The sequence below is a fragment of the Anomaloglossus baeobatrachus genome, unplaced genomic scaffold (genome assembly GCF_048569485.1).
Source record: "Anomaloglossus baeobatrachus isolate aAnoBae1 unplaced genomic scaffold, aAnoBae1.hap1 Scaffold_383, whole genome shotgun sequence".
NCBI classification, from domain to species: Eukaryota; Metazoa; Chordata; class Amphibia; order Anura; family Aromobatidae; genus Anomaloglossus; species Anomaloglossus baeobatrachus.
In genome coordinates, this window is record NW_027443172.1 from 8,949 (window position 1) to 81,037 (window position 72,089).

Sequence of the window (72,089 nt, forward strand, 5' to 3'; positions counted from 1 at the left end):
AGGGGTGAGGTAACTGAGTCTGAACAGCTACAAACAGGAGGAATATATTGCAAACCAAAATCAGGCGTGCATGGTATGGTGTTGGTCAGACACCAGATTTGTAGCATAACTACGGTCAAAACAGAGAAAAAAAAGAGAAAAAAAAGAGAAAAAAAAGGGGAACCAGCACGATCTGAAATTGGCATGCATCATATAAAAAGTGAAAATTCACAAATTTATTCCAACTGTACTATAATAAAAAAATGAGATTTTTAGCAAATAATTGATCAATTTTTTGAGCCACCCCTGCCAACGTCACGGCAAATCTCAATAGGGGGGTCCTACTCTACATTCTGTATTTCATGTGCCATGCGGCCTCCTAGATAAAGTTAAAAGCAGAACCATAATGGAGCACACATACCTGCAACCTGTATATAGCCGCTTCCATGTTGCAAAAAAGGCACTTGTGGATAGAGACCAGCCCAGGTCCCAGCATGTGGAGCAAGCTCTACACATACCAGGACTATATCACAACTGATCCTCCCAGTGCCAAACAGCAACCATTGATAAAGGCGGACCAGATCCAAGAATGGTGCTTAATTAGCATTGCCTGTGGAAAGGGGTGAGGTAACTGAGTCTGAACAGCTACCAACAGGAGGAATATATTGCAAACCAAAATCAGGCGTGCATGGTATGGTGTTGGTCAGACACCAGATTTGTAGCATAACTACGGTCAAAACAGAGAAAATTTTGCAACATAGAAGCGGTTATATACAGGTTACAGGTATGTGTGCTCTATTATGGTTCTGCTTTTAACTTTATCTAGGAGGCCGCATGGCACATGAAATACAGAATGTAGAGTAGGACCCCCCTATTGAGATTTGCCGTGACGTTGGCAGGGGTGGCTCAAAAAATTGATCAATTATTTGCTAAAAATCTCATTTTTTTATTGTAGTACAGTTGGAATAAATCTGTGAATTTTCACTTTTTATATGATGCATGCCAATTTCAGATCGTGCTGGCTCCCCTCTCTCTCTGTTTGGTCGTAGTTATGCTACAAATTCTGGTGGCCGGTCACCACCATGCCATGCACGCCTGATTTTGGTTTGCTATGTATTCCTCCTGTTGGTAGCTGTTCAGATTCAGTTACCTCACCCCTTTCCACAGGCAATGCTAATTAAGCACCATCTTGGATCTGGTCCGCCTTTATCAATGGTTGCTGTTTGGCACTGGGAGGATCAGTTCTGATATAGTCCTGGTATGGTGTAGAGCTTGCTCCACATGCTGGGACCTGGGCTGGTCTCTATCCACAAGTGCCTTTTTTGCAACATAGAAGCGGTTATATACAGGTTACAGGTATGTGTGCTCTATTATGGTTCTGCTTTTAACTTTATCTAGGAGGCCGCATGGCACATGAAATACAGAATGTAGAGTAGGACCCCCCTATTGAGATTTGCCGTGACGTTGGCAGGGGTGGCTCAAAAAATTGATCAATTATTTGCTAAAAATCTCATTTTTTTTATTGTAGTACAGTTGGAATAAATCTGTGAATTTTCACTTTTTATATGATGCATGCCAATTTCAGATCGTGCTGGCTCCCCTCTCTCTCTGTTTGGTCGTAGTTATGCTACAAATTCTGGTGGCCGGTCACCACCATGCCATGCACGCCTGATTTTGGTTTGCTATGTATTCCTCCTGTTGGTAGCTGTTCAGATTCAGTTACCTCACCCCTTTCCACAGGCAATGCTAATTAAGCACCATCTTGGATCTGGTCCGCCTTTATCAATGGTTGCTGTTTGGCACTGGGAGGATCAGTTCTGATATAGTCCTGGTATGGTGTAGAGCTTGCTCCACATGCTGGGACCTGGGCTGGTCTCTATCCACAAGTGCCTTTTTTGCAACATAGAAGCGGTTATATACAGGTTACAGGTATGTGTGCTCTATTATGGTTCTGCTTTTAACTTTATCTAGGAGGCCGCATGGCACATGAAATACAGAATGTAGAGTAGGACCCCCCTATTGAGATTTGCCGTGACGTTGGCAGGGGTGGCTCAAAAAATTGATCAATTATTTGCTAAAAATCTCATTTTTTTTATTGTAGTACAGTTGGAATAAATCTGTGAATTTTCACTTTTTATATGATGCATGCCAATTTCAGATCGTGCTGGCTCCCCTCTCTCTCTGTTTGGTCGTAGTTATGCTACAAATTCTGGTGGCCGGTCACCACCATGCCATGCACGCCTGATTTTGGTTTGCTATGTATTCCTCCTGTTGGTAGCTGTTCAGATTCAGTTACCTCACCCCTTTCCACAGGCAATGCTAATTAAGCACCATCTTGGATCTGGTCCGCCTTTATCAATGGTTGCTGTTTGGCACTGGGAGGATCAGTTCTGATATAGTCCTGGTATGGTGTAGAGCTTGCTCCACATGCTGGGACCTGGGCTGGTCTCTATCCACAAGTGCCTTTTTTGCAACATAGAAGCGGTTATATACAGGTTACAGGTATGTGTGCTCTATTATGGTTCTGCTTTTAACTTTATCTAGGAGGCCGCATGGCACATGAAATACAGAATGTAGAGTAGGACCCCCCTATTGAGATTTGCCGTGACGTTGGCAGGGGTGGCTCAAAAAATTGATCAATTATTTGCTAAAAATCTCATTTTTTTATTGTAGTACAGTTGGAATAAATCTGTGAATTTTCACTTTTTATATGATGCATGCCAATTTCAGATCGTGCTGGCTCCCCTCTCTCTCTGTTTGGTCGTAGTTATGCTACAAATTCTGGTGGCCGGTCACCACCATGCCATGCACGCCTGATTTTGGTTTGCTATGTATTCCTCCTGTTGGTAGCTGTTCAGATTCAGTTACCTCACCCCTTTCCACAGGCAATGCTAATTAAGCACCATCTTGGATCTGGTCCGCCTTTATCAATGGTTGCTGTTTGGCACTGGGAGGATCAGTTCTGATATAGTCCTGGTATGGTGTAGAGCTTGCTCCACATGCTGGGACCTGGGCTGGTCTCTATCCACAAGTGCCTTTTTTGCAACATAGAAGCGGTTATATACAGGTTACAGGTATGTGTGCTCTATTATGGTTCTGCTTTTAACTTTATCTAGGAGGCCGCATGGCACATGAAATACAGAATGTAGAGTAGGACCCCCCTATTGAGATTTGCCGTGACGTTGGCAGGGGTGGCTCAAAAAATTGATCAATTATTTGCTAAAAATCTCATTTTTTTATTGTAGTACAGTTGGAATAAATCTGTGAATTTTCACTTTTTATATGATGCATGCCAATTTCAGATCGTGCTGGCTCCCCTCTATCCTCTCAAAGGGCACCTCTATTATTGGCAAGGGTACAAAGGGGCTTCTAAAATGTGTCATAGGTGCAGTCAACTGGCATGTAGGACAGGACTGACAGTACTGAGTTACATCTCCCACCTGACCCAGCCAAAAGAAACGTTGCAGAATACGGTATTTTGTCTTTTCTCCAGCCAGGTGGCCCCCCCAAGGATGTTTATGTGCCAGGTCTAAAACCACCTGACGAAAAGATTTTGGTACCACTAGCTGTTCCACCACCACTCCTCGCATCTTTTCAATGTGGTACAGCATGCCCTGTTGCACTGCCACATGTGGAAACTCATTTTGAGCCCCTGGGTTTCCCTGGGTTTCCCTCAGAGACCTTCACATTTTCCCATGCCCTTGTTAAAGTAGGATCTTGGTGTTGAGCGGTCCCGAAATTATCACGGGCCACCTCAAGACCTGGCATCTCTATACCATCCTCTAGCGTGTCCGCCTCGCCTGCAAACACAGCCAGAGGAGAGTGTACAGATTCTGGAGCTACCCCTGTGCTGGGTCCCCCATCATCTTGCTCCAGTGGCTCAGGGGCAAGCCCCAGGGTAACGTTCACCAGTTTTTCTTCAACCGGGGTGTTCACGCAATTTTTAATGTTGCACAAGTCCCAGAATAAGGGAAAGTCTCTCCCCAGGATTACACTATGCAACATAGTCTTTACGATCACCGCCTGATGTCTTTTGGCCCCCAAGAGTGTGGCAAGAGTTACCCAGGCTGTGGGGTAGTTTTTTAGCCTCGCCATGTATGGAACTAATGCCCACAGTTGAATCTGTTATTGCTCCAGGGTCCACCAAGCTAGCATGTACCAAGGTTACTTGACTGTCAGAGTCTAAGATGGCATTCACACTATAGCCGTTGACCTCAATGCAACACACATGTTTTTCATTTCCCGTGAGGATCTCCACAGCACAGACTAAACATATAATGACAGACACCTTGTAGTGTTACAGTCCATCGGCTCTGTAGTTAATGGGCAGTTAGCAGCTACGTGGCTGAGCCCACGACATCACCAACACTGAATAGGCCCTTGTTTCCCAGTTGGGGACCTCAGTCTGGGCCTGTTGAGTTGCTGAGAAATTACACCGCTAACATAGTCCTTTGTGGACCTGCTACCCCTAGTTGCAACATTCTCTTCTTTTGAAAAGGAGTAGTTTTAGCAGGACTTTCAGGCGATTTCCTAGAACCCCAGCAAAGCGAAAGCATCCCCTGGAGTAGGCTTTCAGAAGTGCTGTAACGCTCGACCATTTTCACCAACTGGTCAGCGCTAGTTGGGTCACCCTGTCCGACCCACCTTTGGATCTTAGCCGGTAAGGATCGCAGGTACTTGTCTAGGACAACACGTTCCACCATCTGTGTGGGCGCCAAAGTTTCTGGTTGCAGCCATTTATTCACCAGATGGATGAGGTCATGCATTTGTGAACGAGCTGGGTGATGTGCCACAAAAGTCCATAGATGTACCCTCTGTGCCCGTACATATGTGTTTACTCCCAGCCTTGCCAGGATTTCACCTTTTAGTTTAATATAGTCCATAGCATCAGCTCCACTTAGATCATAATATGCTTTTTGCGGATCTCCGATCAGGAATGGAGCGACCACTTCAGCCCATTTGTCCACCGGTAGGCGCTCACGTTCTGCAATACGTTCAAACACTGCCAGACATGCTTCCACATCATCATCAGTAGTCATTTTAAGTAAAGTCTTTTGTACGGCTTTCTGCGCACTGGCAGAGCCTTGTGCACAGTCCTCCGCGTCTCGCGGCTGCCGAACCAAGGACTTTTTTATTGCATTTAACTGCTCTTGTTGCATTTGGTGCTGCTACTCCAGCGCCTTCTGGAGGTAAGTATTGGTCTGTTGTTGGTTAATTTTGGCCTGCACCAACTGATTCAGCAGCTCCTCCATATTGCTGGTCTCTTGGCTCTTCAGCAGCACAGGAGCTTTCAGCCAGGACATTAACAAGAGCCAATGCCCATAGAATGGTTTATCTGTAGTTACAGTCCAATAGCCACTAATGCCCGCATTCTCCACCATTTGTGAGACAGGGGATATAGCTCAGCTGGGATCTTTGCTTTGGTCCAAGAAAGTGGCTATGGATTCATAGATGACAGCGGCAGACTGGCAGGTTCCATACAGATACGGCCACTGCAATGTTTTATTGTGTACACTTATCTCTCAGTGTTACACATGCAAAAACAGGAAAATAAATGTTTAAGGCCGTCTGGCCACTAACTAACAACAGAATGGTAACTACAAAATAAACCTATGTAACAAACAAAACAGTATTCTCTTACTGTGTCGGTTCCTCAGCACAGCAAGCGGAGGTATGGAGTCTCAGCACCAGCAGCCATGAGCCTGTACTGCTCTCCTCAGCAGTCTCCTTGTTCTGAATGCCTCCTGATTATTTCAGCTGATCCAGTGAGGAATCAAAACCTGGATTGAATGTGGAGAAGGGAGCAACCAGTCCCACTGCCATTCCTACTGATTAGTCCAGGAAAAACCGAAACCAAAATTACACTGAAATAAACAGGCTTCAGTGACTAATTTATTGCTGAGCCAGATATAACTTTCCGAGCTTTTCCCAGCCCATTTGCATGGGCTGACTGCTCCACAGTCAGTACATGGAGACATATGAAATGAACCGATGGGAAACATACCTGTTCTCTAGTACTTCTCCCCTCGGTATCTCACAATCTATATATATATCTATATATATATATATATATATATAGTTCCGGAATTGCGTCAGTGCAGACCTTCATTGGACCTGTGGGCTGACTAATAAAGTGTGCTTGTGCATTCAAAATTCATCGGTATGGACCTGCATGTTCACAAATGCTGGTATCCGCATCATTAATTATTATTATTATTATTTATTATTATAGCGCCATTTATTCCATGGTGCTTTACAAGTGAGAGAGGGTATTTGTACAACAATCATTAACAGTACAAGACAGACTGGTATAGGAGGAGAGAGGACCCTGCCCGCGAGGGCTCACAGTCTACAGGGAATGGGTGATGGTACAATAGGTGAGGACAGAGCTGGTTGCGCAGTGGTGTACTGGACTGAGGGCTATTGTAGGTTGTAGGCTTGTTGGAAGAGGTACGTCTTGAGGTTCCTCTTGAAGCTTTCCACGGTAGTGGAGAGTCTGATGTGCTGAGGTAGAGCGTTCCAGAGTATGGGGGATGCACGGGAGAAATCTTGTACGCGATTGTGGGAAGAGGAGATAAGAGAGGAGCAGAGAAGGAGATCTTGTAAGGATCTGAGGTTGCGTGCAGGTAGGTACCGGGAGACTAGGTCACAGAAGTAGGGAGGAGACCGGTTGTGCATGGCTTTGTATGTCATGGTTAATGTTTTGAACTGAAGTCGTTGGGCGATGGGAAGCCAGTGAAGGGATTGGCAGAGTGGCGAGGCTGGGGAGTAGCGAGGGGAGAGGTGGATTAAGCGGGCCGCAGAGTTTAGGATAAATTGGAGGGGTGCAAGAGTGTTGGAAGGGAGGCCAATAAATTAATGGGACCATACCCAAGGACTCAACACTTGAATCTCACATATAATAGTGAGAAAATGATAGTAAAATTTTGTAGTAAATATTATATCTCATCACTATAGAAACAGGACTAAATGCAGATCTATGTACTAACAGCCATTATAAGACCACTCAGGTAACTCAGGTTCAAAACATCAAACGTAAATGCCAAATCCTCTCAATCGTTATATATCTGTCACGCTCCCCGGGTCCTCACCCCCGCTCCCCGGCTCACCTGCCACGCTGCCCGCTCCTCAGCCCCCGGATTCCGTCCGTCCCAGGCCCCCTGGTCCCCGATCCCGGCGCCCGACGGCTTCCCAGGACCTGGCCGGCTCTCCTGCGTCCTCCTCTCAGCCTCCTTCCCTGGCTTCTGGCACCCGGGCGGCGCGCATGCGCGTTAGGGCGCGCGCGCGGTCACTGACCCTTTCTTAAAGGGCCAGCGTCCACTAACAGGAAATGAGGTTGAACAGGTACTGGGTATAAAAGGGGTTATTGTCCAAGGGGGCGGGGCCTGATCTTCGTGTTCCCTGAGCTAGGAGTCAGGTCTCCTGGTGTTTATGTGCCTGTACTCACCTATCTCTCTTTGTAGAGCCGTACCTGCCTCGCCATCCAGTCAGCCGTATCCTGAACCCCGCACCCTGTCCGTCTGCCATCTGACAGTCCGTACCATCTCGGATCCCTGCGGTGACACGTCATCTCGCTCCTGAGGTTCCGGACCCCGCCTGATATCATCTCGGCTTCCGAACCTGAGCTACGTCACCAGGACTACCATCTGTGACTCCGTGGTCCCAGGGACTCCTCCGCTGTCTTCACTTGCACGGACTGTTCTGCTGCCCATCAGTGCTTCAGCTGCCGGACTCCCTACCACCATCTTCGAGTTCGGTCCAGTGGATCCACCTCCTGGGTCTGCCCGACCGCCCAGCCGTGACAGTAAGATCAGGCCATGGATCCCGCTGCAGCACTAGCGGCCTTGCAAGAGGAACTCCAACGTCAGCATGAAGTCCAGACCCGCATGTTGCAATTTATGACCTCCGTGGACACCCGCCTGTACACGTTACAAGCATCAATGACGCCTGCGGCACCCAGGTCCCCAGCTAGGCAAGCCATGGCTCCCGCACCAGTGGCAGCCTCTTCAGATGCTTCCCGTCTCCGTTTGGCGTCACCACCTCGTTATGCTGGAGATCCCAAGACCTGCAGGGGCTTCATAAACCAGTGTTCCCTTCATTTCACGCAGCTGCCACATCTGTTCGCCTCTGACCAAGCCAAGGTCGCCTTTATAATGTCTCATCTGGAGGGCGAGGCGCTGGCGTGGATGAACCCCTTGTGGGAGAAGGAGGACCCCATGACCAAGAACCTTCAAGAGTTCCTGCAGGCCTTTCGCAGCACCTTCGACGAGCCGGGACGCGCCTCTGCGTCTGCTTCATCCCTCCTCCGCCTACGTCAAGGAACACTGACGGTGGGCCAATATGCCATCCGTTTCCGTACTTTGGCTTCTGAACTCGGGTGGAATAATGAGGCCCTGACAGCCGCCTTCTGGGAAGGACTCTCGAGTCGCATCAAGGATGAGTTGGCGGGTCGTGACGTGCCCTCCACCCTAGATGCCCTGATTGCCCTAGCCACTCGAGTGGACATTCGTTTCCAGGAACGCTCCAAAGAGCTGTATCGTGAGAGACGTGCAGTACGGCACTCCCCTCCTCCACAGAAGTCCTCTGTGCCTCACTCATCAACGGCTGGGATTCCTGTCCACGAGCCCATGCAGGTTGACCGAGTACGACAGTCTGACCAACGTAGAGCAGAGCGGCTCGCCAAAGGCCTCTGCTTTTACTGCGGAGAGGGCACTCATCTCTTACGCTCCTGTCCAGAAAGGCCGGGAAACTCCAAAGCCTAGGGTTGGTAGGAGAGGCCACCCTAGGTGCTGGGACTCTCTCAGACCCAGTTATGTGGACGGTACAAGTGTCAACAGGAGAGACGCGCTTCACGGCTGAGGCATACCTCGACTCCGGAGCAGCAGGCAATTTTATCCAGCAGGCCACGGTGGACAAGTACCAGCTGCCTGTTACTCCACTCGATAAGCCCCTAGTGATTGCCTCGGTGGATGGGAGACCCCTCTCTGATACCATCTCCTGGATCACCAAGCCGGTGGAATTGCGTATAGGTGCTCTGCACACCGAGAACATCGCTCTCTACGTCCTTCCACACATGTCCCATCAAATCCTGCTGGGACTTCCTTGGTTGCGGACACACGAACCATCGGTCAGCTGGGGTACTGGCGAAATCACTCGTTGGGGCTCTGCCTGTCATGAGAGATGTCTAAAGTCCCTACAACCAATCCGACGTCCCCCGGCTCCAGAGAACCTACCGGAACTGCCCTCGGCCTATTGGTCCTTCGCGGACGTTTTTGACAAGAAGGAGTCTGAGGTACTTCCGCCACACCGTCCCTACGATTGCGCCATCGACCTGCTCCCAGGAACAACACCACCTCGAGGACGGATATATCCGTTGTCTCCAGCTGAAACCAGGGCCATGTCCACATACATCACGGAAAGCCTGGCAAAGGGATTCATCCGGAGATCCTCCTCTCCTGCGGGAGCAGGCTTCTTCTTCGTTAAGAAGAAAGAGGGTGACCTTCGCCCATGCATTGACTACCGGGGCTTGAATCAGATCACCATAAAAAACAAGTACCCCCTACCGCTCATCCCCGAATTGTTCGACCGGCTCAGAGGAGCCCGTGTGTTCACCAAACTGGATCTTCGGGGTGCCTACAACCTAGTTCGTATCCGCTCTGGGGACGAATGGAAGACCGCATTTAATACTCGCGACGGGCACTACGAATACTGCGTGATGCCCTTCGGTCTGTGTAACGCTCCTGCCGTATTCCAAGAACTGGTGAACGACATTTTCCGGGACCTCCTCTACCTCTGTGTAGTAGTGTATCTGGATGACATCCTTGTCTTCTCTCCGGACCTCCAGACCCACAGAGAGAACGTAAAGCTGGTTCTACAAAGACTGAGAGAGAATCGTCTCTACGCCAAATATGAGAAGTGCGTCTTTGAGCAGTCTTCTCTCCCTTTCCTGGGATGCATCATCTCGGGTACTGGGTTGCAGATGGATCCAAAGAAGGTCTCCTCCATACTCAACTGGCCTCCTCCTTCTGGACTGAAGGCAATCCAACGGTTCCTGGGATTCGCCAACTACTACCGCCAGTTTATCCCGCACTTCTCCGCCCTGACTGCTCCTCTCTCCGCTTTGACCAAAAAGGAGGCTAAACCAAAGGACTGGTCACCTGCGGCCGACGCCGCGTTTTGCTCTTTGAAGCGAGCTTTCGCCTCCTCTCCTGTACTCCACCGACCGGAGTTAAACCGCCAGTTCACCTTGGAGGTGGATGCCTCCTCCTCAGGAGCCGGAGCAGTGCTCATGCAAAAATCCTCCTCCGGGAAGATGGTGACTTGCGGTTTCTTTTCTAAGAGCTTCTCAGCACCTGAACGGAATTACACCATCGGTGACCGAGAATTATTGGCGGTCAAACTAGCTCTGGAGGAGTGGCGCTACCTCCTGGAAGGAGCAGTGTACCCCGTGACCATCTACACGGACCACAAGAACCTGGAATACCTGCGGTCCGCTCAGCGACTGAACCCACGGCAAGCCAGGTGGTCCTTATTCTTTGCCAGGTTTGACTTCCAGCTCCACTTCCGACCCGCGGACAAGAATGTACGCGCCGATGCCTTGTCTAGGTCCCTCATGCCCATGGAGCAGGAGGAAGAGACTACCCAACCTATCATCCCTCCTAGCAAGATTGTTCCGGTGGCTCCCGTTACTCTGGCCCAAATACCACCTGGGAAGACCTATGTCTCGGAGACCGACAGGCTAAAAGTGTTACACTGGGGTCATGCCTCAAAAACAGCCGGCCATGCAGGCCAGAAGAGAACATGGGGTGCGATTGTACGCCATTACTGGTGGCCATCCCTTCGCACTGACGTCGCCGCCTTTGTCTCTGCCTGCTCCTCTTGTGCCAGGAACAAGACGCCCAAACACCTGCCCTATGGCCGTCTTCTGCCTCTACCGATACCCTCAGTTCCGTGGCAACACATAGCTATGGACTTTATTACGGACTTGCCGTTGTCATCCGGACACACAGTCATATGGGTCGTGGTGGATCGGTTCTCTAAAATGGCCCATTTCGTCCCTATGGCTGGACTGCCCTCTGCTCAGGAACTCGCGGACGCCTATATACAACACATCTTCCGCTTGCATGGCTTTCCATTACACATCGTATCAGACAGAGGAACTCAGTTCACTTCCCGCTTCTGGAGGGCTCTCTGTAACCATCTGGGAGTGACTCTGGACTTTTCATCTGCATACCATCCTCAGTCTAATGGCCAGGTAGAGAGGGTCAATCAAATCTTGACCTCTTTCTTACGTCACTACGTCAATGCCCATCATGACGACTGGTCCGCCCTTCTACCTTGGGCTGAATTCTCCCACAACCACCACTTCAGTGAGTCGTCCTCCAGCTCTCCCTTCCATGTTGTTTACGGGCTTCAGCCTTCCATCCCATTGCCTGTATCCCCCTCTTCGGATGTCCCTGCTGCAGATACAGTAGCCCGTGACTTTGCAAACATTTGGGACTCTGTCAAATCGTCCCTTGGGCGTGCTTCCCTGCGGATGAAAAGACACGCCGACAAGAGACGTCTGGACCCTCCGTGTTTCTCTCCTGGAGACCTCGTCTGGCTTGCTTCCCAGTACGTCCGCCTGAAGATACCATCATACAAGCTGGGTCCTCGCTACATTGGGCCGTTTAAAGTCCTCAACAAGATCAATGAGGTTTCCTACAAACTACAGCTCCCGGCCACGATGAGGATACCCAACTCATTCCACGTCTCCCTGCTCAAGCCGGTTATCCTTGGTCCCTTCTCCGATGCTGCCGGTCCGGCCCCTCCACCTATTGCCGATGACGACATCTATGCGGTAAGGGATATCGTGGCCATGAAGACCGTACGAGGTCGGCAGTTCTTCCTGGTGGACTGGGAAGGGTATGGTCCTGAGGATAGGTCTTGGGAGCCCAGGGAGAACGTGGGCACTCCTCTGGTCCGTGCCTTCATGTCCCGGTTGCGGGGTGGGGGGCGTGGGGGGGGGGGTACTGTCACGCTCCCCGGGTCCTCACCCCCGCTCCCCGGCTCACCTGCCACGCTGCCCGCTCCTCAGCCCCCGGATTCCGTCCGTCCCAGGCCCCCTGGTCCCCGATCCCGGCGCCCGACGGCTTCCCAGGACCTGGCCGGCTCTCCTGCGTCCTCCTCTCAGCCTCCTTCCCTGGCTTCTGGCACCCGGGCGGCGCGCATGCGCGTTAGGGCGCGCGCGCGGTCACTGACCCTTTCTTAAAGGGCCAGCGTCCACTAACAGGAAATGAGGTTGAACAGGTACTGGGTATAAAAGGGGTTATTGTCCAAGGGGGCGGGGCCTGATCTTCGTGTTCCCTGAGCTAGGAGTCAGGTCTCCTGGTGTTTATGTGCCTGTACTCACCTATCTCTCTTTGTAGAGCCGTACCTGCCTCGCCATCCAGTCAGCCGTATCCTGAACCCCGCACCCTGTCCGTCTGCCATCTGACAGTCCGTACCATCTCGGATCCCTGCGGTGACACGTCATCTCGCTCCTGAGGTTCCGGACCCCGCCTGATATCATCTCGGCTTCCGAACCTGAGCTACGTCACCAGGACTACCATCTGTGACTCCGTGGTCCCAGGGACTCCTCCGCTGTCTTCACTTGCACGGACTGTTCTGCTGCCCATCAGTGCTTCAGCTGCCGGACTCCCTACCACCATCTTCGAGTTCGGTCCAGTGGATCCACCTCCTGGGTCTGCCCGACCGCCCAGCCGTGACAATATCTATATATGTAATTGCCTTATTCTGTCTGTCTGTCTGTCTGTCTATCTGTCTGTCTGTCATGCTCCGAAATTGTGTCCTTACGGTGACACAAAGCTGATTGGCCGCTGGGCTCGCCATGGCCCCGCCCCCCCACACGGATTGGCCGCTTGCCCAGGCTGCGCCCCCACACGGATTGGCCAGCCGCTCGCCCAGGCTCCGCCCCCCCCCCACAGATTGGCCTCTCGCCCCGGCACCCTGCAGGCATTGGCAATTCGGCCACGCCACGCCCCGCCCCCCTCACGCAATGCACGCTAGCTCTGGCTCCGCCCCCTCCCTCCCCCGCGCATTTCCCGAACTGACACGGCTGTCACGGAGGTGAGTACTGTACTCCCTCCCTCCCCCCCCCGGCCCCCGCTCGCACGGGAGTGGTGTGGATACGTTGCTTACCATGCTCGCATGGTTACAAGCGCTGTCACGGAGGTGAGTACTGTACTCCCTCCCCCCCCCCTTCCCCCGGCCCCCGCTCGCACGGGAGTGGTGTGGATACGTTGGTAACCATGCTCGCATGGTTACAAGCGCTGTCACGGAGGTGAGTACTGTACTCCCTCCCCCCCCCTTCCCCCGGCCCCCGCTCGCACGGGAGTGGTGTGGATACGTTGGTAACCATGCTCGCATGGTTACAAGCGCATCAAGGTCCTGCTGCCTGCTGCGGCGGAAGATCCACACGCACACACACAAACATACACACACATCAGATCACACTCACTCTCACACACACCTCACACACACCTCACATCACATTCACATCGCATTCACATCGCATTCACATACTCACAACATCCTGGGATATCGCTTGCTTCTCAGCCTGTTGTGACCTTCCAGGACCTGACGGAGGATCACATGGCCAGAGGCATGTGATATCTCCGGGTGTTGTGAGTATGAGCGCGTAAGTGCGACATCGTCAGTGTCTGTGTGTGTGAGTGGATGCGATCGGGTGTGTGTGAGTGGATGCGATCGGGTGTGTGTGAGTGGATGCGATCGGGTGTGTGTGAGTGGATGCGATCGGGTGTGTGTGAGTGGATGCGATCGTGTGTGTGAGTGGATGCGATCGGGTGTGTGTGAGTGGATGCGATCGGGTGTGTGAGTGTCGGCAGAGGAGCACAGCGTGCTGGAGGAGGCTGGGAGCAGAGAGGCTGATCATGGGGAAGAGGGGAAGGCTGATGCTGAAGGAGGCTGGGATGGGGAGGCTGGGAGGAAGGAGGCTGGGAGGAGAGAGGCTGAGCCTGGGGAAGGCTGGGAAGGGGAGGCTGATGCTGAGGGAGGCTGGAAGGAGAGAGTCTGATGCTGGGGGAGGCTGGAAAGAGAGAGGCTGATGCTGGTGGAGGCTGATGCTTGGGGAGGCTGATGCTGGGGGAGACTGGGAGCGGAAGGCTGATGCTGAGGGAGGCTGGGAGGGGGAGGCTGGGAGGAAGGAGGCTGGGAGGAGAGAGGCTGATCCTGGGGAAGGCTGGGAAGGGGAGGCTGATGCTGAGGGAGGCTGGAAGGAGAGAGGCTGATGCTGGGGGAGGCTGGAAGGAGAGAGGCTGATGCTGGCGGAGGCTGATGCTGGGGGAGGCTGGAAGGAGAGAGGCTGATGCTGGTGGAGGCTGATGCTTGGGGAGGCAGGGAGAGGGAGGCTGATGCTGAGGGAGGCTGGGAGGAGGGAGGCTGGGAGGAGAGAGGCTGATCCTGGGGAAGGCTGGGAAGGGGAGGCTGATGCTGAGGGAGGCTGGAAGGAGAGAGGCTGATGCTGGGGGAGGCTGGAAGGAGAGAGGCTGATGCTGGCAGAGGCTGATGCTGGGGGAGGCTGGAAGGAGAGAGGCTGATGCTGGTGGAGGCTGATGCTTGGGGAGGCTGGGAGAGGGAGGCTGATGCTGAGGGAGGCTGGGAGGAGAGAGGCTGGGAGGAGAGAGGCTGATCCTGGGGAAGGCTGGGAAGGGGAGGCTGATGCTGAGGGAGGCTGGAAGGAGAGAGGCTGATGCTGGGGGAGGCTGGAAGGAGAGAGGCTGATGCTGGCGGAGGCTGATGCTGGGGGAGGCTGGAAGGAGAGAGGCTGATGCTGGTGGAGGCTGATGCTTGGGGAGGCTGGGAGAGGGAGGCTGATGCTGAGGGAGGCTGGGAGGAGAGAGGCTGGGAGGAGAGAGGCTGATCCTGGGGAAGGCTGGGAAGGGGAGGCTGATGCTGAGGGAGGCTGGAAGGAGAGAGGCTGATGCTGGGGGAGGCTGGAAGGAGAGAGGCTGAGGCTGGGAGGAGAGAGGCTGATGCTAGGGAAGGCTGATGCTGAGGGAGGCTGGGAGGGGAAAGCTGATGCTGGGGAAGGCTGGGAGGACGGCGGCTGGGAGGAGAGAGGCTGATCCTGGGGAAGGCTGGGAGAGGGAGGCTGATGCTGGGGGAGGCTGGAAGGAGAGAGGCTGATGCTGGCGGAAGCTGATGCTGGGGGAGGCTGGAAGGAGAGAGGCTGATGCTGGTGGAGGCTGATGCTTGGGGAGGCTGGGAGGAAGGAGGCTGGGAGGAGAGAGGCTGAACCTGGGGAAGGCTGGGAAAGGGAGGCTGATGCTGAGGGAGGCTGGAAGGAGAGAGTCTGATGCTGGGGGAGGCTGGAAAGAGAGAGGCTGATGCTGGTGGAGGCTGATGCTTGGGGAGGCTGATGCTTGGGGAGACTGGGAGCGGAAGGCTGATGCTGAGGGAGGCTGGGAGGGGGAGGCTGGGAGGAAGGAGGCTGGGAGGAGAGAGGCTGATCCTGGGGAAGGCTGGGAAGGGGAGGCTGATGCTGAGGGAGGCTGGAAGGAGAGAGGCTGATGCTGGGGGAGGCTGGAAGGAGAGAGGCTGATGCTGGCGGAGGCTGATGCTGGGGGAGGCTGGAAGGAGAGAGGCTGATGCTTGGGGAGGCTGGGAGAGGGAGGCTGATGCTGAGGGAGGCTGGGAGGAGGGAGGCTGGGAGGAGAGAGGCTGATCCTGGGGAAGGCTGGGAAGGGGAGAGGCTGAGGCTGGGAGGAGAGAGGCTGATGCTAGGGAAGGCTGATGCTGAGGGAGGCTGGGAGGGGAAAGCTGATGCTGGGGAAGGCTGGGAGGACGGAGGCTGGGAGGAGAGAGGCTGATCCTGGGGAAGGCTGGGAGAGGGAGGCTGATGCTGGGGGAGGCTGGAAGGAGAGAGGCTGATGCTGGCGGAGGCTGATGCTGGGGGAGGCTGGAAGGAGAGAGGCTGATGCTGGTGGAGGCTGGGAGGAAAGAGGCTGGGAGGAGAGAGGCTGAACCTGGGGAAGGCTGGGAAAGGGAGGCTGATGCTGAGGGAGGCTGGAAGGAGAGAGTCTGATGCTGGGGGAGGCTGGAAAGAGAGAGGCTGATGCTGGTGGAGGCTGATGCTTGGGGAGGCTGATGCTGGGGGAGACTGGGAGCGGAAGGCTGATGCTGAGGGAGGCTGGGAGGGGGAGGCTGGGAGGAAGGAGGCTGGGAGGAGAGAGGCTGATCCTGGGGAAGGCTGGGAAGGGGAGGCTGATGCTGAGGGAGGCTGGAAGGAGAGAGGCTGATGCTGGGGGAGGCTGGAAGGAGAGAGGCTGATGCTGGCGGAGGCTGATGCTGGGGGAGGCTGGAAGGAGAGAGGCTGATGCTGGTGGAGGCTGATGCTTGGGGAGGCTGGGAGAGGGAGGCTGATGCTGAGGGAGGCTGGGAGGAGGGAGGCTGGGAGGAGAGAGGCTGATCCTGGGGAAGGCTGGGAAGGGGAGGCTGATGCTGAGGGAGGCTGGAAGGAGAGAGGCTGATGCTGGGGGAGGCTGGAAGGAGAGAGGCTGATGCTGGCGGAGGCTGATGCTGGGGGAGGCTGGAAGGAGAGAGGCTGATGCTGGTGGAGGCTGATGCTTGGGGAGGCTGGGAGAGGGAGGCTGATGCTGAGGGAGGCTGGGAGGAGGGAGGCTGGGAGGAGAGAGGCTGATCCTGGGGAAGGCTGGGAAGGGGAGGCTGATGCTGAGGGAGGCTGGAAGGAGAGAGGCTGATGCTGGGGGAGGCTGGAAGGAGAGAGGCTGAGGCTGGGAGGAGAGAGGCTGATGCTAGGGAAGGCTGATGCTGAGGGAGGCTGGGAGGGAAAGCTGATGCTGGGGAAGGCTGGGAAGGGGAGGCTGATGCTGAGGGAGGCTGGAAGTAGAGAGGCTGATGCTGGGGGAGGCTGGAAGGAGAGAGGCTGATGCTGGCGGAGGCTGATGCTGGGGGAGGCTGGAAGGAGAGAGGCTGATGCTGGTGGAGGCTGATGCTTGGGGAGGCTGGGAGAGGGAGGCTGATGCTGAGGGAGGCTGGGAGGAGGAAGGCTGGGAGGGGTAGGTTGAGAGAAGAGAGGCTGATGCTGGGGGAGGCTGATGCTGGGTGAGGCTGGGAGGGGGAGGCTGATGCTGGGGGAGGGTGGGAGGAAGGAGGCTGGGAGGAGAGAGGCTGATGCTGGGGAAGGCTGGGAGGAGAGAGGCTGATGCTGGGGACAGAGAGGAGAGGCTGATGCTGGGAGGAGAGAGGCTGATGCTAGGATGAGAGGCTGATGCTGGGAGGAGAGAGGCTGATGCTGGGAGGAGAGAGGCTGATGCTGGGGGCAGAGAAGCTGACGCTGGGGGCAGAGAGGCTGATGCTGGTGCAGCATGGGGGATGGAGCACGATGGGGGGGTGTGCAGCATCGGGGATGGAGCATGATGGGGGGTGCGCAGCATCGGGGATGGAGCACGATGGGGAGTTCGCAGCATGGGGGATGGAGCACGTTTGGGAAGTGCGCAGCATAGGGGATGGAGAACGATGGGGAATGCGCAGCATGGGGGTGCACACAGCTACACAGCAAGAGATCAACAAGCAAAAAATAAACCACCACGGTCGATTTGCATAGTTAGCCAATTTGCACTCTGGTTAGCAGCTTAACGACTTACACAGGTAACAATGGTATACAATCCTGTAACTATGGAAAGCATTTTCAAAAACGAACTAACTTCAGCTCTCCCCTCTTCACTCCCAAATTTTACCTCTGGTGCACGGAAACACCCTGGACCTGGGTGAGAACACATGAAGAAAAGGAGAAATTCCAGCAACTCCAGGAGAAAGTAGAATTTTCTTTAAAAATGGATTATTTATTGATAATAAAAATATTTCATCAAAGCAAAACAAAATGATTTTTAGTGAGGCAAGACAAAGGAGCCGTTTCCTACGCGTTTCAACCTAGATAGGTCTTAATCATGGAATGCCATGATTCCAACCTATCTACGTTGAAACGCGTAGGAAACGACTCCTCTGTCTTGCCTCACTATTTTTTGTCTTGCTTGGATGGAATATTTTTATTATCAATAAAGAATCCATTTTTAAATAAAATTCTACTTTCTCCTGGAGTTGCTGGAATCTCTCCTTTTCTTCATATCGAAAGCATTTTGGTTTGTTAGCCAATGTGTACTATGGTTACCAGCTTACCCCGGCTCACGGTACACGTGTGCGGGAGTCGGCGTACGCTGGTAACTATGGTACACATTGGGTAAATAAGCAAAGCAATTTGCATAGTTATTCCATTGTGTACCATGGTTACCAGTCTACGACAGTTTCCTGCACATTTAGATTGATGGTCTCCCGCTGTCAAACACGCTGATGCGTGCTGCACAGCCGAAGACCATCGAGCAAAAAATGAAACATCATTATTCAAAACTTTAACTCACACACACTGCTAAATACCTTGAACAAAAATCATACTTCTTGCCTGTAGTCTACCATATCATTTACCATGTCTTGCAATTTTCGTGTTTTTTTCAGATTACGTCTAGCACGATTTACACTGATTGCCTTATAATGGGGCCGAAGCGCAAGTACACCACCGACCAGGAACGAAAAGCAGCTGCAGCAAAAAGAAGGCAACTACAACGTCAAAAACAAAGGCAAATAGAACAAGAGGTCAACAGACAACGATGTGATGCCAACGCTAGCACACAGCCTCCAGAACAAGACACACGTAAACAAACTGCCTGCACAATAACCCACGAGGGTACGGCTCACACACAACAGCTACACCAAGATAATCTTCAAAAAAAGGACAACAGACAAGCCTTGGAAGTATCACCTCCCGCACTTCCACCACAACAGGAGACACCACAAGAAATTAGAAATGAAGAGGTAAGTCAGAAGAAGAAGAGAATGGACACACACAAAATACACATAGTAACTACCAAAATCATCCCCCCTCACTAACATGTCTTGCCTCCATTGGCTCCAGTTTGCATCTGCCTGCGCAGATAAATTAATGCCCCAATGCATTCTCTATAAGCCAACGCCCTCTTAGCAATGGGACAAGTACTGTCACATCAACTGCCTTATATTACAAATGGAAGCAATTAACACCTCTAAAAAGTAACGAGATTTCAACCCATCTCATGCCTTGCTGTATCGTAGCCCCCAAAGGAAGCTCACTACACAATGATAAACACTCCCACACTTCTAGAGTTTTGCGCTTTGCATACTTACCTGATCGTTTACCATAGTTACCAGTATATGCCGGTTCCATGCCCATTCAGATCGATGATCTTCCGCTGTCAAACACGCTGATGCGTGCTGCACAGCGGAACACCAACAAGCAATAAATGAACCATCATTATTCAAGACTTTACCTCATAACCACTGCTACATACCTTTCTCAAAATCCTATAAAAAAAAAAAAAACTAACATGCTGCTGAATACATACTTCTTGCCTGTAGTCTACCATATCATTTGCCATGTCTTGCAATTTTCGTGTCTTTTTCAGATTACGTCTAGCACGATTTACACTGATTGCCTTATAATGGGGCCGAAGCGCAAGTACACCACCGACCAGGAACGAAAAGCAGCTGCAGCAAAAAGAAGGCAACTACAACGTCAAAAACAAAGGCAAATAGAACAAGAGGTCAACAGACAACGATGTGATGCCAACGCTAGCACACAGCCTCCAGAACAAGACACACGTAAACAAACTGCCTGCACAATAACCCACGAGGGTACGGCTCACACACAACAGCTACACCAAGATAATCTTCAAAAAAAGGACAACAGACAAGCCTTGGAAGTATCACCTCCCGCACTTCCAACACAACAGGAGACACCACAAGAAATTAGAAATGAAGAGGTAAGTCAGAAGAAGAAGAGAATGGACACACACAAAATACACATAGTAACTACCAAAATCATCCCACCTCACTAACATGTCTTGCCTCCATTGGTTCCAGTTTGCATCTGCCTGCGCAGATAAATTAATGCCCCAATGCATTCTCTATAAGCCAACGCCCCCTTAGCAACGGGACAAGTACTGTCACATCAACTGCCTTACATTACAAATGGAGGCAACTAACAACGCAAAAAACTATCCAGATTTCTACCCATCACATACCTTGCTGTATCGTAGCCCACAAAGAAGGTCACAACACAACGATAAACACTCCCACACTCCTACAGTTTTTCCACGTGGAACACACACATAATGTAAACCATGTAGTAACATACTTTCAGCAACATTTGTAAAGACCTGCTCAGTAACACAGTGCAACATAGCTCTCACAAGTCAACTCAACACCTTCTCTCATGCACAGTACTCTAACAAAAAAATCCTTTACTTCACTCAACAGTCTAACTGTATTATTTCGTCTATCTGTCTGCCTTTTACAGCTTCACTCAAGAATACTTGACGAGCTCTGTCTTACAAGGGGGCGTAAGCGAAAATACACCAGCGAACATGATAGAAAAATAGCAGCAGCATCAATGCGACAACAACGTCGCAACATCGAGACACTTCAACAAACTACTGAAAGACAAGCCAGAGAAGCTAATTCTCAAAGACTATGTCGACACAAAGCCTCACCTAAACAAATTTCCGATAGACAAGCCCACGATGCTCAAGCTCACACACAACGTCGAAAAAAAGAGACTCTTCAACAAACTGTGGACAGAAAAGCACAAGATGCCACAGCTCACACACAACTTAGAAAACAAGAGACTCTTCAACAAACTATGGACAGACAAGCACAAGATGCCACAGCTCACACACAACGTAGAAAACAAGAGACTCTTCAACAAACTGTGGACAGACAAGCAAAAGATGCCACAGCTCACACACAACGTAGAAAACATGAGACTCTTCAACAAACTGTGGACAGACAAGCACAAGATGCTACAGCTCACACACAACGTAGAAAAAAAAGAGACTCTTCAACAAACTGTGGACAGACAAGCTCAGGATGCTACAGCTCACACACAACGTAGAAAACAAGAGACACTTCAACAAACTGTGGACAGACAAGCACAAGATGCCACAGCTCACACACAACGTAGAAAACAAGAGACACCACAACAAACTGCTGCAAGACAAGCTCAGGATGCAGAAGCCCACAGCCAACAACGGAGACAGGAATCCCCATCTTCCAAACTAAAAAGACAACAACATGATCGCCTAATTCATCACAAAAGAATGATCTACCATCTCAGCCAAACTCAACACAATATTCAACTTTTTACAGCCAGCAGAACACATAATGAAAATACAATTATTCAGCATTACTGTGGAAAGATGAATTCACTCTGCTCCAAATGCAACTCGCACAATTTTACCGATGAAAAACCAGCAGACAATCTGTTCACTCAATGCTGCCAAAAAGGGAAAATTCAGTTGCCCATACCTCAATACTCAGATCTGTTAGAGCAATTGATGAAAGGAAGTCATCCACACAGTAAAAATTTTATGGACAATATCCGAAGCATCAACAGTTCACATGCATTTGCTTCATTTGGAGCCAATATTGCACCGCCGCCAGGATTTGGCCCGTATTGTTTTAAAATTCATGGTCAAATTTACCACCGCACAGGGACACTTCATCCAGAAATGGGCCAAACTCCAAAATATGCTCAATTATACATTTTGGATCCAAATGAAGCAACAGAACAACGGCTGACTGTTCACGAAAACAAAAAGTGTAATACTGAAATGATGCATCAAATTGCACAACTTTTACAACAAATCAATCCATTTGCAGCTGCATATCGCATGCTAAAAGACGTAGAAGCCGAAGAAGAACAGAAGGCTATCACATATGGAACTTCAATGCCTTCTATTGTCATGGCCATTAAACAAGAACGTGGACAAGATCCACGGCGATACAACAAACCACGCATTAGTGAGGTCGCAGTAGTTTTCCAAAATGATGATGGAGAGCCTCCTTTTAACAGGGATATATTAGTTCATCTTCACCCAGACAAAAACAACCCTTTACTTCCTAAAACACAGCGGATTAGCATTTTGCACAGCAACCTTGATGCTCTTCTATATCCGCTTTTCTTTCCAAGAGGTGATCAAGGCTGGCATGAAAACCTACAACAACAAGGTACTACTAGAAGAATAACACAACTGCAATACTACAGTTTTCAACTCTCTGTCCGCAATCACTTTAATCCAATTTTAAACGGTGGAAAACTAACACAACAGTACTTAGTAGATGCATATGTTAAAATAGAAGCTAATCGCCTGAATTACATAAGACAAAATCAAAAAATCCTCAAAGTAGAAGACTACTGTGTTCTTCAAGAACATTTGCAACAAAAATCAATTGAAAAGGGAATACCTATTGGCAAAACAGTTATTCTACCTTCGTCATTTGAAGGAAGCCCCCGCAACATGCAACAACGTTATCAAGATGCAATGGCAATAGTCACTAAGTATGGAAAACCAGACATTTTTGTTACCATGACCTGTAATCCCAAATGGGTTGAAATCACCGAGCATCTGGAACCATGGCAACACGTAGAACATAGGCCTGACTTAGTTGCACGCATATTTCGGCTAAAACTAAAAAGCCTTTTACAAGACATCAAAAATGGCCTGTTTGGAACAGTCATAGCAATGGTTCATGTCATCGAGTTTCAAAAAAGAGGTCTACCACATGCACATATTCTCCTTATCTTAGACACCAATTCTAAGATTCACACTGAGGAAGACATCGACAACATAGTATGGGCTGAGATTCCTAACCAACAACAATATCCAGAGCTCTATGACATTGTAGTGTCTCATATGGTTCATGGTCCATGTGGAGTTCTTAATCCAGCAAGTCCATGCATGCAAAATGGAAAATGTACTAAAAAATTTCCAAAGGACTTAAAACAGCACACTGTTAAAGATTTAGATGGCTACCCATCATACCGACGACAAGATATTGAGAACATTGTTCACAAAAATAAACATATCAATAACTCATGGATAGTTCCATACAATCCATACCTACTAAAACGCTACAACTGTCACATCAACGTGGAAATCTGTGGTTCAATCAAAAGTGTTAAATATCTTTTTAAGTATATCTACAAAGGCCATGACAAAGCTAATGTCGAAATCCAACAGAAAACTCTGAACCATGATGAATCTTCAACTTTTGTAGACTCAAGATATGTCAGTGCTCCCGAAGCTGCGTGGCGAATATTTGCCTTTCCAATGCATTCACAGTCCCATGCCATTATACGATTAGCTATTCATTTACCACATCAACAACAACTTTATTTTTTTGAAGATGCTCAAGTCGAAGATGTGTCCAAAACTTTAACCACAACCTCAACATTACTAGAATGGTTTTTGCTAAACCAACGAGATAAAAATGCAAGGCAATATTTGTATCGAGAGATTCCAGAGCATTATGTTTGGAAAAAAACTTGGAATCCAAGACTACGTGGAGTAAGCACAATAATTGGACGCATGTATACTGTTAGTCTCAAAGATCAAGAAAGATATTGCCTTCGCCTCTTACTACTGCATGTCAGAGGAGCTACAAGTTATAACCATTTAAAAACCGTTCATGGAGTATTACATGATACATTTAAAGCTGCAGCTTTGGCTTTGGGACTTCTATTTGATGATACAGTTTGGAAACTTACTTTACAAGACGCAGTAACCCTACATATGCCTAAGCAACTTCGTGAATTGTTTGCCTACATTTGCGTGTTTGGCCCCCCTACAAACCCTGATCAACTTTGGACACTTTTCAAAGAAAATCTAATTGAAGATTACTGCTTACATCTTCACAACCAAACTGGTCATTGTTGCAAATGTGAAGCTTACGCCATGCAAGATGTCCAAAATATTTTATTACTACATGGAAAAACGTATGCTGACTTTAATTTGCCACACCCTGAAATACAACTTCCACAAGCTCCGCAGTATAATGAATCTTCAGAATTATTGTTAGCAACAGAGCTGAGAATCTCCTTAAATGAACAACAACAAATTGCATATGACACCATTTTAAGTGCTATTCTTAACCAAGGAAATGCGAACCCTAAATGTTTCTTTATTGACGGTCCTGGAGGAAGCGGCAAAACATACCTTTATGATGTTTTAATACATCACGTTAGAGGGTTGGGAAAAAAAGTGTTGACATCTGCTACAACAGGTATTGCAGCAAATCTATTAAACGAAGGTCGCACTATGCATTCACTATTTGGCATCCCAGTTCCAGTCAATGAAATATCCGTTTCACGAATCAAACAAGATACAGTAGCAGGAAAACTTTTACAAAATGCAAGTCTTTTAATAATTGACGAATGCACTATGGCCTCCAAATATGCTTTGACCTTAATTGACAGACTTCTACGTGAAGTAATGACCACAAAGGTAGCAGAAAAAAATGTAATTCCATTTGGTGGAAAAGTGTTTGTTATTGGGGGAGATTTTCGACAATGCCTTCCAGTTATACCAAGTGGAACAAGAACAGATATTATTGAGTCCAGCTTAAAAATGTCAGAACTTTGGAAAAACTTTACCAAACTCCAACTAATTAACAACATGCGATCTACTGATCCAGATTACAGCAAATGGCTTCTGAAACTTGGTAACGGTGAACTTACCAATCAATATAACCTTGGAGAAGACATTATAGAAATACCTGAAGACATGTTATGTAAAGACTGCATTGTAACTGAGGTTTTTGGACAACGTTTGAACATTGATATTAACGACAAAAACAATGTTAACAAAGCCTCTTCCTATGCAATTCTCTGTGCCAAAAATGAAGACGTTACTCTACTAAATTCCCGTGTAATGGATCGCATGCCAGGTGAATATAAGTTGTACAAAAGTGATGATTCAATCGATGTAGATAATGAAGATGAACGTGAACATTATCCCGTTGAATTTTTAAACAGTGTAACACCATCAGGAATGCCATCCCACATACTTCAACTTAAAATTGGAACCATTGTTATGTTGCTCCGGAATCTAAATACCAAACAAGGACTATGTAATGGAACGCGCCTTATTGTGACTGGAATGTATTCACACCTTATTCAAGCAAGAGTCATCACTGGATCAGCTAAAGAAAAGGAAGTGTTAATTCCACGTATTGATATATGTCCTTCAGACACTCGCCTTCCATTTAAACTTCGCCGTCGTCAGTTTCCCCTAAAACCTGCATTTGCCATGACAATAAACAAGTCACAAGGCCAAACTCTACACCGTGTTGGCATATATCTACCTGAACCAGTTTTTGGCCATGGACAACTGTACGTTGCGTTTTCAAGAGTGACAATGAGATGCAACGTCAAAGTACAAGTTCTTGACACACCTTTACAAGGAAAGTTACTTAAAGAGAGTGAAAAGATCTTTACACAAAATGTGGTGTATAAAAATATTTTTAATTAACTTTACACTGTTCATAACCTTCTTTCATTACAAGCCATGGACATCATTAAACATTAGACTCATCTATTAAAACTGTTCATATTAATCACCGATCATAAAAATATTTAACATGAACTAAATAACCAGGAATGTTTCCACAACCTCTTTCCATAGTACCCACTTACCTCATTGTTCCCCTGCTTTCTTCCCTAATAAAATATTCTTACCCCTCCCATCCTTTCATTTTCCTCTCATACAAAAAAAATTGTAACCATTTATAGTATATGAAATATATGTATTGATAGTTTGAAACCAATTCATTATCTAATAAATTATTGAAAATAAAATTGTTTGTTCTATTTGTCATTCTTAAACCAATAAACTATTTTAAGAATACTAAATTAAAACTAACCCATCCAAACAATTTATTACATTATTATTCAATCTGCTAACAAACATACACATTCTAGACTACCCGATGCGTTAGAATCGGGCCACCTTCTAGTATATATATATATATATATATCCAAAGGAGAAAGAAAGTCGCACTCCAGATGCTCACCATATCACTCAGTCTTTATTGCAGGGGAAACATGAGGGTACAAGCGGTGGGGAGGGTGAGACAAGCCATACAACGCCGGACGACGGCGTGCCGTTTCGCTAGAACTTAGCTTCCATGGGTCCAGTGCAAACTGCCATGCAGCACCGCCCTTTTAACACAAATTGTGTGGGTACTGCATTAGCAGAGTGATTTAAAATGCAAATGCAAGTATACAATTAGTAGCTGCAAAAAACAGGTGAAGACTTCAAGGGTATTAACATATCACAGTCTAATACACATATCTCTCAAAATACAATAATATACAAAAGGCGGACAGAATCACAATCCCTACAAGAACAGAACAAAATTCTGATGTACAGTACAGCGAGCACAAAAACAGTAGAAATTATTTTAAATTAGTGAAAAAAAAAAAAAAATTTCAGAGACAATGTATGCAATAATGTTAAAATGCAAAACAGTAGCTATTAATCAATGCCATGATCAGATAGTGCTAGCAAAACAAGGGTGTCACAGTCAGGATGTCATATAGTCGACATGCCAAAAAAAAAAAAAAAAGGTCTTTAAAGAAAAACTGACAAGTCGTTTCTGTCATTCAAACCTAGCGGTCCCATTGCGTTTAGATCCAGAATCAATCTGGATTCTTTTTGTAACAGCGTGCGGTGCGTGTCGCCGCCTCTGCTGCTAGGATTGACTTTAAACAGACCAGCAAAAGAAAGTAGATTGGAATTACTATTATGGCATTCCTGCATGTGTTTAATAAGTCTTGCTGAACCTATCCCTGATATTAAGGATTTGCAATGTTCCCTAAAACGGACGTAAAGGGGCCGGATAGTTTTTCCAATGTAATAAAAATTGCAGGGGCAGAATAATGCATACACTATATAAGTGGACTTGCACGATATGAAATCATTAACCCTGAGGTACTCACACCCCACTTATTACATCCCCCGTTTTATGGGCCGAACCGAAAGGACAATTCCCACATCTAAAATTACCCTTAATTTTTTTCTTGTCTAACCATGTCTTTTCCTTTGTGGGCACGAATCTATTTTTTACCAAAAGGTCGACTAAATTATGGCCTCTTCTGTAAGATACCAAGGGACCCTCTTTAACCAGGGCTCTAAGGTCTTTATCGTTTTTCAACAAATGCCAGTGTCTCTTTATGCTGGATCTCACAATGTCAAACAGAATTGTATTTGAAATTGAAGGTGCATCTATCCCCGGCGGCATTATGCGGCATTTTTCCTGGTATTTTTTTTAAAAAAAAATTTGCGAGGTCTATCACGATCATTCGTCGCCATCGCAGTCCTGTCCTGTTCTTTTGCTGGTCTGTTTAAAGTCAATCCTAGCAGCAGAGGCGGCGACACGCACCGCACGCTGTTACAAAAAGAATCCAGATTGATTCTAGATCTAAACGCAATGGGACCGCTAGGTTTGAATGACAGAAACAACTTGTCAGTTTTTCTTGAAAGACCTTTTTTTTTTTTTGGCATGTCGACTATATGACATCCTGACTGTGACACCCTTGTTTTGCTAGCACTATCTGATCATGGCGTTGATTAATAGCTACTGTTTTGCATTTTAACATTATTGCATACACTGTCTCTGAAATTTTTTTTTTTTTTTTCACAAATTTAAAATAATTTCTACTGTTTTTGTGCTCGCTGTACTGTACATCAGAATTTTGTTCTGTTCTTGTAGGGATTGTGATTCTGTCCGCCTTTTGTATATTATTGTATTTTGAGAGATATGTGTATTAGACTGTGATATGTTAATACCCTTGAAGTCTTCACCTGTTTTTTGCAGCTACTAATTGTATACTTGCATTTGCATTTTAAATCACTCTGCTAATGCAGTACCCGCACCATTTGTGTTAAAAGGGCGGTGCTGCATGGCAGTTTGCACTGGACCCATGGAAGCTAAGTTCTAGCGAAACGGCACGCCGTCGTCCGGCGTTGTATGGCTTGTCTCACCCTCCCCACCGCTTGTACCCTCATGTTTCCCCTGCAATAAAGTCGGAGTTATATGGTGATCATCTGAAGTGCGACTTTCTTTCTCCTTTGGATTTATCTTGGTCTTCACCGCAAGTCTGCACCATGATCCCCTCCATGGCTCAGTAGGGCTCAAGTAGCTGAACGTGTAGTAACACACGGAGTAGGTGGTGCACCGGGACTCTTACCTCTTTCATATATATATATATATATATATATATATATATATATATATATTTATAAATATATATATTTATAAGGAATATGATATCTGTCATTGCTAACAGGCTTTGCTAAAATAGTAAATACCCAGTATCAGATATAAACATCATATTTCTTTGTTACCCATGTTAGAGTTGGTGGGTCAGCAGTGCATCCACTTCCGCCCCTATGTACATTTCGCATAAAACGCTTCCTCAGGGGGCTATTGCAGATCAATTTTCCCTCTCCTTGTATGATGTGTTCGCCTAATGGCCACCGCTTGCAGTCTGTCCACCGACCGCAACGGGGAAGCACCGCTCTTCAGAGTTGCCAGCGCATGCACAGTGGCTATAGAAGCCAGGGCTTATACACAGCCCTAATGACAGCGGCGTGACCCAGCGGGCAGGTGGAGGACAGTGGGCACGCGCACCAGACTGCATTAAGCAACTTACGTCACATTCCCATATGCTGCACTATGATATGCGCTTGCTTACTTGCTAATCACTGTGCATGATATGCAAAGTTGAAGCGACCAAATGGTCTTGGACACCTATAAATTTATAAATTCCAAGTATGTGTGATGCCCTGGGCAAGCCAGGGGTCACAGGTCATGACACCACCACACCCTACACCCCGGATAGGTACACCGAAGCTAAACCAAAAATCCTTGTTGCCTTCCTCCAGGGGCTGATGTCCACACCAGGGGGTGGGCCAGGTGGTTGGCTCCGCCCACCGAGGAGTTCACAACCCTGGAGGCGGGAGAACCAGTCAGATCAGTTTAGTCAGAGTTTGAAGTGAGAGTGAAGTGGTAGAGGAGCAAGAGAGAGGAGTAAAACTGGAAGAGAAAGTGACAGTTGAGGAAGCCTGAAGTTGGTCCGGGTGCGTGCCCCGGACTGAGACAGCAAGGTCAGCAGACGGCGGTGACCGTCTGCAGGAGAGGCTGATCGGAGGTTGTCGAAAGGACCGTGGACGGGTGGTGGCCCGGCGGTACCAGAATGGTATACGAAGAGAAGCCAGCAACATTGGCAGGGGCCTTTCGGATCCCGGCAAGGCTAGGAGTCGCCGTGAATTTGCCAAATCCGTCAGTGAAGGGGACCTCCGGGTCTCCCAACAACTAAGTCCCGATTGAAGGCAACAGTCCAACCGTAGGAGAGAGACACCGCCACCGCCAAGGCACCAGTTTCTCAGGGCCAGCGCCTGCGGGTAAAGTGGGGCTCCTCCGGCCCATATCCAAGCCAGGGAGTGGGTTTTCCGGTGGGAACCCATCGCTACCAATATAGACTTACGTGCAGGAAAAGGGACCGTCATCGTCAACTACCGGGGAAAAGCAACAGCAGCCGTCCGTGGGAACCGTCTTTCCAGCCGTGTGTTTTACCGAGAACTGTGTCCCCGTCTCAGGCTGAGTGAGTACCACAGTGCCGTGAGGCACAGCGCTGCCCCGCATCCCTGCACCCCACCAAGCCCTGCACCGGCCCCGCCATCCCTCATCCCCCATCTCATCACTGGGCCCCGGGACAACCACCCCCTACCCACGGAGGGGAGAACCAACAACTTTGCTGCTCCCTGTCACCGCTCCCGGGATCCCCATACAGAGCAGCGGTGGTGTCCACACAATCACCACAACTGTGGGTGGCGTCACGGACAATAAACAATCCCAAAAACCAATCCCCATTCACTCACGGGCGAGGAGCGCCGCTCGAGTCCCCGGGATCCGGCCCATCGCTCGAGCCACCGAGCAGCAGCAGGCCGCAGCAGCAGCGGCAGCCGGACCCGAGCAGTGGGAGAGCGCGGCGTCCCCACCTCCGCCCGCGACATATGCCATACATAACGATTGAGACATATGGTAATTCATAACATGCATCAAGTCGTGCAATATGCAGAGAATATCCACGTCAGGAATATGAATCCATTAGAGTGGGTTCTTCACATACAAGGTGATCCTTAGGGTTGGTAGAAGTATACTGTAAACAAATACACAAATTAAAACCGATTAAAAACAATACAGGAAAACGGTGGAAGAGATCAAAGATAATGTACTAAATTGCATAAATGATCATTGCTGCGCATGATAACACAAGGCCTATATAAAATAAATAGACGTGACACTCTGAATAATTTTGATGGCATTAAATGGCCGTGACATTTATTAAGGGTTAAATAGCATATTAAAATTACCAATAAATAACCAAATCTTTATTAACCATTTCATCACCACAGTCCATAAACTAGTCCGCCAGCAAAGCTGACGACTTTTCCCTCTAACAAATGCCACGACGAGTGCGATCCTCCACGAGAAGTTCTTTCTCCAGGGATGGCGGGTGGGTGTTCTTCTTTGATCTTCAGAAATTCTGACAGCCAGCTGATGGAGAGCCCCTGCTTTTATTTACAAATTTCCCGCACTTTTCTAACAGCTGACCAATCAGCTGTTAGAAAAAACGGAAAATGGAAAATACCCTACCTATTGGAAAAATCTGCAAACTAAAATTCAAAAGCCCAAGCAATGATTACAGATTCTTCAAAGTAGTCTTTTTTTCTGACAATCAAGCTCAAAAGCTCCGCTTCCAACCTAGCAACTTTATCCTGAGGCAACCTACACTCCATCCTATCAGAATCAATAGTGATGCCTAAAAACTCCAAACACCGACAGGGCAAAGTCGTCTTCTCTTCCGCTATAGGAACACCAAACAAACACATCAACTCACGAAACTTAACTAACAACTTTAAACAATCCTCAGACTCCGCCTTACCAAGAAATAAAAAATCATCTAAATAATGCAGAATTTTCCCTTACCTCCCTCAACCTCAACAACCCAATGTAAAAATGATGAAAAAGATTCAAAATAAAAACAAGACAAAGAAAAACCCATCGGGAGGCATTTGTCAAAAAAATAGTGCCCCCTAAACTGAAAACCCAGAGAATTGAAACCCGAAGGATTCACTGGTAAAAGCCTGAATGCTGACTGTATATCTGATTTTGCCATTAAAGCCCCTCTACCTGCTTCCCTTAACAAATCCACAGCTTGATCAAATGAGGAATATTTAACCGAGACTATATCCGGCTCAATCTCAACATTTAAGAACCATATCTTGGAAACGATAAATGATGGAATAGACGGAAACTACCCTTCTCCTTCTTAGGGACTATCCCGAGTGACGAAAGCCGAAAATTCTTGAACGGGGGACTAACAAAAGGACCAGCTACCCTACCTAATTGAATCTCTTTTAGCACTTTGGAAGCTACCACTGACTCAAATTCATTTACTGAAAGAAGATTCTCCACCCAAATGCACCCTGACCCTTTAAACTCAGGAACAAAAAACCCGTTCACAAATCCATCCAAAATTAACTAAGCATTCTGTCTGACTGGATAGCGATCTAACCAACCCAGCATGTTTTGTACTATCACTGGTGTCACCGCCTTTAAATATGGACTCCTTAGTGTTGTGTTGTTGCTGTGTACTCTGGTTCTGTTTTTTGAAACATTTGAAGATGGCATGATTGCCGCCACAAAAGGAGCACTCATGTCGAAATCTGCAATTGGATGTAAATTTACATGACGACTCATTAAATGCAAAGCAGAAACCTTTTTTAACCATAGGATTATTTTGAGAAAATCTGTTAAAATTAGTCCTCTGAGGAAGCATAAGGTTTAGCCATAGACCGACGTCTTTTTGGCCCCATTGCATATTCCGGAGGATGGCTAATTTTTGACGAAAACTCTCATCATAATTCAGCCATGCAATGCCACCAAAACTGCGATATGCCTCTAATATGTTCTCCAGGTGCTGAAAAAGACCCGAACAAACTGCCGGATTCTTTTCACCCAAGACAGAAGAAAAAATGCAAAATGCCTGCAGCCAGTTATTGAATGATTTAAAGGCGGCCTTTTTCTTATCATCTAAATCCGTCTTCTCATCCTTTTTAACATTCTCTCTACTAGACGGAAGCAGAGAAAACAAATCAACATAATCCCCCTCGTAAATCTTATCCCTAACTGGCTGCGGCAAATGAAATCCCAGGGGGGACATGTCACATGTCAAAGCCTCCTTAAATAAAAAACCATGCAGAGACATGGACTCCTGACAACCACTAAGACCTGCACTACTCTCCCTAGCCACCGCCCCCCTGCTAACATTTCACATAACACTTTCTTCACTACAGCTTCTATACTAAAAGGAAGAGGGCTGGCACACGAGACAGACAGAGGGACATTGAAACTCTCACCCTGTCCTCTGCTCTGCAGTTCTCGGCCCTCCTGTGGACGTCCCTGGTCTCCAGCAGCTTCGCGCCTCAGGCTCCTGCCTCTGGCCTCGGCAAAGCACCTCCTCCTCTTCAGACGGGGACTCGGACCAGGGGGCCCCCGTCGCTCTTCTGGCCTCAGGAACGATCTTCCCCTATGATCTCCCGCTGCCACCAGGAATTTCAAATCCCTGGGCCGGTGCCGCGCTTTTACGGCGACGCCGACTAGATGACGTACTCTTCCTCTTCGTGGCTGCTCTGTCCGGCGCTGAACAATGACGCGCCTCCGCAGCCAGGATGGGCGGGGATGCTCCGGCTTCCGCTTCTTGCTCATTCTCACCGACTGCCGCTGGAAGGACGCTGCGCCGCAGGGACCGCCTTCTTTCCGGGATATCCGCTGTCAGCGCTGCCATCTCTTCTGGGTTGGTATGCTGGATAACCGCGGCGTCACGATCCTCAGCTTCTCCAACGTCTGCTGGCTGCCTAGACGCCTCCAGGCATTGTCTCAGCCAGGCTTCTCCACTGTCCTCGCTCGCCCTCTTCATCCGGTCTTGCAGCAGGCTCCCATCAGCTGTTCTTCTTTGATCTTCAGAAATTCTGACAGCCAGCTGATGGAGAGCCCCTGCTTTTATTTACAAATTTCCCGCACTTTTCTAACAGCTGACCAATCAGCTGTTAGAAAAAACGGGTGCGCAGAACCAGCCTAAACTGGTTTAACCAGTCTCCTCATGACAGAACACAGCTGTTCTTAACCCTTCACTCACCACACATATAGTGAACATAAAAACCTTTATTCAATAATAATGGCCATTCCATTGTATATATAACCAGGCCTGTGCCATCATGCATTCGCACGGCATACTAGCTACCGTGCTCTAAACAGAGAGCCAGATGGATTAATTGGGGACTATAGAGCTAGTACACAGGCATTTTTTAGGGGAAAGAGAGTCCAACTTATAAGAAACAAGCAAATTAATTGGTTTCATTTAATCCTGTAGGTGATTTAGTTTCTAATAGTGTAATCCATTTGCATTCTTGCTGTAATAGTTTCTTATTTATATTGCCGCCTCGAATCCCTCTGGACACATGTTCAATCCCCCTTACATTAAAGGTACAGGGATCACTATCATGTTTTAATTTGAAATGTCGAGGGATTGTTTTCAATTCCTCCAAATTGGAGATGGTTGTTGCAGCTACAATGTCGCGTACGTGTTTCCTTGTCCTGACTCTTAGTTGGCGTGATGTCAGCCCAATATAACTTAGGCCACAAGCACACATCGCATAGTATATCACCTGTGTGGTGGAGCAGGTGATATACTGGCGAATTTCAAATTCTTTGTCTCCCCTGATGACCTAAAGGTCACACACATATTGGCGCATGCCCTACATCCACCACAGGGGTAACACCCCTTAACCGGTGACCCTGTGTCAAAGGGCGTATTGGTAGTCGCCACGTAGTGGCTTCTAACCAATATATCTTTGAGATTTTTGCTTCTCCTATAGGTCATCTGGAGGTAATCTAGTATATACTTTTTCAGGATTGGTTCGGTCTGGAGAACTGGCCAATGGCGCTGCAAACTTCTTTTCACCTCTTCACATTGTGAATTATATGTTGTGATGAATCTGACATTATTGTTGTCCTTGGATACTCCATTGGAGGACTGGAGTAAAGTTTCTCATGTGAACTTCTTCACCCTATTATACCCTTCCTTTATGGATCTGTTGCTGTACTCTCATGACTGAAATCTCTTTCTCAATATATCAGCTTGAAATTTCTGTGGGGTTGAGCAAATCCGCTTCGTTCTCATAAACTGCCCAACTGGGATAGATTTGATAGTGACGTAATGGTGGCTAGACTCTGCATGCAACAGGGAATTGATTGCGGTGGGCTTCCTGAATAAGTCTGACTGTAGCTGTCGGTTGCTGTCAATATCGATCTTGATGTCCAGGAAGTCCACCACCTCCCTGCTATACACATAGGTCCGCCTGATGTTAAAATCATTCACATTGAGTTGGCCCATGAACTGCCTAAGCCCATCCTCACTGCCTTGCCAAATAAATAAAATATCGTCAATGTATCATGGCCAGAGGGGTATATGGTCTACAGCCCACGCGTCCTCGCCCCCCCGCAAACCACTTTCCCAAAACCCAAGAAAGAGGTTTGCAAATGAAGGCGCACAGGCCGCCCCCTTTGCAGTACCCCTCCGCTGTAGATAAAATTGCTCTTTAAAAGGAAAAAAAAATATGCGTTAGGATGAACTCAAGCAGCCCAAGGACCAACTCACATGTGCGACCATCCAAGTTGCTGTTCACGAGAAAAAAGCGGGCCGCCTCCAACCCCTGCTGATGATCAATGCAAGTATAGAGTGACTCTATATCTGCAGTCACGAGGTACATATCATCCTCCAAATGTATCCCGTTAATTCTGGTTAATACGTACGTGGTGTCACGGACGTATGATGGGAGAGCTTCTGCCAGTGGTTGCAAACAAAAATCCACAAATTTGCACACCGGGTCATAAAGGCCTTCCAACCCAGACACGATAGGTCTGCCCGGGGGTTCGGTGGCATTTTTGTGGATTTTAGGGATGAAGTAAGTGGTTGGTGTCTTAGGGTATTTAAATATTAGACCGTCATAGATTATTTTTTTTTTAGGGATAATGCCCTGCCATATAGTATCAGACCTAATTCAGCAGAATATGATGACATAGGATTTTTGGATAATTTTATATATGTGATTCTATCCCTCAACTGTTTCTGTGCCTCCTTCTCATACATCTTTTTGGGCCATAGGACAATGTTTCCCCCTTTGTCGGCTGGTTTGATGACAAGGTCATCGAGCGACTGTAATTCACAAAGTGCCGTTCGATCTCCCTGAGTAAGGTTGTCACTCAGTCATGCAGTAGAGATCCTCTTGAGATCATGGATAACCAGATCAGTGAAGATCTCCACCGCAGGAGATGCCGACATCGGGGGAAATGTTACCGATCTGGGATATAAATGCCTGGGGTATTTACCTTGGGTCGTTCCATCCTGCTCGTCCAACAAAAAATTCAAATTTCTCCAGGCTTCTTCTATTATAGAGTCTGACATGGTCGTATGGTCATCGCTGTTTTTATAATGCAGCTTTTTAAGAATAAATTTCCTTGATAAAAGATTAACATCTTTTATAACTGTGAAAAGATTAAAGCCATTAGTGGGTGCAAAGGTTAGCCCCCTCTCAAACAACTTTTTTTTTTATTATAAGTCAATACATGTTCTGATAAGTTAATCACCTGTAATTTGTTCGTATCATTTTTCTTGTGACTCTTCCTATATGATCCCGAGGGCATGCTTTTACTAGAGTTGTTCTGTCTCTTGTCCGTGGATCGCAAGGTCATGCCACTCCCAGACCCTGATTCTTGGTTCGTTGAACTTCATTGGACGTGCAGGAAGCAAACGACCCTGATCTTGATCCAGCGTTCTTCCATTTACCCCGCTGTCTCCTATGCCATCTATAGATGTTATTTTGGTTGTGATCCATAGTATCTCTCTGAAACTTTTTGATTTTAACATCGCTTACCTCTTTTTCCCACTTAATGGATTCATCTTCAATCTCAGAATTTAGTCTTACCAGCGCATCACTGGATAGGCCATCCTGTAGCTTTTTCTGTATTTGTTCAATTTCTGTATCCATGTCACTGACTGTTTATTTAGTTGTACTAGCAGCTCCATGAACTCTCTAGAGCAGGTGGTAGCCGCCTGTTCCCACCTATTCCTAAATTAATCATCCGGCTCCTTGAAGGCTGGAAAGACCTGCACTATAAAGGGTGCTTTACATGCTGCGATATCACTAACGATTTATCGTCGGGGTCATGGTGTTTGTGAAGCACATCCGGCATCGTTAGCGACATCGCAGCGTGTAACATGTACGAGCGACCTTCAACAATTGCAAAAGTGGTAAAAATTGTTGGTTTTGGAGAGGTCGTCCAAACACCAAATATTGTTGTCAGGTGAGTAACGAGGTTGTTTGTCATTCCTGCGGCAGCACACATCGCTATGTGTGACACCGCAGGAACGAGGAAACTCACCGTATCAGCGTCCCACCGGCAATGAGGAAGGAAGGAGGTGGGCGGGATGTTCGGCCCGCTCAACTCCACCCCTCCTCTACTATTGGGCGCTATGACGCCAAATGAACCGCCCCCTTAGAAAGGAGGCGGTTCGCTGGTCACAGCGACGTCGCTAGGCAGGTAAGTGCGTGTGACGGATGTAAGCAATGTTGTGCGACATGGGCAGCGATTTGCCCGTGTTGCATAACCGACGGAGGTGGGTACAATCGCTAGCGATATCGATACCGATATCGCAGAGTGTAAAGTGCCCTTAAGTCTCCGTGGTATGAGGTTTTTCTCCAGATATTTTTCTAAAAATGCCCTATTCCACCAGATTCTGGTTCTCTTGCACAGCAACTCCTTATATCGATCTATACTATTTTGCATCTCTCCACTGCTTTCCGTAGACACCAATATGGGCTCATCACTGAACACTGCGTTCATTTTTGAAAGCAATTAACTTTTCTCTGACTTCATAATCCATTTTATTCTTATTACTGGATGCTGTGAAAAACACAGAAATAATTAGCGACAAATTGGCGCCATTGGCCAGTGGCCAGTTCTCCAGACCAAACCAATCCTAAAAAAGTATATACTAGATACCCCTGTGGTGGATGTAGGGCATGCACCAATATGTGCAGGACTAAGACCTTTATGTCATCATGGGGAGACAAAGAATTTGAAAGTCGCCAGTATCCACCTGATCCACCACGCAGGTGATATACTATGCGATGTGTGGTTGTGGCCACATTTTTATATGGGGCTGATATCACGCCAACTAAGAGTCAGGACAAGGGAACACGTACGCGACATTGTCGCTTCAAAAACCATCTCCAATTTGGAGGAATTGAAAACGATCCCTCGACATTTCAAATTAAAACATGATAGTGATCCCTGTACCTTTAAGGTAAGGGGGATTGAACATGTGTCCGTAGGGATTCGAGGCGGCAATATAAATAAGAAACTATTACAGCAAGAATACAAATGGATTACACTATTGGAAACTATGGGATTGAATGAAACCAATTAATTTGCTTGTTTCTTATAAGTTGGACTCTCTTTCCCCTAAAAAAATGCCTGTGTACTAGCTCTATAGTCCCCAATTAATCCATCTGGCTCTCTGCGCAGCAACGATCATTTATGCAATTTAGTACATTATATTTGATTGATCTCTTCCACTGTTTTCCTGTATTGTTTTTAATCGGTTTTAATTAGTGTATTTGTTTACAGTATACTTCTACCAACTCTAAGGATCACCTTGTATGTGAAGAACCCACTCTAATGGATTCATATTCCTGACGTGGATATTCTCTCAATATTGCACGACCTGATGCATGTTATGAATTACCATATGTCTCAATCGTTATGTATGGCATACTTGGAATTTATAAATTTATAGGTTTCCATGACCATTTGGTCGCTTCAACTTTGCATATCATGCATAGTGATTAGCAAGTAAGCAAGCGCATATTATAGTGCAGCATATGGGAATGTGACGTAAGTTGCTTACTGCAGTCTGGTGCGCGTGCCCGCTGTCCTCCACCTGCCCGCTGTCATTAGGGCTGCGTATGTGCACTGGCTTCTATAGCCACTGCGCATGTGCTGGCACCGTTGACGCGCGGCGCTTCCCCGTTGGGGTCGGTGGACAGTAGCGCGCATGCGCCGGCGTCAGACTGCAAGCGGCCGCCATTAAGCAAACACATCATATAAGGATTAAACACATAAATTTGGCCATGATTAATACACCGAGGAGATAACACAATAGCATCCCTCGGGGGTAATGCCAACTCCGAAAGGCATATCAAAAGAGGAGGAAAGGAGATAAGGCACAATTATGATTGAAAATATTAAGTTTTTATTGGTAAAGGTTAAAAGAACAAATACAAAACAGTACAAAAAGACATACAGAACATGGAATCGGTCACCAAGGGTGTGGAAAGGAGAAATGTTCCTTTATAAAAATAGTCTTTAAGGAGGTTTACTCTTGCCTTCAGAACCAGCCCCATATACCACCAGGTAATGCAACAAGCTCTTTTGAATTTAATGCAAGGTGCCTTCTACTCTCCTGCACACTCTTTCTGCCTTTGGTATTTTCCACTACTCAGTGCGTTTATTAGTATTTCAGCCATTAGGCAGAGTTGTGGCTGCTGAGATTACCATTTAGTCCTGTTTCTATAGTGATGAGATATAATATTTACTACAGAATTTTACTATCATTCTCTCACTATTATATGTGAAATTCACGTGTTGAGTCCCTGGGTATGGACCCATCAATGATGGGGATACCAGCATTTGGGAACATACAGGTCTATACCGATGAATTTTGAGTGCACATGTACACTTTATTAGTCAGCCCACAGGTCCAATGAAGGTCTGCACTGTCGCAATTCCGGAACTATATATATATATATATATATTTACAGCCAGCCGTTGCACTTTACTTACACCGCGACCATCATCTTGTAAATTTCGACAGCCCTATTACTGTTACCTCTGTTATTATCTACATCCAAATCCAAAGGAATAGCCAATTAGGCTTTATCTGTTCACTATACTCCTAGGGTTTGTATAATTTAACCCAACTTACAGCGTGTTAACCCTCTGCATCCTTGTGTGTTTTGTACACTGTATAACGTTGCTTACCGAAACTTGGGGGTTTCACTCGCTTGCAGCGGTATTAGGTAGCTTAGGCAACACAGGTATCACTGTCTCTTATAAAACCCAGCAGTTTATTTAATAGACTCAACATAAACTGCTAAACAAAATGTAACAAAGCCTCTCCTGGCTTAAAGGAAAATATAACATACCGTGGGCTTCCAGTCCAATTAAATGTCCATAGTGGAGTCTCCACACTCTGGCTCCTGCCAGCGAACACCACTCACTGTGGTTCCTTCCTGCAGCCTCCAGCCAGGCTGCAGTTTTATCCCCAGTCCTCACTTGGACTGATTTCCAGAAGTCTCTCTTCAGTCTTCACACAGACTGAGACCTCCAGCACACAATCTCCATGTGCAGCACACAATCTCCATGTGCAGCACACAATCTCCATGTGCAGCACACAATCTCCATGTGCAGCACACAATCTCCATGTGCAGCACACTCAGACTTTTTTCTGTCTCTAAAACTAACAGTCTCTTAAACCCAACCGGACACACCCACAGGTGGAGGTATGTGATTCTCCAGCCCTGTCCATCACGCCGCCCATAGTTTAAAGGGAAGCTAACCCTTAATTACAACCCAAGTCCTGTGAAACTACAGGTCCCACAGTCACATCTTCAGTTCAATAGGGCAGGGAATCCTTCTCCACTGCAACACATAGCGACCATCCACAACATTGGTGGTCGCTACCTCACAACTGTAACACTATATTTTTAATGTGTTTTTGTATGTCTATCACTTACTGCAGGGGTGGGGAACCTTTTTACTGGCAGGGGCCATTTGGAATTTCGTACTAACCTTTGGGGGCCGCACAACATTATCAACCTGAAAAATAACCCTGCTATATTTGGTCAAACAATTAATTAACTCACCCCTACTGTGGGGGCAGGAGCTGCTTCTCTTTGGTGCAATTGTGATGTTTGGTGATATTGATCATCTTGTTTCTCACAGCTGCTTTTCCAGGTTTGTCTCTGTCTGGAGATGCTGGGGGCATAAACATCACAGGAGGGGCAGGGGTGCATAAATTACAGGAGACACTGGGAGTTTATATCACAGGAGGGGCTGGGGCATATACATCAGTAGGGGGCATGGACAGCCCTGGCAGTGGCACAGACATGACTGGGGACAGGGACAGCACTGGGTGGCAGCACGGACTGCACTGGGTGGCAGCACGGACTGCACTGGGTGGCAGCACGGACTGCACTGGGTGGCAGCATGGACAGCACTAGGTGGCATCACTAGGGAGACAGACAGGTCTGGTGGAACATAGACATCAACAAGAGGGCACAGACTGGGGGGCATAGAAAGCAGTGGGAGGGTACAGACAGCAGTAGCGAGTTAAGAGCACTGGGAGGTACACAGTACTGAGGGGTGACACACAGCACTGGGGAGCATGGATAGCATAAGGGGGGCACAGACAGCACTCACCGTGGCATGGACAGCACTGGGTGCAGCATGGACAGCATTAGGTGGTGCGGACAGCACTGGGGGGGGCGTAGACATCACCCAGGGGGTACAGACAGCACTAGGGGGGCACGGACAGCAGTGAGGGGTTACACCGTGCTTAGGGGGTACACACTGTACTAGGGAGTACACAGCACTGGGGTGTACACAGCATTAGGGGGTACACTGCATTAGGGGGAACACACAGCATTAGGGGATACACACAGCACAAGGGAATACACACAGCATTAGGGGGTACACACTGTACTAGGAGGTACACAGCACTGGGGGGTACACACTGTACTAGGAGGTACACAGCACTGGGGGGTACACACAGCATGAGGGGGTACACAGCACTGGCGGTACACACTGTACTAGGAGGTACACAGCACTGGGGGGTACACACAGCACAAGGGGGTACACAGCATTAGGAGGTACACACAGCATTAAGGGGTACACACAGCATTAGGGGGTACTTACTGTACTAGGGGGTACACACAGCATTAGGGGGTACACACAGCACTAGGGGGTACACACAGCACTAGGGGATACACACAGCATTAGGGAGTACACACAGCATTGGGGGGTACACAGCACGAGGGGGTACACACAGCACGAGGGGGTGCACACAGCACTAGGGGGTACACAGCACTGAGCGGGGGGGGGCAGCAATTGGTTGAGTACTCACAGTGAGGGGGGGGAGTCACACACACAGCACAGTTTCGGGAGGCTGGTAAACCTGCTGCAGCTTTTCTGTGCCTTTATCGCAGCGTGCTGCTTGCTCCGTCCACCAGAGCACACTAGCACAGGCTGGGGATAAGCCTAGAATGGGTAAAGGAAAAGGGATTCTTCAGCTCACCTGTTGCCCGGACTGCTAGACCTTGCGGGTGCCTCGGATCCGCCGGTAAGTCCCGACCGGTTTGTGGAAGAAGGCAGAGAAGAAAAGGATGATCCGGCACTGATTCTTCTTTAAGATAAAATCTCCGTAATCTTTATTGGAAATATTAAAAGCATCGTGAAGGCCGAGGTATAAATCAATACATGGAAACTTTGCGCGTTTCGGACTACACCATAAAAACAGAAAGAGTCCTTAATCATAAGTGTTCCATGTATACCACAACATTACTAAAATAGACTGACCCGCTGGATGGGCGGAAGGGAGGGGCGGGATGTCATGATTGCATGAAAAAACAGGTGAACATCGCCGTGCATATGGACAAAAGGAACATCATACTGGGTCAATATAATCCTTAGTAAATAGTGCGTGATAAACCATAAAACATTCATTCATATGTTAATAATCATTTCAATAGAGGAGCTGACCTGAAATTGCAATAGGGCTGCAAATACAAGCCCCTATATATTCATAAGAATAGAAACGAAAAATTTCATGATACAGATAGAGCTAAAAATGAAATTAGATTATGTGGGTTAGTTACCAAAGGACCCAACCCTAGGTTGATAAGTAAATTATATGGAGATCACAAGTTAAATAAAATATAAATTTATAAGGTTCTCAACAATATTTGCAAAGTATATCAAAAAGCAGCTCCTCCAGTGAAAAACAGGGGGGGGGGAGAGGACTTGTTCAATATAAATAAGCAAGCTCCAATATGTGCATATCGTCTGACGATAAAAAGACCATAAAAAAAAAATATATATACATCAGGATGAAACATGTGTGGAGCTTGACTGAAGGAATGCTCATTACAATATGTCCGAATTATGGCATCCGTGCAGGAATGGATGAATTTCATCAAAGAATGACTAGAACAAACACATAAGCATAAAAGCACCTCATTGAATGTCAGAAAACGGATCAGAAATTATTCTATATCTATCGATCTAAAAAATAAATCGCAAATCGGAGCGATAGTTAAAGCCACCTGGGTATCTTGTATTTAGCTTCAAAATCCATTTTGCCTCTGCCAAAAGCAGGGCTTGGAACCAGTCCCCCCCACGAGGTGGTCTGGGAACAGACTCTATACCCGTGATCACTAAGGAAGAAAAATCCGCTGAATGACATTCAATGTAGTGCCTGGTCAGACCAGATAAGGAGCGTTTCTTCACCAATGCAACATAGCTTAAGGAGGTCCTGTCATGAGCTGCTGAAGGTATGCGGACGTGCTCAGAGATCCTGGTTCTAAGTGCTCTAGAGGTGCAGCCGACATAGCCCTTGCGGCATAGTGTGCACGTTGCCACATAGACCACATGTGCAGAAGCACAATTAATAAACGATCGAATTACAAAGCTTTCTCCATTATTCCCTAATAGGGATTTGGTATTGTGCATGAACCTGCAAAGGCCCCATCGGCCGGACCCACATTTATAAGACCCAGAGACACTGAGCCAGGTTCTGTTACATTTCTTAGATGTGAACATGCTGGGTGCCACAAGGTTCCCAATGGTACGAGCTCTCTTGGCTACTATATTGACCCCCGGCTGAAGAACTGAATTTAGTATGGGGTCCTGACGTAAAAGGGGGATAAAACGCTGGATGGTCTGTTTAATTTGAAAAAAATCAGTGCTAAATGGTGTTGAAAAAGTCACACGATTTCTAGATACTGAGGAAACAGGGTGATCTTCCAACCGATTGGTTCTTTTTTTTTTTTTAAATTCTTTATTTTAATGACCGACTCGAGAACATACAAAGTAACACCTGCTCCACAAAGAACAGAATAACAGATTTCAAATATTTAACATTGACATGTAGCCCACCCTTCCGCACCCCTGTACATATCTAGTCGCTGCAACTGCTCGAGTCAGGCCCAATTTAATCCTTTTATGAACCAACCCAACAAGGGTGGAATACAGAACATAGAAAGAGAGCAAAGCCCGAAAAGAGTTTAGAACAGGTTAAGAGAAAGAGCTAAAGGGGAATAGGGGGGGAGGGGAGAATAGGGGAAGATAGGGGACAAAGAAGTGAGAAGAAGGGAGAGCGAGAGAAGAAAAAAGAGGAAAGGGGGAGAGGAGAGAAAAAAAAAAAAAAAAAGGGGGGGGAGAGTGTTTCCCCAGAGCCTCACAGCAGCCGTGGAACAGAGAGTAATCTGGCGTATTCCACCGAGTGAGTGAACTCCAACCATGGGAACCAAGTCCTATGAAAATCTTCCTGTCTGTCATTGAGAGAGGATGTCAAGTCCTCCATGTGCCTTAGGTCGTTAACCCTTGAAACCCACTGTGCCAGTGTGGGGGTGGTAGAAGACTTCCAGCCAAGCGGGATGCAAGACCTGGCAGCCATTACCAGAAATCTAAGCAAAGAGCGCTTGTATCTAGGAGCCGGGAGTTCCAAAAGCTGTAAGATAAACAGTTCCGAACCCAATGTCTCAACCGTGCCGGTCACCAGTCTAATTACCTCCCTCACTTCTGACCAAAACCGTTGCAAGGAAGGGCAGGACCAAAAGATGTGCACGTAATCACCCTCCCCCGAGCCACACCTCCAGCAAACGGGGTCAACTGAGGGGAATATCCTATGAAGTCTGGTCAGGACTCTATACCACCTAGTCAGCAGTTTGAAGTTGGCCTCCAACAGTCTGGAACTGATCGAGGTTTTATGTGCCATCATTAGGACGTTGTTTCGTTGCGTGTCAGATAGAGCCGTCCCAAGGTCCCTTTCCCACTGCCGCAAATAGACCGGGGTGGGCAAATCTCCCGGGTCTGATAGCAAATTGTATGCCAGGGAAAGTGAGTGCCGCAGGGCCCCCTCTCCCAAGCACAATTTCTCGAATCTTGTGGGAGGCCCAGCATACCGGGCGAAGCAGGGAAGGGAGCTCATGAAATGCCTCAACTGCATGGCCCTCCATCTCCCCAGGGGGTCCGGAGGCAGGAGACCACAAATATCCGAAAGAGATAGCCAGTCACCCTCCCCTCCCAGCTGGTAAGCTCTGAATCTGCCCCCCTGTACCCAGCTCCGAAAAACTGGGTCCAAGAGGCCAGGACGGAAATCCGGATCTCCTATAATTGGTGACATGGGGGAAGGCAACGGCAGGAGGAGGCGCCGAACCTCGCCCCTCGAACAGCATTCCAGAGTAGCGCCAATAGTGGGGTGAGATCTCAAAGTAGACGGGAAAAAGCTTGCGACCCAAGGCATGGCCGGTAAATGTACCTCCGAGAAGCTCTGTTCCAGGGCGACCCATGGTTTCATCCTAGAGTGGTGGCACCAATCCAGAACCCTAACCATATGTGTGGCCCAGTAATATTTTTTCATATCAGGTATTCCCAGCCCTCCCCTACACTTAGGTCTGCACAGTAGGGAACGGGAAAGTCTCGCCGGCTTATTCGCCCAGATAAATTTAGTATATAGTGAGGCCAATTCCTTGAAGAAAGAGCTCGGGATCTTAATTGGCAGGGCCTGGAAGAGGTATAGAAGTCGTGGTAATATATTCATCTTCAATATTGCACATCTCCCAAACCATGTGAAAAGGCCCCTCGCCCAATTTGCGCAGTCTGTTCTAATGGACTGCAGGAGAGGGAGATAATTCAGCTTATATAGTTGGCTAGTGTCCGCTGCCAGCTGGACCCCCAGGTACCTCAGAGAGTGATTAGCCCACTTAAACCCGAACGCAGATTGTAGCGAAATAACATGATCTTGGGGGAGAGATACATTCATAGCCTCCGATTTTGACATGTTAATTCTAAAATTAGAAAGAGAGGAGTATGTTTCCAGCTCTCTCAGTAGATTGGGCAGGGAGACCCGAGGGTTGGTAATAAAGAAAAGTAAGTCGTCCGCGTACGCCGCAATTTTGTAGGTGGAACCAGCAACTATAGGGCCGGAAATGTCAATGTTATGAATATAGCACCAATTCAGAACCAGTAGGTATTAGAAAAGAATTCCAACATGTACAACTTATATAGATCTAGCAACATGTGATAATAAAACTTAACCTTTAATTGGGTTATTTAAAATAAATATACAAACTGTGATCCAAACACCATTTAAAACCTGGAAATGATGGGACCAATGTGTGCTGCGTGTATCTATGGCACCATCATTTACAGAAAAAGGGGAACGGGTAACGTTCACCTAGATGAACAACACCGGAGATGTAATGAGTTTTTCAACACACAAAAAGCTGATGTGGTATCGCTGATTAGACAGATGCTGTGTAAGTGCAGCCTTCAAAGATAAATGTATACACAAGAAGTAGCATGCCACTCAACAGACAGAATGTTGTCACTCAGCGTCATCAACACCAGACCAAAAATAGTGTGAATGTCCCACTATAGAGCTAAGCTAGTGTGATACGCTCTATCAGGGGACAACCAAACATATGCACCATGACATGCGGTGCCCAGGAAATAATGACCTCATAATACCTGTACCATGCTCTATACAAACAACGGCAGGGGTCAGGGACAATAGGATGTCATATACAGTGCAATATTAGGACCACTTAAAGTGGAACCATCTCACCCAGTCTTTTTGTCGGTGAGGTGTCGTCCTTCTCCAGTGCTGCTTAGTCCAACTACCGGCACTTGGGGAGCAGTGGCTTGGTCACTGGCCCTGTCTGGGATACAACTGACCCTAAGATAATCCACAAAAACTCCCGCCCTTACAAGGGCAGTCCACAGCTGGCCCTGTTGTGGCTGACCCTAATATCCATCAAGCAGGTGACTTCCGACGCGTTTCACAACGACTGCTCATCAGGGGAGGCTTGAAACACCTGAAAATCGTGGTTATGGCTCAGGCTTAGAGCTCAAACCTATGTGGCCTGGTATCATTCCTGTCAATGTTACCTCTAATTCGGCTAAGCAGGGGTTCCAGGGTCAGGATAAAGATCAGGGGTGAGAGGGGGCATCCCTGCCTTGTGCCGTTAAGAATGGGAAATCTATCTGAAAGGAGACCGTTCACCCAGACCGTTCACCCTGACCGCGGCAGAGGGGTTACTATACAGAGAGCATATCCACCTGAGCATCATCCTCCCCAACCCCACCTCCCACAGAACCTCCTCCATGAATATCCAATTGACTCTGTCGAACGCTTTTTCTGCGTCGGTCGACAGGAGCATCAGGGGCAACCCTTCCGAATTAGCCCTGTGGATTAAGTTCAGCGCCTTAGTGGTGTTGTCCCTCGCTTCCCTTCCCATCATGAACCCAGCCTGGTCCGGGTTGACAATCCCCCCCAGCAATGGAGAGAGTCTCTCTGATAATATTCTGGTGAAGAGCTTCAAGTCTGTGTTGAGGAGGGAGATGGGTCGGTAACTAGAACAAGAGGTAGGGTCTTTACTCTCTTTAGGGATGACTACTATATTAGCGGCCAAAGAGTCTCTCGGCAAGTGGACCTTTTCGGAGAGTGAGATATTGTTAAAGGCAGAGAGAAATGGGGGAGCAGCATGGAGCCCATCTTTTTGTAGTAAAGCAGGGGGAAGCCATCTGGGCCAGGGGCCTTACCAGTGGGGGAATTTTTAATTGCAGCCCAGTACTCCTCCTCTGAGATGGGTCTTTCCAGGGCATCCGCAACCGATTGGTTCTGGTCCTATTCTCAACAATAGAAGAGGCCCTGTTCAAAGTCCGATCAGGATACCCCCTCCCACTGAGTCTCTCTCTAATGCGGACAGCTTCACAACGATAGGAAGCTTCAGATGAGCATAAACGCTTCGCTCGTAAGAGCTCACCCACAGGTAAATTCTGTAAGGTGTGGGGCATGTGACAGCTACTCGCATGGAGAGAGGTATTGCCACAAATAGGCTTCCTATACAGAACAGAATGAATGGAACCAGTCAAGGGGTCGCCAGATAGCAGGATGTCCAGGAAGGGAGCTGAGTCCATATATAGGTTCATGGTAAATCTCAAATTGAGAGGGTTGTTGTTAAAATGTGCATTGACGGCTTCCATGGCCTCCTGGGGGATATCAAAATCTCCTGTATTACATATCAAAACTTGATCATCAATATATCTTGCATACCAAATAATGGTATGCAACAATGGATTATCACTTGTATAGATATATTTCTCTTCCCAGTAGGCCATGTAAATATTAGCCAATGCACATGAAAAACATGCCCCCATAGGACAACCGGCTATCTGGAGATAAAATGTTAAGTTAAACTGGAAAAAATTGTGGGTCAACAGAAAACCTGTTGTCATGAGAATGAATTCTTTGAGGACATCGTCAAATGAGCTGTATTTATTTAGATGAAAATACAGAGCCTGTAAGGCTTCCCTATACGGTATGCTAGGATATAATGAGACCACGTCGCTTATTATCCAAAAAGAACCACTCGTCCAGGACATCTCCAAATCCTGTAAGAGACTCTTTGTGTCTCTAATATGACCAATAGTACGTTTCATGAGCGGCTGGATATAATGATCTAGCCAGTCACTCAGATTGCTGGTTAGAGACCCAGTGCTGGCTACTATGGGTCTCAATGGGGGAGGGAAAGTGCCCTTATGGACCTTGGGAAGGCCTTGAAAAATGAGACACACCAGAGAGTCGACAAAAAGATATTCGTGGACCTTTTCATTAAGAACTCCCCATTGAAAACCTTGTGAGAAGAGGACCCGTAACTTTGAGGAAAAATCAGATGTGGGATCGCAAGGCAATTGCCTGTAAGTGGATTTATCACTCAATATGGTATTAATCTCTCTTTCATACAGTTTGCTGTCCAGCACTACTACTGAGCCCCCCTTGTCCGCCCCCCGGACCACAATGTGACTATTGTCCTTCAGATCTTTAAGTGCTCTTTTTTCAGAGGATGACAAATTGTCCTGAATCTGGGGTTTCATCAAGAGTATATTTCTGACCTCCGATTCTATAAGGTCCTGGAACGTGTCCATAACAGGAACCCTGGAGGCAATAGGATAAAAACTCGGGTTCTTATTGACAAAAGGAGAAGGTTCAGATATACCCGTACAGGTGTCACTTAGTTCTTGTAAGTGCGTAACCGCAATCTGTTCCCTCAAATTCCAAAATAGGGGGACATGAGTAGAATTGTTGGTCGGAGGATCAGGTGAGTTGGGCCTATCAGTATTGTCCGCATCAGTATTGGAAAAATGTCTTTTTATTGTGAGATTCCTGACAAACCTATTAACATCTCTAAAGCTGGTGTCACACATAACGACGACGACAACGACGTCGCTGCAACGTCACCATATTCTGTGACGTTGCAGCGACCATAGATAATCGTTAGTAAGCTGTCAAACATGCTAAATAAAGCAGCGACGGAGCAGAGATCATAGCGACGTCGACGGTCGTTGTGTGGTTTCAGACATGTCATTGCACGACGAGTCAGAGGTGTGGTTTTAACCCCTAGATACGGTTTGCGTTATCTCTTTTCACGCCCCTCTGTTCCTATTGGTGATCGCTACAGCGCTTTGCGTTGTCTTTCTTCACGCCCCTCTGTTCCGATTGGTCATCACTACAGCGTCGCCTGATTGGGTGACCGTATCAAACAAAAGACGACGCAGTAGCGCTTCCATTCACTCTACCTGAGCTTTTTCAGAACGCAGTTTGCTGCAGTGATTCTTTCAATTTGTTGATTTCGTCTTGGATTTTTAATATTCTCCTGACTTAAAGGTAAGTAATTTTGGGCAGTATTATACCAATATTCTAGTACATCGTGACATTAATATAGCAACTGTATTCTTGTATATTGGGGCAGTATTATAGTTATATTTATCTATGTACATAGGGGGAAGTATTATAGCTTTTCTATTCCTGTACATAGGAATATATATATATATATATATATATATATATATATATATATATAAAAATAAATATATATATGGGGCCAGTATTATAGCAATTATATTCTTGAACATATAGCTATTTTCTACATATATATATATATATATATATATATATAGGTATATATGTATATATATTTATATATTCAATACCGCTGTACATATAGTTATGTTCTTGTACATAGGGGCAGTATTATAGTAGTTATATTTTTGTACATAGGGGCAGTATTATAGTAGTTATATTCTTGTGCATAGGGGCAGTATTATAGTAGTTAAATTCTTGTATATAGGGGGCAGTATGATAGTAGTTATATTCTTGTACATAGGGGGCCGTATTATAGTAGTTATATTATTGGACATAGGAGCAGTATTAAAGTAGTTGTACGTAGGTGGCAGTATTATAGCAGCTATATTCTTGTGCTTAGTTTATAACAATGTAGTAATACATTAATTTCCTTTTTTTTCAGATGTCTTCCAACAAACAAGAATTTATAAGGGAGATGATTGATATGTATCGATCCCTGCCTTGTTTGTGGAAGATTAAGTCTGTCGATTATAGCAATCGATACAAGAAAAAGCAGGCCTATGAGCAGCTTGTTGAATTGTTCCAGAGGCATAACCCTACTTAGACCATTACGACTGAGATTGTGCGAAAGAAAATCCAGGGTCTTCGCACCGTTTATAAAAAGGAACTAAATAAGGTGGAGAAGGCCAGCAAATCTGGTGCCGGAACGGAGGAACTTTACGTTCCAAAGCTTTGGTACTACGATTTGCTGGCCTTCATAAGAGACCAAGAGGTACCACGTACAATAACATCGCTGTCCTTTGGTCCCGGAACACAGCCTGAGGTCCGGTCTGACACCACAGTTGGAGATGTAAGTACCTTTGTGAAACTTTTGATGTACATGGCATTATTTAATTGAAAATAGTTACTACGGTTTTCTATGATTACTGTTGCAGATTTCAAAATGTATCCCTTCCAGTTCAGATAAGTATACTCCTTTACTAGTTTCTCCACACTCTATTTTCATACCATGTAATGACATTTCATATCTTGTAGTACTAGTCTGCCCCTCCCATTAGTTTCCAGTGCATGTGTATCCCTGTGCCTGTTGCTCATGATATCTGAGTTTAACATCATTTTTATTGTTCCGCAGGATCGTTGTGAAGCTGGGCCAATAGCGACAGGTGGTGATGATGAAATTGCCGGGACTTCCGAGGAGACCGCAGAAGCTCCATTACCGCGGCGGATCTCCTCAACCCGTAAGAGGCAGCCGAACAACACATCATCAACAGACCTTATGGATATGGCGAAGAAAATCCTGGAGCAGCACAGCAGACCATCCATTTGCGGATTTGCCCAGCTTACGGATGAAAGACTCCGTAAGCTGGATGACAAACAAAGAGGTCATGTCGAAAGGGTCATGCTGGAGGCCCTCAACAAGGTGGCATTGGGGAAACTGACAGACTCCTCAAAAGTGTGCGAAGTAGATCATCAACAACACTCTTCATGGAACCAAGTGCCATGGATGAGGATGGAGCCTCGACCGCACCTCCAGCATGACCCCCCCGCACAGTATCCCATGTTCCCCCCAATGAACCAATTTTTCAGCCCACAGAGGCAACATTTAAATGACTCTAGTAACCAATATCAAAATTTATAGTTTTTGTTTTTTGTTATAATATTTATGCTGTTTTTGTTGTTGTTTAAGCAATGTTAGGGAATTGTAATAAAAAATGTCTTTGATTTCAAACTTTTGTACAGCTTTCATGAATTCTGCATAACATTATTCACGGGGTAAAGGGCTGGGTGGAGGTCAGGGTCGCCATCATGGCACAACTCTACAGATGCACATATATAATGTGTGTGTGTGGGTGTTTTTTTTTTAATTAAGAATGTTTTTGTGGGTTCTTTATTTTAAAGCTGTGGTGGGGAACATAGTGCTCTCCCTGCTGCCTTATAGTGCTGTCACCTAATGCTCTCCGAGCTGCCTTCTAGTGCTGTCACTGTCAGTGCTGTTTGTGTTATGCCACCTACAGCTCTTTGTGCTGCCACCTATTGCTGTGTTGCCCAGGGATTGGGGGGGAAATGAGATCCTGGCCAAGGGGTTACTTCTGCAGGTATCCCGGTGTCGTGACCCGGTCTGTAATGTCAAGCTCCCAAAAAAGAGGGGGATTAGGTAGGGGGAATTGTCTGTCACGCCACCCGTGGGTTGCGTTGATAAGGTGGTGGCACCGCCACTGCCTCTGGGGACCGTGCCCGGGACTGATGGTGTGGGGCAGCTAGGTGGGATACCCTCCACGGGTAGGGGGATTTATAGTCCCAGGGCCCAATTGGGAGAGGTAGTTTGTAGAGTGACGGGTACAGTCCTCGCCTTGTACCGGGTGGTGCAGGAGTACTCACAGTATAAACCAATAACTAACCCCAGTCCAGTAATTAACCAAGTTGCTGGTAACAGGTGCCAACGGCCCGCTGCTGTGAAGACGGGTCCCACACCCGTGTGTGTAATTCAGGTGATCTTTTCCTGCCCGAGGTATGTGTCTTCTTTTCACACTGGTCCGTACTGGGTCCCGACAGCTGGCACCCCTCTCCTGGTCCACTTCGGGTCCCACAAGAGGCTGGCCCATTCCTGAGGCCGTGAGTACCACTCACCCCAGCCCCACACAGGGGCTGCTTATGTGACGCCCTGGACTAGCCAGGTGGTCTCAGAGGTAACATCACACACACACACCCTCCCCTGGACAGTCAAGATCATTGAAAAAAAAAAAAACCTTGTTGCCACTGTACAGTCTTGATGTCCTCCTGTTTTCGTGGGGAGGGGGTGAGTGGGGTCTGATTGGCTGGTGTGTGTTTGTGTGTGGGAACCTCCCCAAGGGAGAGTTAAATCAGCATCAATAACATGTATGCAGACCTCTGTAACACCCAGGTTTTGCCAGGGCGGCACAGTGCTCTTTGTGCTGCCAACTACTGCTCAGGGTGATGTATATGCCCCATACTCTTAAGGGATGTATATGACGCAGCCTCTCCTGGGATGTATATGCCTCAGTGTTTCCTGTGATGTATATGCCCTAGCTTCTCCTGTGTTGTGTATGCCCCCAGCCTCTCCAGACCAAGACAAACATGGAAATGTAGTGGTGAGAATCAAAATGATCCATCTCACCGAACATCACAGTCTCTCCAGCCACCACTCTGGGGCTGATTTTATTAATTATTTTAACAAATATAGCCTGGTCGTGTTCAAGTTGATAATTTGGTGTGGCCCCCGTTGGTTGGTAGAAAATTCCAAATGGTCCCCGGCAGTAAATAGGTTCCCAAACCCTGTTTGAAAGTTTTGTCCAAAAATGTAAGCAACAGCGAAAATAAACTAGAAAGATTTATGTGACATACAAAACAAAAAAAAACATTTAAATCACAAACATTCACATTTAGTGGCCCTGCTGTTGGGCTGCCAAAAACTGTTCCAGCATCTCCCCATGACGCCGGACGGCTTCTGACAAACGCCGTTGTGATTCCACCAGGTCCTGTAGTGTGGGGATTTCTGTGGAGGGAATGGGAAAAGTTAACCATCCTTGTTCCAACATCGAACTGTCAGGTATATGTTTTTGGTTGACCACTTACGGTTCTGGGGTTCATCACCTTCTTCCTCTGAGGCGCTGATGGCCCAACCAGATCCTGTGGCTAGGGAACACAAATCAAATATTAGTACACGACAGCCCACCATCATTTAAACATCCCTGTATCCTTTACAACTTGTAGGGACACCATGTTATGTGCATAAATTACAGGAAGGGTAGCCTGCACAAAACTCACCAACTGATGCGGGGGAGAAGGCATCGTTAGAAGGAGAAGTATGGGGAGACAGGGTAGAAGGTGGTGATGGGGTTGAAGGAAGAGATGGGGTTGCAGCAGGTGATGGGGTTGGAGAAGGAGAGGGTGTCCCAGCAGGCGCAGCAGGCGGAGGTGGTGGATCTGCAGCAGGAGATGGTGGAGCCGGCGGGGATGGTGGATCCGCAGCAGGAGATGGTGGAGCTGGCGGAGATGGTGGATCCACAGCCGGAGAGGGTGGAGATGGTGGAGCTGCCTGTGCAGCTGGAGGTGGTCCTAGGTATAGGAGAAAACTTTTATTGAGCGCATAACTCCAGGCCACTATGGCTTACGCCTACTTTACACCATACAATTCTGCATACGATATCGTATGTGATGTGACACGCCCCCATCTTATGTGCGACAACTGAAATTTGTTGACCGTGTCGCACCTATGCTTTGTTCCTGTCACAAGTACTTACCCTTCTATACGACCATCCATACGTAAGAAGCGGGACGCAGGTAAGTTGCAGTTCATCATTCCCGGGGTGTCACACACTGCGATGTGTGCTGCCTCGGGAACATTGAGCAACCAGACGTTCAATTTTTAGTAATTGAACGACGTGTATGCGATGAACGGTTATTCGTTTAATCGTAATCGCATGTAGGTTTTACAGACTACAATATCTCTAACGATGCCGGATGTGCATCACTTACAACGTGACCCCGCCGACACATCGGTAGATATATTGTAGCATGTAAAGCCCGTGTATAGCCTGCTTTTTTACATATGTTTGACAAACCTTTTTCTAGGGGCACCAGACACATGGGGACCACTTGCCTCAAAGCAGCAAACATGCTGCATTCATTGGAAAAACAAGGCACAAAAATCAATCACTTAAATTATTCTATTTTATTCTGTTCTGTAAATAGTATAACATATGGCTTGTACTCAAGGCTTCTAATGTCACTCTGATATGCACCGAGATAACAATGATAATCAGAGATGCAAATGCAAAGAGAAAATAAACCCATTATACCCCAGGAGCATTGAAGTTTTGAGGTATCCGAAATTTACCTATGATCAAGTTAGATAATTAGCTCCTTTTCGCCACCTTGACCCTCTGATATGCACACTAGATATCTTGGTATAATGTAATTATTTTCTTTAGATATGCACTGAGATAACAATGATAATCAGGTCAATGGACAATACTCCAAACGCGATTACACAGCATGGTTTATTGCGAAATGGTTTTTGTAAAGACTGGCACAGTGTTGATCAAATCCTAATATATGCAAAGAGTAAATAATCCCATTACCCCAGGAGCATTGAAGTTTTTAGGTATCTGAAATTTACCTATGATCAAGTTTGCATACCATACCTTTTACAAAGGATAATTAGCTCTTTTTCGCCACCTTGTCCCTCTGATATGCACACTAGATATCTCGGTATAATGTGATTATTTTCTTTGCAATATATTGCATTTGAACTACACTGTGCTTTCCAAACAACCTTGTTCTAATCGCGTTTGGAGCATTGTCCAGTCATCTGACTATCCTTCTTATCTCGTTGCATATCTGAGTGAGCAAGTTTAGAAGCCATATGTGTGTGTATATTTCTAGTTCATATGTTTCAGAAATAAATCCCCTCCTTTGGGTCCTCGCCAAACTACCTCATATTTTACACAATTGTATTATTATTCTTTGTAAATTTTATATAAATTAAGATTTTTTTTTTTTATTTTAATGATTGGTCATTGGCATTTTGTGCCATGTTTTTCCAATTGTAATCACTGGGTCACCAGTGTCGGGGAAGAATATCACAGTTAATGTCCATGTTATGAAAGTATGTATGCTGCATTCATTGCTGCACTTATGCATGCGTGGGGAGTGGGTGACAGGTCCTCGATAACTTGTTCAGCACCCATGTGTTCTATTATTTTTGTTTTACTGATTTTTTTCAATACCTTTCATTTTTCCACCAGACAGAACTTTTCAGATTTTTCAGTCAATGTTCCCATATGTTTTCTGCGGGAACCTCACACCACTTTTTATTGCTGTAAGCTGCGTCCAACACCATTAAAGGGGGCTTGACACACTACGACATCGCAAATATAAGTCGATGGCATCACGGAATTCTTGACGCACAACCGGCCGCATTAGCGATGCCGTCTGTTGCGTGTGACTCCGATGAGCGATTTTGCATCGTTGAAAAAACGTGCAAAAACGCTAATCGGCGACATGGGTGTCCATTCTCAAAAATCGTGAATGCAGCAGTAACGAAGTTGTTCCTCATTCCTGCGGCAGCACACATCGCTGCGTGTGACGCCACAGGAACGAGGAAGCTCCCCTTCCATGCCTCCCGGCCACATTGCGGAAGGAAGGAGGTGAGCGGGATATTACGTCCCGCTCATCTCCGCCCCTCCACTGCTATTGGGCGGCGGTTCATTGACGTGGCTGTGACGCCGCACGGACCGCCACCCTTAGAAAGACACCGTCGCCGGACAGGTAAGTATAGGTGACGGCTCTGGGCGATGTTGTGCCCGTGCCGGGCAGCGATTTGCCCGTGCCGCACAACAGATGGGGTCGGGTACCCACAGTAGCGATATCGGGACCGATATCGCAGTGTGTAAAGTAGCCTGTAGGCCAGGGGTGGGCAATTAATGTTCCCATGGGGCCGCATGAGAAATTGGGATGGTTTTAGAGGGCCGGACTAATATAATTAACTCAGTTTTAACCAATACTGTATATAGCATATATACTATCCTTCATACACAAACAGTAAGTTACGGACTGTGTGACCCCTCGTGGCCCTGCATGCACACCTATCCTTTTTTTCTCTGGCAGCACAGGTGTCACACGGATCGCACACTGATGTGATCTGTGTGACATCAGTGTGACAAATACCAGAGAAAACACGGGTCTTTTTAATAAAAAGATTTTCTATATTTACCTCTCTCCAGCGCTGCTGTCTCTGGCTCTGCTGCCTCCCGCTCCTTATCGATGGTAATTATACTCACTGAATATTCACTGCAGTGAGCAGCTGGAAGCAGGGACAGTGCTGGGGACCGCATCGCTGGGTGAGTATACAGGTGTGTGTGTATGTTGAGAACCTGGAAGCCGGAGCATCTCGGGGACTCGTCACAGTTCCCAATGAACTCTGATGAACCCATGAAGCTGTAGCGTGGGTGTCGCAGGATGGTCATCAAAGTTCATTGGAAACTCTGATGACCTCCTGGAGGCCACTGTGCTTGCAGAATACTCACCTGTCCCTGCGTTGATGCCCTCAACGGTGCTGTGCCCGGTGCTGTCATCGCGCCGCTCCGGCTTCCAGGTCCTGAGTGCGGTGAATAATCAATGAATGAGCAGTGGTCAGGAGCGGGAGGCAGCAGAGCTGAAGAAAGCAGGTAAATATGGAAAATCTTTTTATTTCACAGACTCGTGTTTTCGCCGGTACCTGACACATGTATGCAAACAGGTACCGGAGAAATGCAATCAGGCCCTGTAATGGCGGAATGGCGCTGCAGGGGGCGGGGAGAGAGCACATGGTACCACTCGCAGTTACGGGCTTTACTCTCTGCACGCACGCACACATACATACACACACGCTATAGACATATATACACAAACAATCCCCATATACTACATCACTACACCCCCATATACACCTGTAATATACATCACTACACCCCTATATCCACCTGTAATATACATCACTACACCCGGGCTCCCGCTGACATCCTTCTTCTCTTGTACGGCTCCCCGCTGAGCTGCCTCCTCTCTCCGTACGGGGTCCGGCTGCTGCATCTTCTTCTCCTGCCGGGGCGGGAACTTTTCAAATGACACACACGCGCGCCGTACTGACGACATCAGGGCGCGTGCGTGTGTGTCACAGGGAAAGTGTCGGCAGGAAACAGAGAACAGATTCCTGTCTTCCGCTGCTGCACTGTGCGGTGCTGCAGTATCAGTCCTCTGTTCCCTGCCGGCACGCAGCGTGTGATGAGGGCAATCTGACCACAGGCCGCCCGGAGCCTGGAGCTCTGGACAACACGTCAGATTGCCCTCATCAGTGACCGGCCAGCAAGGATGCCCGGAGCCAGGCGGGCCGGTCACAGAGAGTAGGCGGGCCGGATGTGGCCCGCGGGCCGCCCCTTGCCCAGGTATGCTCTAGGCCATAAAAGGTGATCCTACAATATATTTTTGGGGATATTAGATTTAACATGTTTACTAAATGGTAACACCGATGTTTAGATCCATGATCCATGAACCATAAAGCCATGGGTTGTTCATGGGTAAACAAAACCGAACCGGACCAAAGCCGCTAAACAGCACTCACCATGACGCCTCTCGATGTCTGCTCGGATGCTGGCGAGGAGATCACTGGATTTATAGCGCAGGTCTGCCAGTTTCTTCCTAATTTGGGTTGTGGATCGCTCCACCCCAAATCGACGGGCCAGGCCTCTACTAATTAGCCTCAGCACAGCCTGCTTATGAAGCATGGGATGGTCATGCTGTGCCTCGCAGAAATAGTCTTTTTTGACCATCATTTTTACTAAATAACGGACCTCCACAGGCCCCCATGGAGAACTGCGACTCCTAGCCGCCATGTTCCCGCCTCTGAGCATTAACAGAACATGTACGCCGCCCAACAGACTTCAAAGGCGACGTGAGCAACGTCATCACGTCACGTTCTGAACAACGTCGCAATAGCGATCCCGCTAGCGGTCTCGTTATCAACGAGCCGCTCGAACCGCGTCACAGTAGCGTTCCCGTTCGTGAAACTAGCGGTCTGAATAAAGCTATCACAGAGTCACAGTAGCGTTCCCGTTCGTGAAACTAGCGGTCTGAATAAAGCTAGCACAGAGTCACAGTAGCGTTCCCGTCTGCGATCCCGGCTGTAACCGAGTCAGATAGCAAAAGGCATAGATAGCACTTAAATCTTTGATTTATGTTTGTGTATTGGATTTTTGTGTTATGGAATTATGGAATGTAAAGTTATGGAATATTCTTGTACATAGGGGCAGTATTATAGTAGTTATATTCTTGTACATAGGAGGCAGTATTATAATAGTTATATTCTTGTACATAGGGGCAATATTATAGTACTTATATTCTTGTACATAGGGGGCAGTATTAAAGTATTTATATTCTTGTGCATAGGTGGCAGTATTATAGTAGTTATATTCTTGTACATAGGGGGCAGTATTAAAGTATTTATATTCTTGTGCATAGGTGGCAGTATTATAGTAGTTATATTCTTGTGCATAGGGGCAGTATTAAAGTATTTATATTCTTGTGCATAGGTTGCAGTATTATAGTAGTTATATTCTTGTACATCGGGGCAGGTGGGACACCACCGCTGTTGTTGTTGGGCACCCAGGGGAGAGGTAGTGGCAGCTGGATGTTAACCCCTCCGCGGGTAGGGAGGGTTGTCCCGGGGCCCAATGACTTTTTGCTGGGTATAGCAATGGCATAAAGTGTTAGTGGTATCATTTTGATTTACAAATCTATTATGGGAAGGAGAATAGAGCGGACATGCAATTATACTCGATGGGGTATCGGTACAGAGGACCTAAATGGTTGTTGGTACAAATGGCAGTCAATGTAATAAAAGTCATCAACCATAATAGTATATATAACATTTTATTGAACAAATGCAAACATTATAAAATTCAGAAAGATTAAAATAAAACGGACAACAAAAATATATTATTAAAAAAACAGTATAGACAGCAAAATGCTCAGTAGGCCTCTATAACATCTGTTGCTGCCAACTTACAGCACCAGGACCGTTAAAATATTGGCAGTAGTTTTCTCGGCAGGCCTTCGCATCATCCTTGTTTCTGCCATGTATGACCGGTTGAAGGCCTGCGATTGCGGGAGCGTTAGCACGCCACTCACCAAGAACCACTTCCCCATTTGTTGGTTCCACAGAGTCCATGAAACCAGGCGGACTGTACGCATTTACATCTTGACGACGAAGGAAGTTGTGCAGCGTGCAACAGGCCAAAACAACAGAGTCTATTGATTGTAGCTTTAGGTTAATCGGAGTGTGGAAAAGTCTGAAGCGGTTGGCCATGATCCCGAAGGCATTTTCTACTACCCGACGTGCCCTTGACAAGCGGTAATTGAAAATGCGTCTTTCCTGCGTAAGAGCGTTTTGTGGAAACGGTTTTAGAAGATTGGCATGAAGTGGGAAGGCTTCATCGCCGACAAAAACAAAATTAAGGTTTCCTGTGGTCTCAGAGTTGGGTGGCAAGTGCAGGGCACCGTTCTGCAAATGCTCACCAAATGCTGTGTGCTCCAAAACACCACCATCAGAAACCCTGCCGTTCATGCCAACATCGACATTTATGAATTCATAGTTTGCATTAACAAGGGCCATCATTATGAGGCTGAAATAGCCCTTGTAATTGTAAAAATAGGATCCGCTGTTCCGTGGTTGCGTGATGCGCACATGTTTTCCATCCAAAGCCCCACCACAGTTTGGGAACTGCCAGAGCTGCTCAAAATCCTTGGCAATTTTATTCCATGCCTCCACTGTTTTAGGAAATTGATTATTGCTGCGTAGACTGCGAACAATTGCATTACATGTCTCAGGAATTATTACGCTAAGCAGGGACCTTGAAACAGCAGCAGAAAAATGCAAGTCTTGGAGGGAGCGTCCTGTGGCCAGGAATCGCAGTGTGACTGCCAATCTTTCATCTGGGGGGACGGCAGCACGCATCTTTGTATCCTTTCGTTGAATGAGTGGCGTAACTCTTTCCAGTAACATTTTGAAGGATTCCTCTGACATCCGCAGATAGTTGCGGAAATCATGAGGATCCTTCTCCTGCAGCTCTCTGATAAGTTGCATGTGTGAGAATTCGGACCTCCTCTGCAGCCACTCTCTGGTCCACATGTGACGCTTTCGCTTTGAACGCCTCTCTAGCATCCGTGCCTCATCTTGTCGCTGAGCTTCCTCCACCAGCATTGCAGCAACTACAACAGCACACTGCATATCATCCATGATGTTCAAACTGTAAAAATAATACGAAATAAGAGAATTTTCAACAATATGTATGTATATTCCTATATACCGGAATATAAAAGCTAAAATACTTCCAGCTATGTAAATAAATTAATATAACAACTATAATACTGCACCCTATATACAAGAATATAAGTACTATAATACTGCCCCCTATATGCAACAATATAACAACTATAAAACTGCCCACTATATACAAGAATCTAAGTACTATAATACTGCCCCCTATATACAAGAATAAAAGTACTATAATACTGCCCCCTATATGCAACAATATAACAACTATAAAACTGCCCACTATATACAAGAATGTAAGTACTATAATACTGCCCCCTATATACAAGAATAAAAGTACTATAATACTGCCCCCTATATGCAACAATATAACAACTATAATACTGCCCCTTATATCCAAGAATATAACTACTATAATACTGACCCAGAATACAACTATAATATTGACCACTATATCCAAGAATATAACTACTGCTCCCTGTGTATAAGAATATAAATATTACTAGAAGGTGGCCCGATTCTACGCATCGGGTATTCTAGAATTTACGTATTGTGTAGTTAATGTATGATTTTTGTTATATATATATATATATATATATATAGATGTTGTTGTGTGTAGTTACCAAGTGTTTGTGTAGGGGCTGTACATGTTCTGGGTGTTGTCTGGGTGTAGCGGGGGGTGAGAGCGGTGTTGTTTGTGTGTTGCGTTGTGTGTCGTTATTTGTGGAGCGCTGTGTGTCTGTATCGTTGTGTATGTGTGTTGCGCGGTTTGTGTGGGTGTGTGTGTTTTGGGGGGAGGTATGTTTTGTGCAATGTGTGTGTTGTGCGGTATGTGCGTATATTTGTGTGTGCCGCGGTGTTTGTGTGTTGGGTGTTGTGTGTCTGCTGCGTTGAGTGTGCGTGTGAGTCTGAGTGTGCGAGTGAGTCTGAGTCTGAGTGTGCGTGTGAGTGTGCGTGTGAGTCTGAGTGTGAGTGTGCGTGTGAGTCTGAGTGTGAGTGTGAGTCTGAGTGTGAGTGTGCGTTTGAGTCTGAGTGTGAGTGTTTGTGTGAGTCTGAGTGTAAGTCTGAGTCTGAGTGTCAGTGTGCGTCTGAGTGTGAGTGTGCGTGTGAGTCTGAGTGTGAGTGTGCGTGTGAGTCTGAGTGTGAGTGAGTGTGAGTGTGCGTGTAAGTCTGAGTGTGAGTGTGCGTTTGAGTCTGAGTGTGAGTGTGCTTTTGAGTCTGAGTGTGAGTGTGCGTTTGAGTCTGAGTGTGAGTGTTTGTGTGAGTCTGAGTGTAAGTCTGAGTCTGAGTGTGAGTGTGCATGTGAGTCTGAGTGTGAGTGTGCGTGTGAGTCTGAGTGTGAGTGTGTGTGTGAGTCTGAGTGTGCATGTGAGTCTGAGTGTGCGTGTGCATGTGAGTCTGAGTGTGCGTGCGAGTGTGAGTGTGCGTGTGAGTGTGCGTGTGAGTGTAAGTGTGAGTGTGAGTCTGAGTCTGAGTGTGCTTGTGAGTTTGAGTGTGAGTCTGAGTGTGAGTCTGAGTGAGTCTGAGTGTGAGTGTGATTGTGAGTGTGAGTCTGCGTCTGAGTCTGCGTCTGAGTGTGCGTCTGAGTGTGAGTCTGAGTGTGAGTCTGAGTCTGAGTCTGAGTCTGAGTGTGAGTGAGTCTGTGTCTGAGTGTGAGTCTGTGTGCGTCTGAGTGTGCGTCTGAGTGTGCGTCTGAGTCTGAGTCTGCGTCTGAGTGTGAGTGTGAGTGAGTCTGAGTGTGAGTGTGAGTCTGAGTGAGTCTGAGTCTGAGTGTGAGTGTGAGTGTGAGTCTGCGTCTGAGTCTGCGTCTGAGTGTGAGTCTGAGTGTGAGTCTGAGTGTGAGTCTGAGTGTGAGTGAGTGTGAGTCTGAGTGAGTGTGAGTGTGAGTCTGAGTGTGAGTCTGAGTGTGAGTCTGAGTCTGAGTGTGAGTGAGTCTGTGTCTGAGTGTGAGTCTGTGTGCGTGTGAGTCTGAGTCTGTGTCTGAGTGTGCGTCTGAGTCTGTGTCTGAGTCTGCGTCTGAGTGTGCGTCTGAGTGTGCGTCTGAGTGTGCGTCTGCGTGTGCGTCTGAGTGTGCGTGTGAGTCTGAGTGTGAGTGTGAGTCTGAGTGTGAGTGTGAGTGTGAGTCTGAGTCTGCGTCTGAGTGTGAGTGTGAGTCTGAGTGTGAGTCTGCGTCTGAGTCTGCGTCTGAGTGTGAGTGTGAGTGTGAGTGTGAGTGAGTGTGAGTCTGAGTGTGAGTCTGAGTCTGAGTGTGAGTCTGAGTGTGAGTCTGAGTGTGAGTCTGAGTGTGAGTGTGAGTGTGCGTCTGAGTGTGCGTCTGAGTGTGCGTCTGCGTGTGCGTCTGCGTGTGCATCTGAGTGTGCGTGTGAGTATGAGTCTGAGTGTGAGTGTGAGTGTGAGTCTGCGTCTGAGTCTGCGTCTGAGTGTGAGTGTGAGTCTGAGTGTAAGTCTGAGTCTGAGTGTGCGTGTGAGTGTAAGTGTGAGTGTGAGTCTGAGTCTGAGTGTGCTTGTGAGTGTGAGTGTGAGTCTGAGTGTGAGTCTGAGTGTAAGTCTGAGTCTGAGTGTGAGTGTGCGTCTGAGTGTGAGTGTGAGTGTAAGTCTGAGTCTGAGTGTGAGTGTGCGTGTGAGTGTAAGTGTGAGTCTGAGTGTGCTTGTGAGTGTGAGTGTGAGTGTGAGTCTGAGTGTGAGTCTGAGTGTGAGTGTGAGTCTGAGTGTGAGTCTGAGTGTGAGTGTGAGTGTGAGTGTGAGTGTGAGTGTGAGTGTGAGTGTGAGTCTGAGTGTGAGTCTGAGTGTGCTTGTGAGTCTGAGTGTGCTTGTGAGTGTGAGTGTGAGTCTGAGTGTGAGTGTGAGTCTGAGTGTGAGTCTGAGTGTGAGTGAGTGTGAGTGAATGTGAGTGTGAGTGTGAGTGTGAGTCTGAGTGTGAGTCTGAGTGTGAGTCTGAGTCTGAGTGTGAGTCTGAGTCTGAGTCTGAGTGTGAGTCTGAGTGTGAGTCTGAGTCTGAGTGTGAGTGTGAGTCTGAGTGTGAGTCTGAGTGTGAGTGAGTCTGAGTGTGAGTGTGAGTCTGAGTGAGTGTGAGTGTGCGTCTGCGTGTGCGTCTGAGTGTGCGTGTGAGTCTGAGTGTGAGTGTGAGTCTGAGTGTGAGTGTGAGTGTGAGTCTGCGTCTGAGTCTGCGTCTGAGTGTGAGTGTGAGTCTGAGTGTGAGTCTGCGTCTGAGTCTGCGTCTGAGTCTGCGTCTGAGTGTGAGTGTGAGTGTGAGTCTGAGTGTGAGTGTGAGTGAGTGTGAGTCTGAGTGTGAGTCTGAGTGTGAGTCTGAGTGAGTCTGAGTGTGAGTGTGAGTCTGCGTCTGAGTCTGCGTCTGAGTCTGCGTCTGAGTGTGAGTGTGAGTCTGAGTGTGAGTCTGAGTGTGAGTCTGAGTGTGAGTCTGAGTCTGAGTGAGTGTGAGTGTGAGTCTGCGTCTGAGTCTGCGTCTGAGTGTGAGTCTGAGTGTGAGTGTGAGTCTGAGTGTGAGTCTGAGTCTGAGTGTGAGTCTGAGTGTGAGTCTGAGTGTGAGTCTGAGTGTGAGTGTGAGTCTGAGTGTGAGTCTGAGTGAGTGTGAGTGTGAGTCTGAGTCTGAGTGTGAGTGTGAGTCTGAGTGTGAGTGTGAGTCTGAGTCTGAGTGTGAGTGTGAGTCTGAGTGTGTGTGAGTGTGCGTGTAAGTCTGAGTGTGAGTGTGCGTTTGAGTCTGAGTGTGAGTGTGCGTTTGAGTCTGAGTGTGAGTGTGCGTCTGAGTGTGAGTGTGAGTCTGAGTGTAAGTCTGAGTCTGAGTGTGCGTGTGAGTGTGAGTGTGAGTCTGAGTCTGAGTGTGCTTGTGAGTGTGAGTCTGAGTGTGAGTCTGAGTGTAAGTCTGAGTCTGAGTGTGAGTGTGCGTCTGAGTGTGAGTCTGAGTGTAAGTCTGAGTCTGAGTGTGAGTGTGCGTGTGAGTGTAAGTGTGAGTCTGAGTCTGAGTGTGCTTGTGAGTGTGAGTGTGTGAGTCTGAGTGTGAGTGTGAGTGTGAGTCTGAGTGTGAGTGTGAGTCTGAGTGTGAGTCTGAGTGTGAGTGTGAGTGAGTGTGAGTCTGAGTGTGAGTCTGAGTGTGAGTCTGAGTCTGAGAGTGAGTCTGAGAGTGAGTCTGAGTGTGAGTCTGAGTCTGAGTGTGAGTGTGAGTCTGAGTGTGAGTCTGAGTCTGAGTCTGAGTGTGAGTCTGAGTCTGAGTCTGAGTGTGAGTCTGAGTCTGAGTGTGAGTGTGAGTCTGAGTGTGAGTGTGAGTCTGAATGTGAGTCTGAGTCTGAGTGTGAGTGTGAGTCTGAGTGAGTGTGAGTGTGAGTCTGAGTGTGAGTGTGAGTCTGAGTCTGAGTGTGAGTGTGAGTCTGAGTGTGAGTCTGAGTCTGAGTGTGAGTCTGAGTGTGAGTGTGAGTCTGAGTGTGAGTCTGAGTGTGAGTCTGAGTGTGAGTCTGAGTCTGAGTCTGAGTGTGAGTGTGAGTCTGAGTCTGAGTCTGAGTCTGAGTGTGAGTGTGAGTCTGAGTGTGAGTCTGAGTGTGAGTCTGAGTCTGAGTCTGAGTCTGAGTGTGAGTCTGAGTGTGAGTCCGAGTGTGAGTGTGAGTGTGCGTCTGAGTGTGCGTCTGAGTGTGCGTCTGCGTCTGAGTCTGCGTCTGAGTGTGAGTGTGAGTCTGAGTGTAAGTCTGAGTCTGAGTGTGCGTGTGAGTGTAAGTGTGAGTGTGAGTCTGAGTCTGAGTGTGCTTGTGAGTGTGAGTGTGAGTCTGAGTGTGAGTCTGAGTGTAAGTCTGAGTCTGAGTGTGAGTGTGCGTCTGAGTGTGAGTGTGAGTGTAAGTCTGAGTCTGAGTGTGAGTGTGCGTGTGAGTGTAAGTGTGAGTCTGAGTGTGCTTGTGAGCGTGAGTCTGAGTGTGAGTCTGAGTGTGAGTGTGAGTCTGAGTGTGAGTCTGAGTGTGAGTGTGAGTGTGAGTCTGAGTGTGAGTCTGAGTGTGCTTGTGAGTCTGAGTGTGCTTGTGAGTGTGAGTGTGAGTCTGAGTGTGAGTGTGAGTCTGAGTGTGAGTCTGAGTGTGAGTGAGTGTGAGTGAGTGTGAGTGTGAGTGTGAGTGTGAGTGTGAGTCTGAGTGTGAGTCTGAGTGTGAGTCTGAGTGTGAGTGTGAGTCTGAGTCTGAGTCTGAATGTGAGTCTGAGTGTGAGTCTGAGTCTGAGTGTGAGTGTGAGTCTGAGTGTGAGTGAGTCTGAGTGTGAGTGAGTCTGAGTGTGAGTGTGAGTCTGAGTGAGTGTGAGTGTGAGTCTGAGTGTGAGTCTGAGTGTGAGTGTGAGTCTGAGTCTGAGTGTGAGTCTGAGTGTGAGTCTGAGTGTGAGTCTGAGTCTGAGTGTGAGTGTGAGTGTGAGTCTGAGTGTGAGTCTGAGTGTGAGTGTGAGTGTGAGTGTGAGTGTGAGTGTGAGTCTGAGTGTGAGTGTGAGTCTGAGTGTGAGTCTGAGTCTGAGTGTGAGTCTGAGTGTGAGTCTGAGTGTGAGTCTGAGTGTGAGTGTGAGTGTGAGTGTGAGTGTGAGTGTGCGTCTGAGTGTGCGTCTGAGTGTGCGTCTGCGTGTGCGTCTGCGTGTGCGTGTGAGTGTGAGTCTGAGTGTGAGTGTGAGTGTGAGTCTGCATCTGAGTGTGAGTGTGAGTCTGAGTCTGCGTCTGAGTCTGCGTCTGAGTGTGAGTGTGAGTCTGAGTGTGAGTCTGAGTGTGAGTGTGAGTGAGTCTGAGTCTGAGTGTGAGTCTGAGTGTGAGTCTGAGTGAGTCTGAGTCTGAGTGTGAGTGTGAGTCTGCGTCTGAGTCTGCGTCTGAGTCTGCGTCTGAGTGTGAGTCTGAGTGTGAGTCTGAGTGTGAGTGTGAGTCTGAGTGTGAGTCTGAGTCTGAGTGAGTGTGAGTCTGCGTCTGAGTCTGCGTCTGAGTCTGAGTGTGAGTGTGAGTCTGAGTGTGAGTCTGAGTGTGAGTGTGAGTCTGAGTGTGAGTCTGAGTGTGAGTCTGAGTGTGAGTGTGAGTCTGAGTGTGAGTCTGAGTGAGTGTGAGTGTGAGTCTGAGTGTGAGTCTGAGTGTGAGTCTGAGGGTGAGTCTGAGTGTGAGTGTGAGTCTGAGTGTGAGTCTGAGTGTGAGTGAGTCTGAGTGTGAGTGTGAGTCTGAGTGAGTGTGAGTGTGAGTCTGAGTCTGAGTGTGAGTCTGAGTGTGAGTGTGAGTCTGAGTGTGAGTCTGAGTGTGAGTCTGAGTGTGAGTGTGAGTCTGAGTGTGAGTCTGAGTGAGTGTGAGTGTGAGTCTGAGTGTGAGTCTGAGTGTGAGTCTGAGGGTGAGTCTGAGTGTGAGTGTGAGTCTGAGTGTGAGTCTGAGTGTGAGTGAGTCTGAGTGTGAGTGTGAGTCTGAGTGAGTGTGAGTGTGAGTCTGAGTGTGAGTCTGAGTGTGAGTCTGAGTGTGAGTGTGAGTGTGAGTGTGAGTCTGTGTGTGAGTCTGAGTCTGAGTGTGAGTGTGAGTCTGAGTGTGAGTCTGAGTGTGAGTCTGAGTCTGTGTCTGAGTGTGAGTCTGAGTGTGAGTGTGAGTCTGAGTGTGAGTCTGAGTCTGAGTGTGAGTGTGAGTCTGAGTGTGAGTCTGAGTGTGAGTCTGAGTGTGAGTCTGAGTGTGAGTCTGAGTCTGAGTCTGAGTCTGAGTGTGAGTGAGTCTGAGTGTGAGTGTGCGTCTGAGTCTGTGTCTGAGTCTGCGTCTGAGTGTGCATCTGAGTGTGCGTCTGAGTGTGCGTCTGCGTCTGAGTGTGCGTCTGAGTGTGCGTCTGAGTCTGCGTCTAAGTCAACATCTGAGTGTGCGTCTGAGTGTGCGTCTGAGTGTGCGTCTGAGTGTGAGTCTGCGTCTGAGTGTGAGTCTGAGTGTGAGTGTGTGAGTCTGAGTGTGAGTCTGAGTGTGCGTCTGAGGTGTGTCTGAGTGTGCGTCTGAGTCTGTGTCTGCGTCTGAGTGTGCGTCTGAGTCTGCATCTGAGTGTGCGTCTGAGTGTGCGTCTGAGTCTGAGTCTGCGTCTGAGTTTGAGTCTGAGTGTGAGTGGCGGCCAATCCGTGCGGGGGGTCGGATTCGAGGCGAGGCGAGCGGCCAATCCATGCGGGGGAGGAGCCGAGGCAAGGCGAGCGGCCAATCCGTGCGGGGGGGCGGGGCCATGGCGAGCCCAGCAGCCAATCAGCTTTGTGTCACCGTAAGGACACTTAGTGTCACCGTAAGGACACAATTTTGGAGCATGACAGACAGACAGACAGACAGACAGACAGAATAAGGCAATTATATATATAGACTAGAAGGTGGCCCGATTCTACGCATCGGGTATTCTAGAATTTACGTATTGTGTAGTTCATGTATGATTTTTGTTATATATATAGATGTTGTTGTGTGTAGTTACCAAGTGTTTGTGTAGGGCGCTGTACATGTTCTGAGTGTCGCGGGGGGTGAGAGCGGTGTTGTATGTGTGTTGCGTGTGTTGCGTTGTTTGTGGAGCGCTGTGTGTCTGTAGCGTTGTGTGTGTGTGTGTGTTGTGCGGTTTGTGTGGGTGTGGTGTGTTTTGGGGGGAGGTATGTTTTGAGCAATGTGTGTGTTGTGCAGTATGTGCGTATATTTGTGTGTGCAGCGTTGTCTGTGTGTGTGGGTGTCTGTGTAGGGCGTTGTTTGTGATTCCTAGTGTGTGTGTGTTGTGCAGTGCGCGTGTGTGTGTGTGTTGGGGGGAGGTGTGCACCTCCCATCGTGCTCCATCCCCCATGCTGCGCACCCCCCATCGTGCTGCATCACCCATGCTGCGCACTCCCAAACGTGCTCCATCCGCCATGCTGCGCACTCCCAAACGTGGTCCATCCGCCATGCTGCGCACTCCCAAACGTGCTCCATCCGCCATACTGCGCACTCCCCATCGTGCTGCATCCCCCATGCTGCGCACTCCCAAACGTGCTCCATCCGCCATGCTGCGCACTCCCCATCGTGCTCTATCCGCCATGCTGCACACTCCCAAACGTGCTCCATCCGCCATGCTGCGCACTCCCAAACGTGCTCCATCCGCCATGCTGCGCACCCCCTATCATGCTCCATCCGCCATGCTGCGCACTCCCAAACGTGCTCCACCCGCCATGCTGCGCACTCCCAAACGTGCTCCATCCGCCATGCTGCGCACTCCCAAACGTGCTCCATCCGCCATGCTGCGCACTCCCAAACGTGGTCCATCCGCTATGCTGCGCACTCCCAAACGTGCTCCATCCGCCATGCTGCGCACTCCCAAACGTGCTCCATCCGCCATACTGCGCACTCCCCATCGTGCACCATCCGGCATGCTGCGCACTCCCAAACGTGCTCCATCCGCCATGCTGCGCACTCCCAAACGTGCTCCATCCGCCATGCTGCGCACTCCCAAACGTGCTCCATCCGCCATGCTGCGCACTCCCAAACGTGCTCCATCCGCCATGCTGCGCGCTCCCAAACGTGGTCCATCCACCATGCTGCGCACTCCTTTACAAGGAAAGTTACTTAAAGAGAGTGAAAAGATCTTTACACAAAATGTGGTGTATAAAAATATTTTTAATTAACTTTACACTGTTCATAACCTTCTTTCATTACAAGCCATGGACATCATTAAACATTAGACTCATCTATTAAAACTGTTCATATTAATCACCGATCATAAAAATATTTAACATGAACTAAATAACCAGGAATGTTTCCACAACCTCTTTCCATAGTACCCACTTACCTCATTGTTCCCCTGCTTTCTTCCCTAATAAAATATTCTTACCCCTCCCATCCTTTCATTTTCCTCTCATACAAAAAAAATTGTAACCATTTATAGTATATGAAATATATGTATTGATAGTTTGAAACCAATTCATTATCTAATAAATTATTGAAAATAAAATTGTTTGTTCTATTTGTCATTCTTAAACCAATAAACTATTTTAAGAATACTAAATTAAAACTAACCCATCCAAACAATTTATTACATTATTATTCAATCTGCTAACAAACATACACATTCTAGACTACCCGATGCGTTAGAATCGGGCCACCTTCTAGTATATATATATATATATATATCCAAAGGAGAAAGAAAGTCGCACTCCAGATGCTCACCATATCACTCAGTCACAATCCCTACAAGAACAGAACAAAATTCTGATGTACAGTACAGCGAGCACAAAAACAGTAGAAATTATTTTAAATTAGTGAAAAAAAAAAAAAAAATTTCAGAGACAATGTATGCAATAATGTTAAAATGCAAAACAGTAGCTATTAATCAATGCCATGATCAGATAGTGCTAGCAAAACAAGGGTGTCACAGTCAGGATGTCATATAGTCGACATGCCAAAAAAAAAAAAAAAAGGTCTTTAAAGAAAAACTGACAAGTCGTTTCTGTCATTCAAACCTAGCGGTCCCATTGCGTTTAGATCCAGAATCAATCTGGATTCTTTTTGTAACAGCGTGCGGTGCGTGTCGCCGCCTCTGCTGCTAGGATTGACTTTAAACAGACCAGCAAAAGAAAGTAGATTGGAATTACTATTATGGCATTCCTGCATGTGTTTAATAAGTCTTGCTGAACCTATCCCTGATATTAAGGATTTGCAATGTTCCCTAAAACGGACGTAAAGGGGCCGGATAGTTTTTCCAATGTAATAAAAATTGCAGGGGCAGAATAATGCATACAGTATATAAGTGGACTTGCACGATATGAAATCATTAACCCTGAGGTACTCACACCCCACTTATTACATCCCCCGTTTTATGGGCCGAACCGAAAGGACAATTCCCACATCTAAAATTACCCTTAATTTTTTTCTTGTCTAACCATGTCTTTTCCTTTGTGGGCACGAATCTATTTTTTACCAAAAGGTCGACTAAATTATGGCCTCTTCTGTAAGATACCAAGGGACCCTCTTTAACCAGGGCTCTAAGGTCTTTATCGTTTTTCAACAAATGCCAGTGTCTCTTTATGCTGGATCTCACAATGTCAAACAGAATTGTATTTGAAATTGAAGGTGCATCTATCCCCGGCGGCATTATGCGGCATTTTTCCTGGTATTTTTTTTAAAAAAAAATTTGCGAGGTCTATCACGATCATTCGTCGCCATCGCAGTCCTGTCCTGTTCTTTTGCTGGTCTGTTTAAAGTCAATCCTAGCAGCAGAGGCGGCGACACGCACCGCACGCTGTTACAAAAAGAATCCAGATTGATTCTGGATCTAAACGCAATGGGACCGCTAGGTTTGAATGACAGAAACAACTTGTCAGTTTTTCTTGAAAGACCTTTTTTTTTTTTTGGCATGTCGACTATATGACATCCTGACTGTGACACCCTTGTTTTGCTAGCACTATCTGATCATGGCGTTGATTAATAGCTACTGTTTTGCATTTTAACATTATTGCATACACTGTCTCTGAAATTTTTTTTTTTTTTTTCACAAATTTAAAATAATTTCTACTGTTTTTGTGCTCGCTGTACTGTACATCAGAATTTTGTTCTGTTCTTGTAGGGATTGTGATTCTGTCCGCCTTTTGTATATTATTGTATTTTGAGAGATATGTGTATTAGACTGTGATATGTTAATACCCTTGAAGTCTTCACCTGTTTTTTGCAGCTACTAATTGTATACTTGCATTTGCATTTTAAATCACTCTGCTAATGCAGTACCCGCACCATTTGTGTTAAAAGGGCGGTGCTGCATGGCAGTTTGCACTGGACCCATGGAAGCTAAGTTCTAGCGAAACGGCACGCCGTCGTCCGGCGTTGTATGGCTTGTCTCACCCTCCCCACCGCTTGTACCCTCATGTTTCCCCTGCAATAAAGTCGGAGTTATATGGTGATCATCTGAAGTGCGACTTTCTTTCTCCTTTGGATTTATCTTGGTCTTCACCGCAAGTCTGCACCATGATCCCCTCCATGGCTCAGTAGGGCTCAAGTAGCTGAACGTGTAGTAACACACGGAGTAGGTGGTGCACCGGGACTCTTACCTCTTTCATATATATATATATATATATATATATATATATATATTTATAAATATATATATTTATAAGGAATATGATATCTGTCATTGCTAACAGGCTTTGCTAAAATAGTAAATACCCAGTATCAGATATAAACATCATATTTCTTTGTTACCCATGTTAGAGTTGGTGGGTCAGCAGTGCATCCACTTCCGCCCCTATGTACATTTCGCATAAAACGCTTCCTCAGGGGGCTATTGCAGATCAATTTTCCCTCTCCTTGTATGATGTGTTCGCCTAATGGCCACCGCTTGCAGTCTGTCCACCGACCGCAACGGGGAAGCACCGCTCTTCAGAGTTGCCAGCGCATGCACAGTGGCTATAGAAGCCAGGGCTTATACACAGCCCTAATGACAGCGGCGTGACCCAGCGGGCAGGTGGAGGACAGTGGGCACGCGCACCAGACTGCATTAAGCAACTTACGTCACATTCCCATATGCTGCACTATGATATGCGCTTGCTTACTTGCTAATCACTGTGCATGATATGCAAAGTTGAAGCGACCAAATGGTCTTGGACACCTATAAATTTATAAATTCCAAGTATGTGTGATGCCCTGGGCAAGCCAGGGGTCACAGGTCATGACACCACCACACCCTACACCCCGGATAGGTACACCGAAGCTAAACCAAAAATCCTTGTTGCCTTCCTCCAGGGGCTGATGTCCACACCAGGGGGTGGGCCAGGTGGTTGGCTCCGCCCACCGAGGAGTTCACAACCCTGGAGGCGGGAGAACCAGTCAGATCAGTTTAGTCAGAGTTTGAAGTGAGAGTGAAGTGGTAGAGGAGCAAGAGAGAGGAGTAAAACTGGAAGAGAAAGTGACAGTTGAGGAAGCCTGAAGTTGGTCCGGGTGCGTGCCCCGGACTGAGACAGCAAGGTCAGCAGACGGCGGTGACCGTCTGCAGGAGAGGCTGATCGGAGGTTGTCGAAAGGACCGTGGACGGGTGGTGGCCCGGCGGT

The 72,089-nt window shown here is 47.3% G+C and overlaps 1 protein-coding gene and 1 long non-coding RNA gene across 2 annotated transcripts; one reads left to right on the forward strand and one right to left on the reverse strand.

Annotated features, from left to right (window-relative positions):
• Window positions 1-21,284: 21,284 nt before the first annotated feature.
• On the forward strand, window positions 21,285-49,868 carry LOC142275021 (uncharacterized). Its single transcript, XM_075332579.1, has 2 exons — window positions 21,285-25,301; window positions 49,707-49,868. The coding sequence occupies exons 1-2, from the start codon at window positions 21,285-21,287 to the stop codon at window positions 49,866-49,868; spliced, it is 4,179 nt and encodes a 1,392-aa protein (XP_075188694.1).
• Window positions 49,869-52,753: 2,885 nt separating this feature from the next.
• Window positions 52,754-53,303, reverse strand: LOC142275020 (uncharacterized). Its single transcript, XR_012739214.1, has 3 exons — window positions 53,051-53,303; window positions 52,859-52,918; window positions 52,754-52,778 (listed from the first exon to the last, which is right to left on the reverse strand). It is a non-coding gene; the product is annotated as an uncharacterized LOC142275020 (long non-coding RNA).
• Between the last annotated feature and the right edge of the window lie 18,786 nt (window positions 53,304-72,089).

Bases quoted from the DNA above. Each gene is read 5' to 3' on its own strand.
- LOC142275021 (XM_075332579.1), top strand. From the start codon at position 21,285: ATGAATTCACTCTGCTCCAAATGCAACTCGCACAATTTTACCGATGAA. The intron at 25,302-49,706 runs GTACAAGTTCTT...CTTTTTTTTCAG, and splicing joins CAATGAGATGCAACGTCAAA to ATGTCTTCCAACAAACAAGA.